Here is a 59,822-nt window from a genome sequence, read left to right on the forward strand (position 1 = left end):
TTAGCCAGAGCATATGCAGATGCACAGGCATTAATTCAGTAGTTTCAGAAGTGGATTTGTTTAGTGCAATGTCCTGCTTTGGCTCCAGCACAGCATCCTCTGACCAGGATTAACTTCCAGGGCATCTCAAAGCTGTGTGTCAAACAGTGGCACACTGGCACAAAAGAGCAAAAAGATATTTTCTCTTCCTCAAAAGATAAATTTTATATCAAAAGCTACTTTATATATGTGCACTTTAGACATAAAGATTATTAATAATAGCTGCAAGATCATTTCTGTCACTCAAGTTCCTCGTCACTGCTGGGAACACTTAAAAAGAGTACAAGGCACAAATTTATCTGTCACACTGCACAGATAAGTTGAAAAACCAGACCACTACTAAAGAACCTTTCGTTGGAAAATTCCCAGCCACAGCATGACTGTCCCAAGGATCCCCACTCTCCCCAAGTCCATCAAGACCTCTGTTCTCCCTGTGATGGGAGCCCTGACAGAGGCTTTTCTAGAGCAGCCTGTGTAAGGTTCTATCCCTCCCTGCCTCACCAGGCCATCACCCAGCCAGGTCACCAACTGGAAAACTGCATGGAAAACTTCATTCACACAAAATCATACTCCACTAGAACCTTCTTGGAAATGTATTTACAATTTGAGCTTCATCAGATAACTTCCCTGAAGTAGCATTCAAATCCTGCGTTTGTACTTCCCAGTCTTCCCTAAGTCTTTCCACAAATGGTGATATTTTCCGTGGTGTTAGAAAGGGGGAAAAATTCCCTGAAGGGCAGAGCCTGAACTGCGCTGCAGCTGCGTGGAGTGAGCCAGCGATCTTCAACATGCTGAACGTAGCCTATGCAGATTTTAAAGGGGTGTCAACCGAGGATCACTGCTGTAATTTCAGTGCTTTGTAAACATGGTACTGCTCTACATCACTGCAGCTTTTTACATCACTAAAGCTTCTTCCCATTCACTCTTCTCAGTTGCAGAGGCTCACAGAAAGGTGCAACTTCAAAATCCATTTATTTCTTTCCAACTTGCAATTTCTTTCGAGTAAGTTACTGTTCTCTCTATCTGTACTTGCAGGCAAGTATAACAACAACTATTATATTCAAAGTGTGCTTTTATCAAATAATCCAGGAAACAAGTTTATTAACCGCAAAGCACATCAGAGAAAGTTTAGAACACACAAAATTATCAAACTAAAGAACATATTTTATTTTTAATAAAATAGTGGAGCATGAAAAATAATTGTATATTACAAATATATACAGCACAAAACTGTGCACCCCCAGCACAGTAAAGAGCATCACTCTATACAAAGCTTCCCTTTGCAGAATCTAGTGCTTCTTGATCTATTCATAGTGAGAATTTGTTTAACAATAGAAAGAGTCAATAAGCCCTTTGGGTCTCTTTGAATTGATCCCCCCCTTTTTTTTTGCACAAATCAGTCCAAACGTGTATAACATTGGCTTGATTTCCATTAAAAAGCCACAAAATGTAACACTAAAGGGTTTCTGAGGACTAGACCTCTTAGTTCTTTTGTTAAGAGATTTCTTTTGTTGTCTTTATGTACAGCAAAATACTTGTTTCTCTTTTCATGTCATGGTAAGAAAAAAAAATGTATTGCACATTATTCTTATTCACAAAGTTTGTGTCTGGTGCAGGAAGTTTCTCTTTTGGTGAAAGAATATTGGTGAGCATTATAGATTGAGCCTATTTTTAGGCACTCCAAACCCAGTAGGCTCGGAGGAGTTGTAAAGGATTTTAACGTTAGCACGGAGGTTGCTTTCCCAGAGAGCATCCTTGCTCTGGACAGGCCTCCTCGGGACCTCAGTGTCCCTGGAGAGACAATGCTCACTCGGGCACTTTTAAAATCAAACCATTGCTCCATAAAACTTGACTATACCTTGTTACTCAGAAAGCTGAAGAAAATCCAGCCCAGCTACATGAAAAAGTTAAATAGGTGTTGGTCGTTGTGTTTGGTTTTGTTTTTACGTTGTTTTTCTTTTAATCTGAGGGATGGATGTAATCCTTAACTACGAATTAGTAACAGAAGAGACTGTTTTAATTCACAGTATTTCTTTCACTGAAAACCTTTCCATGAGTACGTTTACCTTCAGTTTTTCACCAGGTCCTGAATTCAGCATGATACATTTTTGTGCCTTGAGATATTAAACTGTTCTGACAAAAAAAGCACCATTCATTTTTAAATTTCTGACTGCTACTTGGACATTTGTAAGTCTGTAAGGTGAGATACAGTCTTTTCTAAAACCTGGTCACACACAGGTGGGCGGTTGTAATGTTGATTCATACTTTGCAAGGTGAGTTTTCTGTGGATGTTGAGGTTTTTTGTAGATTCCACTACTCGTAATAACACTTGCGGGTTTTCTCCTGCTTCTCTTCTTTAATCTCCGACTACAAACATTTTGCCAGGATTGAAGAGTCTTGGAAGTCCAGATCCACATGCCACTGGTAATGCCCACAACTAACAACATAAAAATCTTGACCATAAAAATTTCTACTGCTGGGATAGAGTTATTCATCATGCAGTCTAAGTTTTTAGTCTGATTGTTCATCTTGCATTTCTGTTGAGTTGCCACAATTTTCCAATAATCCATGTTCAGTCTCTCATAAAAATAGCAAGCTATCACACAAGTTGCAGGCACTGTATACAAGACTGAGAAGACACCAATCCTCACCATAAGTTTCTCCAACTTGTCGGTGTTTTCTCCACCTGTTTTCATCACCCTCCTGATATGAAAAAGGGCCACAAACCCCGAAAGAATAAAAGAAGTGCCAATGATTAGATAACAAGCCAAAGGAATGAGCACAAACCCCGTCAAGGCATTCACATCCATGCTGCCAACATAGCACAGCCCTGTCAGCTCGTCTCCAGCCACCCTTCTCATGACCAGGATCATGATGGTCTTCACGGCCGGGATGGCCCACGCTGCCAAGTGGAAGTAGCTGCTGTTGGCTTCGATTGCTTCGTGCCCCCACTTCTTCCCAGCCGCCAGAAACCACGTTAAAGTCAGGATCACCCACCACAAGGAACTCGCCATACCAAAGTAATACAGAACCAGGAACACAATGGTGCAGCCAGTGCTCTCCAGCCCCTCCTGGATGACATAGAGCTGGCCGCTGTCCCTGTCGCAGGCAATACTCTCAGCACCTGAGAAGAGGCGGATGATGTACCCCACTGAGTAGACGCAGTAGCACATCGAGAGGAAGATAATGGGCCTCTCGGGGTACTTGAAACGCTGAGGATCTATGAGAAAAGTGAGGACAGTGAAAGCACTGGAGAAGAAGCACAGAATGGACCAGATGGCAATCCAAATGACAGCGAACTGTTTGTCATCCCTGCTCCAGTAAACATCAACCCCTGGCGTGCAGAGCGGTGCGCAGGAAGCGCTCTTTTCCACATGGTGGAACTTGCCAGGATTTTCACAGGACGTTCTGCTGAGGCTGTCCTTGTGCTGCTGCAGATCGTGGCCACTGCTGGGCCGCTGGGGACGGAAAATGGGTGGCAGCATGCTGGAGCCCCTGGGTGGCTCATCCGATCCGTTGTTGGGGGCCTCCATGCACAGGTAATTGGGGTCGTTCTTGTTGGGCAGTTTGCTGCAGTCCAAGGAGTCTGGCCACTTAAAATTGAACTGCTCCATAATCGGGGAGCACTTCAGCCTCGCCTGCTCGCACATCACCCTGCAGGCTGGGATCGGGGTAGAAACCTGCTCCGTGCACATCGGGGCATAGAGGGAGCACAGGAAAAATTTCAGATGGCTGTGGCACCCGTACTCCACCAAGGGGGCAAACTCGTGCAGCTGAATGGCAGCTTCCCTTTGGTTTTCGTGCCCCATCAGGTTTGGCATCCTCGTCATGTTGTAGCCAATATCCTTGCACATGGGGATTTCGATGGGCTGGCACCTCCCGTCGCCGGGGCGGTCGATGTCCATGGAGCTGATGGCCGCGCAGCAGCCGCTGAGCCAGCAGAGCAGCAGCGCGGTGCGCCCGGCGCTCCCGGCCGCCGGCCCCATTGTGGCGGCTCGCGTGTGGCCGGAGCGCGGCCGCGGGCGGGGGCCGAGCGGGGCGGGGGCCGCGGGGCTCAGAGCAGCGGCCGGCCCGGCCCTGCCCGCGGCAGCATCGCCCCCGAGCGCGGCGGGGCCGCGGGGCCGGCGGAGCGGGGCAGCATCGCCCGGGCCGCGGCGGCCCCGCGGGGAGCGCCCGGGCGGCTGCGGGCGGAAGGGAAAGCGCCCCCGGCCCGCAGATGCGCCAAACTTACGGCGGGCAGCCCGGCAACTTTCTGCTCCCCGGGCTTCCACTTTTGCGATCCGTCTTCCCACCTCCCTCTCTCCTCCGCTGCTTCCTGCGCCCCGCTGCCGCTTCCCGGCCGCGCCGGCGGAGCGATGCCGGGAGGGCTCGGTCCGGGCAGAGCCGAGCGATCACCGCTTCCACTCGCACATGTCCCGGGCGGCTTTTGGTGCTGCGGGTGTCTCCGGGGATTGTCCTCTCCTCCAACGGGTCACAGCTCCGCACTTTCTTGCCGAGAGGTGGGGATTGGTTTATCCGAGTGCGGAATAAAGGAGGAGGAGGAGGAGGAGGAAATATCTAAGCCATTGAAGAGGGGGGCCTGAAAAATCCCCCCCCCCTCCTCGCCGCCCTCTGGTCTGGGTTTGCGATAGGTCGGCTCCGCCGCGCTTTGCCGAGCAGGGCTGGCGTGTGCGCGGTGTCTGTGCCGGCTCCGCTCCCCCCGCTCGCCACCGACTCCCGGGGCCGGAGCAGCTGGGGCTTCTGGGGGCGGCTGAATCCGAGGATGAAATAAAGTAAAAAAAAAAAAAAAAAAAAAAGCTAAACCCAAGAAGAAAAAAAAAAAAAACCTGTGGAGGATCCGCCTCGCATACGACATCCACTTTGCATGAGAAAGGTGAAGCTGACACGGTGATTTACTTTCCAATCACTCGGAACGCCTTGAAACCTCCTTAAGGACCCCTACAGGTTCTCCTTGATCGGCACAGATTAGAAAAAGCCCCATTTGTTTCTCTCTCCTTCTCTCTTTCCTTCCTTTCTCCTTTCCCTCCCGTTGCCCTCTCTTGAAAGTTTAACAAGATCTTTTCTGTAGAAGGCGTCAGCCTGCCCTCCCTCGCTCAGGTAGGAAGCCAGGGAGAGCGAAGGCTTCAGACTTCGTGTCTCCTAATAAGAGGGCTGAAGGTGGTGCCTCCTTGACTGCCTTTATTGGAGGGGGGGCAAAGCTTTAGCAGGGAGGATGTGGGGAGGAGGATGCATTTTATGGCGAGTGCTATAAACTCTTCGCTGCCAGGGTAATAAAATATGGTTGCTTTCAGCCTGGAGTCTGAGCTTTTTTCGAATGTCGTGCTTTGTCTCGAATTCCTAAATGAACAGGACAGGCAGGATTGCTGGTAAAGTACCTGATTATGGGTTTAATCACGGTATGGCATCACTCGAAAAGTAGCTTGCTTTTTTTCCCCCCCTTCCTTAAATAAGAAACGCTAAGAGGACTAGAGACATACCCTTGGGGAAGTTACTTCATCCACTAGAGAAAAGATACTTACAGATTTTTGGAGACGGCAATCGTTCTAAAGTGAGTCGTGTTTACTTTTCAAGTTAAGCTTTGAGATTTATTTTGCTTATTGGTCTCTCAGAGCTATAGAAGGAGGAAGTTAAATCCCCAGCCAAACTGCAGATCGCAGTTTTACAGACGGAGAAGGAGCACAGCGAGCAGAAGTCAAAGATTAGCTCTGCTCAGATCCCCTTTCCCCCGCCCCCCCACCCCCCCTTTGAGCTCAGTTTTAGAGAACATATTAATGAAGAAGGAAAATCTCTCTTTCATTTCATTCATGCTCACCCACACAAACCGGGCTCCTCTCCATTAGTGCCTGTTTCTTATCGAAAAGAACACGGATTCTCCTGGAAACTACCAAATCCCGCAGGGTCAGAGTTAATACCCCACCAGCTCTAGAAAGGAAACTGTTGGCTTCCTCAATTGTGATAAGGGTGAAATGGATCCAAGCAAGGACAACAAACCAGGGCTAATGTTTGTCTCTGAAAGCCCTGAAGATGTGGCCAGTTCTTGCCAAGGAGTAAAAGCCATCATAAAATCGTGGCTTGGAAAGCGTGGTCCTTTTTGTGGCTTTCCAGCGGATCGAGGAGATTATATTTATAAAGTACTGGTCCTAGGGACTGACCTTTCCTTGGACACTTTCAGATTCCTTAGGGAATGTTTCAAAAGCAGGCAGTGCTATGAGCAAAAAAAAAAGCTTTATTTATTTTAGTGTGTCTGTGTGTGTGTGAGAGAGAGAGAGTGTGCTGGGGCATTTCCATTCTTCATTAATCTAAGCCTGTTTTCTTAGTATTTGTATTCATCCTGATTCCTCTTCTAGAGAGCTCAGCTGGGGGTAGTAGGGAAGTGTGGGGAACGCTTTTTCAAGGGACAAGTAAATTCTACTTTAAAAAGTAGAATTTAAATAATAACAAAAAAGTAGAATTTAAATAATGCATAACAGGCACATATTCAATGTTTGTTTTATCCAACTTGATTGTTTGGGAGCTTGTTTTTCTTTCTTTTTTTCCCAACAAGTATTTTGTAAAGCATATTCTATCACCACTGACATTGAAGTAATCTAGAAAAAATACATGAAATAAAACATCTCCTGTAGCACTGATAGCAACCTTTTTCTCCTAAGAGGCAAAAAAGAAACACAAATGAAAGTGAGAAAAAAAAAAGGGGGGGAACCTCCAAGCCTTGTAGTTGTGTCTCTCTTAATTGATCTTTCATGTGCCAATTTAAATCAGCCTTGTTTTTCTTGCCATTCTTTTAGCCAGTGCATCCTGCTTTAGATCATTTATTTTACTTTCTATATTTTTAAAGAGCTATCTACGAGTATCATGCATTCAGTGAGCCTGAGTCAGTGAGAGGAACAAATAGAATGTTATTATAGAAAAATGAGAGTGCTGAGAAATCAGCAACTGGAAGATACCTCTGTAACTAATAAATGAAAAGAGCCTTTTGATGGCTTCAGCTGAAAAGATATTTTATTTTATTTTTTTCTCCTGTGTGTGGGATTTGAGATGTGTGATTCTATGGAGCAGCCAGGCACCCCTGCTGCTAGGCCCTGGCTAGGAGTTGGCCCCCCTCTGGCAAATGTTATGGAGAATTGGGAGGAATTTTATGGCTGTCTTTTCCCTCAGCTCTTTTTTCTTTTGTCTTCTTTGAAGAATGACTTTAGACATTTTATTTACATATTTAACCATGGATGAAAGAGGAAAAAGAAAGCACTTGGGCCGTTGTGGGAATAGTGATATGTTTAAATTAATGGAAATCTTATTAGGCTTCTAAAATTTTAAGCAAAAGATTTTTAATGAAACTTTATAATTAAACATGATTTCAAATAATGTGCCAACTCACAGGAAGGATGCATTTCTCCCTCTAGCTATCCACCTCCCCACCTCCCAAAAATGTGCGGAGGAATAATCTGTATCTTAAAGTCCAGCTCTTCTTCTGTCCCGTAAGGAAAAGATTTTAAAACTTGAATATTCAATAAGGCCTGAGATAATTCAAACCATAACTAAGTATTCTGTAGGTAAAGCAAACCATAAACAAGCCAGGAAAAAAGCCACCAGCAGCCCTCGTCGCTGCAATGGCAAAGTTTCATGCTGTATAATCTATTACAGTGGCAGTGTAATAAAACACTTTGATATGGCTGATGGGGAAAATCAAAGTTGCATCCATTCTATCCATGTTAGAGTCATTGGAAATTACAGTGCCAGGCAAGGCTTTCTGAAATGGGATTAAAGAAGACCCAAATAATCCATCTGAGAGAGAATGTTCTGACACTTCAGCAGTAAAGAGAAATGAAATGAGCAGCTCAGGGAGTTGAAGAGTTAATTGGTGCATTAAAGATTTTTAGTAAAATAGTCTAAATTACTTACGGGGAACAATGGTGTGTTAGACAGAATGAGAACTGATATTGACAATCCTGTATTTAAGAAGTCTGTAGCTATAACTGATTTTCAGGTTTAATATTTCTGCCACCCATTTATTACACAAAAAAGTAGAGATCAGTTTAATGTTAATCCCATTCAATAATCCTATTCTCATCTATATTTTTATGCATTCATTCAGACACTTTTTAACTCACACGTTTCATTCCAGTAACAAATTCTATTATATATTAAAAACATAGATATTAAAAAAACATGTTAGCCATACAGATAACAACTGCAAAAGAAAAGGATCATACACACAAAAAGAAAGCTGATAGCTATTCTAGCCATGTTTTATAAGCCTGTATATCTTACTGGATTTCCACTAGATATTAATAAAATTAAATGGCATGCAGAGAAATGTTTGTTTTCCAAACCAAATGGGTTTATTTTTTCCTAGCTACAGCATCTTTGTAGCAGTTTTCCTCCAAAATTTAAGTAAACATGTCTGCCTAATAGGACAGGCACACTGAGAAATATTCCCATGCAAGTGCGAATCTGCACAATGCACAAAAGTTTTAATTGCCTTAGAAAGCCACCACCACCAAGAGTTAAAAGAATTAAAAACAAAAACAAATCATAAATGGATGAGTGGGTCGTATAGTATTGCTCTAATACAATTTAGCTGGCTATTTTAAGGGCACTTCCCTTGAAATGTGGTTTGAAATATTACCAAAGGTTCGATGGGGTGCATTAGTGTGAATTGCAAATCAGAACATTTCTTTAATCCCCTTTTCATGGCCTGGCTTCGGATCAGTGGCATCTAAGGGACTCCCCACTGCTTCTGGCTCAGGAGGAACCATTCACTGGGGCAGCTTCCCTCCTCTATTCCCACAGTCCAGAAAACAACACCACAGACAGACACCCTCCAACTAAATTAGATTAAACTCCTTCTCTTCCACAGCACATTAGCCTTTTCACTGCCCAAGATTCATTATTCAGCTACTCCTAATTTAAAGATACAGTATTTTTCTGCTCTTAGGAACAAAAACAACAAACAAAACTAAAGCCAAAGCAGAAAAAATAAATCAGAAATAAACCTGATAATGCTAAAATTACATAAAGGTAGGAAAATATCCTTTTCACTTATACTCTAATATTATAGGAATATTATAATTTAAAGCACAGGTCAAAGCAGAAAGTTCTACAGACTCTAAAAACAAGAACAGGAAAAAAAGAAAATGCATACAGACTTTCTTTTCTTATAAACACCATTTGATAACCTTCATTCACCAGTCTTTTTGCATGCACTGTTTGCATATCTTGCAGCCAAATCTAGGCTTGTAAAGGCATAAACACAGTGAAAACTGCAGATGATAGCAAGGATTAATTAGTTCTCCTGTTGTCATTTCCACCCTTATTTCCATCCATAACTTCTCCACTCCTACTTTTCAAGGTAAAACCAATCCTTTAAACCCTCTGTCATTCGAGTCTGAGTCTGTACCTGCTCACAAATACAAATTCAAGCAGCCAACCATTGCCAGGAGCAGTCAGACCCCGAGCAAGCTCTCAGGGATCTCAGGGCTCTGGACTGCCTTTGCTGCCCTCACAGCAGCTCCCACTCCTGGGCACTATTGTATATAACCCATAATGCTTGTGTACCACCTGGAGGTGCAAAAGGAGGAAAGTAATTCTCTCTGACCATTAATGTTCTCTGATTTAGGAAAAAATTAACCGCTCAGCTGCAGGGGAATCTCTCCTCCTCCCAATTTCGAGTGCCCGGGTGGCCACGGAGGCCAAAGGCACCGTGGTTTGTACCAGCGCTGGTGGGGCAGCAGCACCAGGGCACCAGCCTGTCCCTCTGTACCACACCTCGAGCCCTGGGCTCAGTTTTGGGCTCCTCAGGACAGCAAAGACACTGAGGGGCTGCAGTCTGTCCAGAGAAGGGTCTGGAGCACAGAGCTGCTGAGGGGCTCCTGCTGCCTTTCATCAGCTGCTCAGCAGCACAACCTGGGGTGCTATAGGTGAGTCAGTTCTCTTCGCCCTTCCAAACCCATTCATTACTTTGCAAGTGTTCCTCTGGTCTTTGTCCCTGCAGAAGACTATTTATACTTTACAATGCCTCACTGCGTAGTGTTGTGTGTTTGCCCCATGTGAGAGGAAGAGAACAATTTTAGTTTTATCAGTAACTCTGAAGTGCCTTGCAGGGAAAGCTGACATGTGGTGATCCTGCATTAGTAAAATGTTAGAATCACAGAATCTAAACAGAATGTTTTAGCTTTAACAGATCGTTAAAGCTAAAATTCCAGACCTGTCTACCTGAACCCTCATGTCTTCTCACTCACTCTAACTTACACTGATACAAATTACTGAGGTCATTTTTATTTGCATGGATTAATAATAGTAGCAATTTTAACCTTTAACAATCCTTGACACAGTTCAGAACTGAACTAAAATTTAGCAGTTCAAAGATTCCCATGGGTACATGATATTCCCCATGGGATTATGTTGTTCCCCCAGTATTTACTATGATATATTGAGGAAGTACCAATCCCACCACAGTTTTATGTTCTACCCCTCTGCTAGAGTGCACTGGCAGAGACAGGATATCCTGCTGGATGGGCTTCTGGCCTGACCTGCTGATCCCTTTTACATTCTTAGGTAGCAGGAATGTATGATATGGGTTTAATCATTGCTGTAAGTTGTCCTTGGGCATTCTCCATCTGGCATTTGAATTTTAAGAGTGTGATGGCAATCACACGTTCTCTGAAGGAAGCACAAAAAGTGAGAAATTGAAATGCCGTTGTTTGCAATGCTATTTATTATTTCCAGATCACAAAAAGGAGACACTTTGTGTACATTGCATGAGAGAAGCACAGGAGAGACTGAGCCAGTAGTGAAGGCAGGCATGCCACATTTCACAAAATCACCACAGAGGTCACGTATAAAAGTTGATTCTATCCAAAAGTCACGGCTGGTGTGTTTCTAGTCCAGTCTTTCCCTCACCTGATGACACTAAAAACGAATTGTAGCTGGTGGCAGAACCTCTGATCTCTAATGTCAGGCTGCAGGACGAGAGAGACCTGCTCAGGCTGAGTTTGGGGCCAGAGTGCCTGTTGGCTATTTGAGCCCCACATTCACTCACAGCCTAAACCACAACCCATCCTAATGCCACTAAATCCAATCTCTTCTTTTATCCTCCTCATACAGAACATGACAAGCTGTACTTCCCATGCCAAAGCAGGAGTTTGATAGAAATGTTAAAGCATTTGACAGAGAATCCATCTGGCTCAAACCCACAGACTGCCAGTGTGGTACAGAGTAAGGCACAGAAAACTTTCCTGTACAGTGGAGTTACACCAGAATGAAATATGGGGAGGAAGTGTTACATTTAGATCACTCTTAGATGTTCACGGGTCTTTTTTCCTATTTAAATTATTATTATATGGAAGTGATTAAAACACAGTGGGAGGCAAGACCTGCTTAGTCTGAAATACTTACATCTGCATGGGATGCACAGACAACAGCATGGATAAAGTATAATGGAATATTACTGCTGGCAAATGTCTCTGTGTCCTCCAGCCCCTTGCCTAACTTTGTATTTTCCCTGTGCTTAAATGAAGAATATTCTTGATGGAAGCGAGCAGGAAGTGCTCAGACACAGCAGTGCTGGAATGCACCATTGCTCCACGAGAGAGTGATCAGAAAACTCAGACATTTGGGAGGACACTGCCAGACCTTTCTAGACTCACTGCAAGTTCAGTACATGTAATATTTGAGTTTGGTAATCTCCTGTTCAAGAGCACAGGAACAGTGTTACATGCTGCACACATTAGGCAACCATGTATACAGAATCAATTCAAAGCAGCTGTTGGAGACCAGAGATTTTAGGGGAGCTATAGGGTGAATTCCTCCATCTATACATCCTTTTTTTTTTTTTTGAAAGTGGGAATGCAAAGGAGGAGGGAATGAAAAATTGATACTGCTCTGTACTCCAGATGAAAGAACAAACATAATTTTATTTTCTTTAATGACTATACTGGATTCTGAAATTAAACGCAGCGGGTAAAAAGATCCTGTGCAGATTTCAAAAGAGATCATGTAGTCTGTCCATGTGCTAAGGCAGGCACATTTTTTAAGCCCTGCCATGTTCTGTAAAACTGAAAAAGGGTTATCCCTGTAAGCATTCTACTTTTCAAAGCCATCTCTCTCCCTCCACCTACCCCAAGTCAGTGGACATTCCAAATAAATGTCATCCTAACTTTGAATGTCATTTTGTGGTTCCTCCCTCTAACTTTAGAAGGAGAATTGCTGTATACCCTGCATTAAATATTATTAGATCTCAGCATACAGAAAGCACTCTCTTTTTTTTTTAATCTTCTCAGCAGAACCAGACAGAAAAAGAAGCCAAAAAACCAAACAAAAACCCCCAGCAATATAAATAACTGAATATAATCCCCAGTACAGATTTCGAACCAATTGAACTGAGAATAGCTAACCTTCGCTCTGAACTCACTCCAGCTGCAGGTTAATGCAGTTAATTGCAGAGCACCTGGTCTGAGCCTCAGGTATATGAATCATCCCCACAGCACACCTTTCAATCTTTTATTCTTATGTAATGGCCCGGGGCAGCTGACGGTGCCTGTTGCAGCTTTGTTCCTGGTGGGTGTGCCAATATGCTGTCAGAATTCCCTTGCTGGCTGCAAAGGGAAGGCTGTACTTTAAAGCCCCGCTGTGTACCTGCCGGGCTGTGGTTTGAGGAGGCTCCGGCCCTGCCCCCGGCCCTGCCCGGCTCCGCGGAGCCTCTGCGGGGCTGCGCCGGCTCCGCTCCCGCGGCTCCTGCGGGCTCCTGCAGCGGGCCAGGAGTCACCGAGCCACCACGCCAAGGCCCCTGGCACCCCCCGAGCACAAACCAGAGCACAGCAACAGGCTGGTGCTGCTCCTGGAGCCGCGGCATCCTGAGCGCCCTGGGTGCGATGCTCAGGGCAGTGCGTGTGTGCCGCCTGTGTGACACACGCGTGTGCTCCTGTCCGTGTGTGTGTCACACAGCACCCTCCCTGTGTCACACAGCACCTTCCATGTGTCACACAGCACCCTCCCTGTGTCACACAGCACCCTCCCTGTGTCACATAGCACCCTCCCTGTGTCACACAGCACCTTCCATGTGTCACACAGCACCCTGCCTGTGTCACACAGCACCCTCCATGTGTCACACAGCACCTTCCATGTGTCACACAGCACCCTCCCTGTGTCACACAGCACCCTCCCTGTGTCACACAGCACCCTGCCTGTGTCACATAGCACCTTCCATGTGTCACACAGCACCTTCCATGTGTCACACAGCACCCTCCCTGTGTCACATAGCACCCTCCCTGTGTCACACAGCACCTTCCATGTGTCACACAGCACCCTGCCCGTGGCACACAGCACTCCCTACACAGCCCTCCATGTGTCACACAGCACCCTCCATGTGTCACACAGCACCCTCCTGTGTCACACAGCACCCTTCCTGTGTCACACAGCACCCTCCCTGTGTCACACAGCACCCTGCCTGTGTCTGGCTATGCACACGCTGCAGCCCTTCAAACCCAATGCCAGTCCTCTCCAGTTCAACTCCTCCAGTGAACTGCTCTGCCTTTGTCTGTGGAAAGCCGGTTCTTGGAAGCAGATTTATTTATACATCAATAGCAAAAAGGCTAACTGAATTAACTGTTTACCTAAACACTCTAATGTAGATGCCTGTAACATATGTACAACCATGTGTGTTTTATAAATAAATACCTATGTGCACATGTGTCAGGCACCGAAATGCCTACAGGGGCTTTTGGTAAGGGTGAGCTACTTGTAGATACTTGAACTTCTTGCTAGTCTGGGATTGATTATGTCGTGCTTATTAAAGTGGTTTGCAGCTTTAAACTGGTAAATATAGTTTTTAAAGGGCAGGACAATGTTTTGAAAATAGTTGGTCACTACTTTGCACAGACATAACTCCGCAAGTGCAGTTTAATTTATCTTACCAAGTATTAACTGAACTACTTTTCTTTACACCGGTTCAATACAATTGTGTCAAGTGACATCCTTCAACTGCTGGTGATACATAGATAAGAACGGGAAACTAAGGGATATAAAGAAGGTTAGTGGGGAAAAGTTCTGAAGAGAAGGCAAATGAGCTGTATTGAACATGTACTTTATACACAGAATTAATGATGGTTTGTACAAAAATTGTACTGTAAGAAGGACAGTCTGGAAATGATAAAACTGCCCTCTTTGGCAATACTGATCCTTGTTTCTTTGATGTGTGTTAGCACAGAAGATTAGGTTACTCCTTAAATTATACACAAATAACAATCAGACATTGTCACAACAATCTCAATGTTGTCAACTTTTCCATTGTAACATTGCATTGGTTGGCAAACTACCCCCCAAATATCCAAGTACACACTCTGAATGATTATGATTTCAAGCTACTTATCTTCAGTCTGCCTGATAATCTTGCTTTTTGCCTCTTGCTTCATTAAGTGTTCCCATATATAATGAGAATGTTATGAGTGTAAAATACTAAATTTCTGATTTCATAGCATTTGATGTTTTCTTTGTCCAAGCATAATAAAGGAGCAGACCCAAGGGAAGTGTGGACCAAGCACTGCAAGCTCCACGAGCAGGAGCCTTCTGAGGTACCAGGATGCCTTTCAGACAAAAAAGGCCAAATCTGCTGCCATGCAAGTCAGCATCAGAACTCCCACTGACTTACACGGAGTCAGCACTTTGTAGCTGGAGAGGTCATGTTCAAATGCAGCTTTGGAGCCTACAGTGACACCACAGCTCAAGGGTGAGTGACAGATCCCAAAAAGCAGGGCATGCAGCTACCCTTCCAGGGCACAGAACTCATCTGTTCTCTTAGACAGGAACAAGAATCTCTGTCTTGTCTTGATAACCATCTATCCTTGCTTGGCTCAGGATAGATGGTTATCTTCTGATAACCTGTAGGAAAAGTGGTGTCTTTATCTTAATCTATGGATAAGGTTTAAGGAATCTAAATAGTTTCCATAGTTACCATCAGTCACGTATCTGATCAATATTTAGATCAATATCTGAGGTCATTATGGTGTATCTTCCTCCTGTGTAATCAGCATTGGTTCGTTCAGCTGGGTGGGATAGCTCATCCTCTGACACAGATGTGCATCCATCCTGGTGTGACAGGAGAACCCAAGTCATGCAATCTATTATCTAAAATTGTCTGCTGGGGTTCAGGCATAACTCATCTACTGCAAATTCACACCATCTCTCTGTAAGGGCCTGAACGAGGCCTGGGCATCCCATAAGCTTTTAAAGTAATGCCAAAGTGATGCACAGTGGAGAATCACACCATAGGAAAGAGGGTCCGTCTTCTATTCTGCCTCTGAAACAGAATACATTAAAAAGCAGTCATTCAAAGCCCATGACATAAGTGGGAAGCTGCTCCAGAAATCCTAATTTTGTTCAGTTACGTACACTAGAGTTTGCTTTTAATGTTTTCACTGTCCTTGGCTTTGGGTTTATTAAAAATTCAACTTGAAATTCAATTAGATGATAGTTTATATTCTTGGAGTAAATACAGTTTTAGCATCAGATTCATTACTTACTTTCAATTTTACTTTGCCATGTCAAACCAGTGAAATAATATAGTTACCATCATCTCCATTCCTGCTTGCCCCAGGTGCTCCTGCTCAATCTTTCTTTTAGTTCTAGAACCAGTGTTTATAAAACGCTCTGTCAAAGGTAAAGCAGATTTCACTCTTATGATGAATGCTTGCTGACATAGGTCATAACTTTACAGCATTCATTCCAAACAAAAGCCTGCTATTATGTAGTGGGGGTTACCTGTAACAGGGGAAAGGAAAGAGGAGTACTTGCTCTTGTTCCTATAGTTCAGCTTGATTTTATTACCATTATATTACAGTGTTTGGGTTGTTTGGGGTTTTTTAAAGAGGGAAAGAAAAAAAGCGTGAACTTAATTTTGTTTAGTTTCTAATCTCTTGCCAAATGAGTTAGCTGGAAGCATTTTATACCAACAAAATATGGTCTAAGCTGTAAGAGTTCTGACTCATCTGCTGCTGTCCAGTCTCCCTCGAGAAACAGTTTACTGTTGCCAGGGAAATTTTGGCCCAGGGAGTATCTGTTAATCTGCCTTGTTAGTGGAGATACTTTGAGCCTGGGACCTCCCTGCCATCTGAAATGGTAGCACAGGAGAAATCCGAGTTTATGGTGAGTCAGGTAATCAATCAAAGCAAACAACAGGGCCCTACAGACAGGATTTAATAAGAAGAATGAATGGAGCCAGCTAAGCCCCCAGGGACAGATGAGCCTACTTCTCATTTTCTGTTTATTAAAACCATTCATATCAATTTGTCATGTGGAAGCATTTAGTTCATTCAAGCACAAGCGTAATTTAAAAGTCTTATTAATAATACTTTAAATGCAGACTGTCAGATTCCTTCCACACAGGTGATAAGGGAACCAGAGGGGCAGCTTAAGATGCCAGTACAAGATGTACTAAACAATTGCTCAAACTTACTTTTTCTGTAAATTATCTGAAGCCAGTGTAGTTGCAGAAAGCATGAATTTAGGAAAGCACTCCAAAGGCCAGATATGAACTTCTCTGAAGTGGCTGGGTTTTTCATCAGCTTTCTGAGACTCTGGATGAGTGCACTTGCTGTATTTTGCAGACTCACTGCAGGTCTCCTTACCCACGGAGCTGCAAGGAGCCAAAGCATCGACCTGCTTCACCAGGCAGGGCCCAGTCAGACCTTTGGCAGCTGTGGGCATTGCTCTCAGGAGAATGCTCTTTTTGAGACATTTAACAAGGAAATTTATAAAAAAACAAAAAGTAAATTGCTGGGGAACTAGCCCTGTCAGGCTGTTTTTCTGCATCTCTCCTTGTGCAAATGTTATATTTTTAAGAAATTTGACTCAGTGTTCTACCTGTCTCTGCAGTGAATTATGCCTCTGGGCTTTATCCAAAGCCTGCTGAAATGATGGTCTCTTCATTTCCTTGACTGCCTACAGTTCAGAGCCTATAAATGTCCATTTCAGAGGGTGACAAATGTCTATTTGTGAACTCTGGGAGTGCAATTGCCAAAGAGCAAGTTGAGATGCAAAAGAGAAGTTTTCCTGGTGTGGCCTTGGCTTTGCCTTACCCTCTCCCATTCATCACCAGTAATCCAGACACTTAGCCCTGGCATAACATCCATCTTCACATATGTAATTAGTATCACACCTACAGGCTCTGTTTCTCTTAAATAATCCTTTGATGAATGCTAGAGATATTAAACATGTTATTAGAAGGAGCTGGTGCTTAGAAGAAGGAAAAAATGCTGTGCTTCCTGACTGCATTATTCTTTTGAATTATTGCATGGTAGAAAAAGAAAACAAAACCTTTTGTCTCTTCCAAAAGCATATACAAAATGCTGCCACAGATTGGGTCAAACTGTTTCAGGTTCCAGTAGTTACTAAGAATCTAAGGCAGAGAGGAAAGGCAACCTCAAACTCTCAAAATATTCAATAAACCCGTGGTCCAGGACTATGTGTGACAGCCTATAAACCTCAAGGCTGGGAATTGAAACAACCTCTTGGTATGAATGGCCAGACCAGACCTCCCTCCTTAAACTAAGCAACTACAGTACCTGGTAAAGTTTTATAGCCCTAACAAGGTCTTTAACAAATTAAAGCCACTGGAACTGGGACTTTGTTCTTTCTTTTCAAGCTCCCCACCTTTCCAATCCTACCCAGAAATGCCACTGCCCAACGGATGGTTTTAATTCAGGTCCCAGAATGGCACAAAGCTTAGTATTCACACAATAAACCTTTCAAAGAAGAATTTGGGTTTACTGGAGCTGTTTAATTGTTGTAGAAGCTCTGCTGTAAGAAATAAAGACTTCTGTCATTTTCGTATCTTTGTTATAATTGACTAAATCTATTAGAATATATTCATAGCTGAGGGAAGACTGGGATCCTTGTGACTGCACTTATATTTGCATTATTTATGTAGCAACAAGAACTAGATAAGGCAGAGAAATAAGATCCTTGATCATCATCTCCTTTGATCATCCCCCTTCCCCCACTGCATGCACAGAGCATACCATGGAGGTATTCTGGTTCAGAACTGGAGTTCCACAGAGCACTTCCAGGAACACCACCCCAAAATGCTACGTCTGAGCCTTTACTGTGGGATGATTTCGTTGGCTGTGGCAATACCAGTGCCAGGTATCAGCCAGTGGGCTGCTGAGCACACACACGGGCAGTGTGAACCATCCTGGGCCGCCTTCCTGCACAGGGAAGGGGCACTCAGCACACACCACAAGCAGCAGAGGAACACAAATGATCAATCCAAGGTCAGTCTAAGCTGCTCAGGCAGAAAAGCTGTGGACCTGCCTCAGTTCAGTTTACCCTCACAGACACAGCAGCTCTCAGCACAGAGTCCAGCTTCTATCTGCTCTTGCTCTCCCAGCGAGGCAGAGATTCCTGGGCAGTACTTCCCACAGTGCTGTGAATGTTCACTCATTTTCTCTCTTTCTTTCCTCTAAGAACTTTCTGTTTTCTGTGGACTTTCATTGTTTAAATTCCCAGCCAAAGAGAGATGCCTTCCCAGAACACCAGCAACGATCCAAGGAAGCCCCTTTGCATACAACTGTAGGAAACACACAGCAAGGATTCTGCTTCACTCTCAGCTTCAGTTTCAGCTGAAAATCGCATTTCCTAAATTGTTTCCCCAGTCTGTTCAGGAAAGCTCTTGGGTTTAGTATGAAGCTACCAGAAAGTAGAAAATTGGTACCAAGACTTTGCATACTTAAAGGAAAGGGAAAGCACATGCCATAATTGGATGTAAACCATGGCAGTGAGCAGAAAGAAAATGCTGGGAAAATCCCTTCCCATTACATGTATGGGGATTTGGGTTTAGTTCTAGATAGTTTTTTGAAGTCATTGTCAGGTTTGGCATGTGCCTTCCTATTGCTTGCACAGGAGCCTAAGAATCAAACAGAAATTCTGAGGATGTTGTGCTTGGAATCAGCCCCCGTTTGTTAGGGAGCTTTCATGGTCCAGGTGTAAAATCTCCAATAAACATTAGACATAGCTCAAACAGACAAAACCACCCCTGCTCTGACAAGCTGTGAACCACGAGGCCACAAAGTACAAAGAAGCAGCTTCTGACATCGAGACACATGGTACTCTTAACTGACACCCATAAAACTGAAATTAGTCAAAACACATTCTTCACCAAGGCTTGGAGCTTGGAGCATTTACTGCACACTGAATAAAAATCCCCACAAAAGAGAAAGCTTCAGTTGATGAGACTAAACTTAGAAATTATATTCCTGAAATACCCTCACTGCAGGTTTAAATTTTATTTAATGCACTTTGAAGGCTCTTCACTGACTTCAGTATTTATAGTCTAAAGGGTAAACAATCTTTTACCCTCCCCAAAAAAACCACAGAAAATAACAGTATTCAGGACAAAGAGAAAAAAAGGGAAGTTTTTAGGGTTGCTGCCCATTAAAGGTGCAGGACTGACAAACACAGGTACTAGGATATGTAGTGAAAGCTGACCATGGGCCACTTCCACTTAGCTGAACATTTCCTCACAATGACAGGGGAAAGACACTCTCCAGTGATGAGCTGTTTCCACATTTTGCATAACACATCCCAACCATAAATGGCATTTTGCTATGAGATGATAAATCTCCTATGTAAAGTCTTTTATACACTAAAGCTGTTTTCCTAGTGTGTTAAGTTTTGCATTTCATGACTTGTAAATTTAGGAGACTGTCTTTTCTGAGAGAAATTAATACAAACATTATGGGATCTTTTACCTCTGTTGTTTCTAACTCCTTCTACACAAAACCTGGGGTTTTTTTTGATGGCTGTATTAGTGAAGGAACGTGTCTGCCAAGCCAGATGTTTGTATTTCCACTGAAACTTGTGTTAGGATGCTGGGAGAGCGCACAGAAAAGTGCATAGAAAAGTGCTAGAAAATCAAAGCTTAAAAAAGCGAAAAATCAGTGGAGACTTGAAACCAACACTGCCATAGAGTGCAGAGGGGTTCAGTAATTAACTCCTCCTCACTACCCCATGGCCTCTTCTAAAATCCACCTCCACTGCCTGTCCTGGGCTTTGGATCAGGCTGTCAACAGAGAATGCTCAAAGGAAATGCATCTCTGTGGCTTAGAAGTCTTCATAGCACTGTGGTGGATAATAGAATATATTCTGCTGTTTTTGTAGTTAATAACTGCCCTAATCAGTGTCTCCTCTGCAAGTCTGAAGTTCTGTTTCTGTGCTGGGAGTCTCTAACCTCTGAGATGGAGCTGACAGCTGCACACAGCAGACTGCACTGTGGCAATGTGCACACTGCTACAGTCAAGCTCTAATAACAAGCAGTTGATGCAAGACAGTTCCTGATTACAGAATTTAAGAACTGAGTCTGGTGGTTTCTAAACACAGCTTATTAATGTCTATAAGAGATCTATTTGTTCTCCTTCCCCCCAGTTTCCAAGCTCTGACACAGAAGTGCCCTGCAGCACTGTGACTTGATGACTCTTACTGCTAGAAATTTCAGTAGGAGAACCAGATTTGGATAAAATTCTCTTTCTGTCTGTGTAACAATGTCAACACAGTTAAGATTTTAGAAGCCATTAACCGTGTCTCCAGATCCAAGAATTGAATTCATCCTATCTTTAACATCTGTACTTCTTTGTCATAAGGTACAGATAGACTCTTGTAAAATAATTTTGTACGGGTACTTGTGCTTGGTTATTTTCAGATCTGTAAGGCTGTGATTGTACAGAAAAATCCCCATTAATAGCTGTTCCTGTATCAGGGAATACCTGTTGATAGTCAAGCCTCAGCCACAGAGCAGAAAAGTCACATCAGCCCGGCTATATCTTCCTCCCTGGAATAACCTCAGGGCTGAACTGGAGGGACAGGCATGGGCTGTGAAGTCAGAATTATCCAAAGTCAGCAGGACAGAGGTTTGGGCTTGATCCTCGTGGGTGAGCTGCAAGGTGCAAGGTGTGCTCACCTTGCACTGAGCATGTGGTGGTGGAAACCCCATATCTGATGTTCAAAGAGAACTGCTGCTGCTCAGACCCTCCTGTTCCCACCCTGCCACCTCTCAGCTGAACTCCACTCTTGTGGCAGCAGCATAAGGTTTTACAACACTTAGAAAACAGTATTCATTTTCTAAGAAGCACCCCTGATAGCAAATGTGGTCAGGTAGAAGCCGGAGGGGTGAACAGTGTGCCAGTAAAAGTTTGTTTTCTTCTGCCAAGGAAACTGCTGTTTCGAAGGCAGATTCAATGAAAGGCAGAGGATGTTACCTTGAGGAGCCACTTTGTTTACATTTCAAAGGCCTAGTGCTCTTGTTAGACTGATCCTGTTTCATGCAGCTCGTTAATGAAAAGCATTTGTTTGGTATTATACCTCAACAGCAAATTAGATTCTCCCAAGACAGTTTGACTATGTGAGAAAGCTTTTGTGACTGCCCAGATTTCTGCAGTGTCATTAAGATAACAACCCTCACATCTGCACTTTCAAATGCTCTTCCCAAGGAAAACATAAAAAATATTCAGATCTATTACAAACTTACAGGATTTATCACCCCAGCTTGATTTAGATGATTTATTTTCCCTCTAAATTCCTGAACTCAACTTGAAATAAATTACAGTACTGAACATTTTGGTAGTTCTTCTTACCCACTGCCTTTAAGCAATGTTTCTTTCAGACACTGACAGTGTCTGATTCTGGCCAACAGCAGCAGCAGCTTTTTCAGAGGGTTTTAGAAGGGTTCTCACTACACCAAGAAATGAAATCGATGGACAAGTGACAAGGAAAATGACTGTAATCATGGCACATATTTCCTGTCTCTTGCTTCTCTTGTATGATCATGAAAAAAAAGGCACTCTCTGCCTCTACTGGACATTTCCACTACTGATGGCTACAAAGTAAACTGAAAGTCTACCTGTAAGTTACATTCAAAGAATTTTTGTGATAAGATCCTCAGAAAGCCACAGGAACCCCGCTTATTTAGAGAAGCAAACTCTCCTGTAATGTCAAATACCTATAGAAGTGTTATATAGATCTATATAAAAGCTAGTGAGGAAGCATTTTAGTGCCCATCACTTTGATGTCTAGAAAATAACTGTAATTTATTTGTTGAGAGATCTATACAGTCAGTACTGTTCTGGAGTATATACTGATCAAAAATCCCTCCATCTAAATGCTCACTAAAATCTAAAAGCCAGGCTATCATTTTTTTATTCCTGGTATGCTGCTGCAGCCTAGTTTGGAGTGCTTCCTGAGTGAAACACGGCAGGTTCATCCCAATACACCAAATCTATTCAGAAGAAAACACTACAAGCAAGATTTATTTATATTCACCTCTCTTTGGTATTGTTTGTTGCACCCAGAAACTGAGCCCGTGTGGGTCAGTTGCTAGCTCTACACTCAGTGGCTGGGCTTGCTGAACGAGGTACTTTTGGCTGTGCCAAACAAAGCTGGAAACGCTGTATCCTCAACCAGAAGAGCTTGAATGACAAGTGACTCATATTAGGAATTCCTTGTGTTCAATCAGCTCCCCTTGATGTGAGATAAAGAGACTTGATGAAAACAGACAGAACCCAGTTTCAGTCTCCTCTTGGGAGGAGTGAAGACCTTTTTTACATAGGGACAAATTCATTCCTGGCATAAGGCTTTTTACTCGAGCGGAATTATAGCAAGGATGAAAACAGGTCATCTTGTTTTGTAGTACATGCTTCACATCAGTGATGAAATAAACTGGGTCTCAAAGGAGAGGTGATAAAAAGTCAGCCCTTGTGCTTTTTTGTGATTTCTTTTAAACTATAAAACCTCCTAATGCTTAGTTTTTAAAATATATTAGTTTGATTTATCATTGACTTACACAACACTGTGCAATGACAACTAAAAGCTTTTCATGGAAAATAAAACACTTTCTGAAATCATCCAGACCCAGCAAAGCATATGTATCATAGCTCCCACAAAGAAACCCGGAATCACCTGTTTTAAGCAGCCAACTGGAAGGAGAAAAAAGACCAAAACAGCAAAACCCAGCAAAGGCTTCTAATCATTCTTTGTATCTCCCTTTTTGTATGCTTGATTTGAGATGCTTTAATGAATCCTCATTCTCAAACAAGTGCTGGGTACCTGCTCACTGGGAATTAGGCACATCACAGCAGTCACCCAAAGGCATTTAGGGGAATATTCAAGAACCTCAAGCATAGCTGAATATTTATTTTATGATTCTATCCTGGTCTGAACAGTAGTTTTTGTAACCTGAATATCTCTTTTGTACTACTCTGAATATATTTATAGTACTCCATAGTAATGGTTGCAAATGTTGCAGTCACACTCTCATGCAGAGTCAGCTGCATTGCTTTGATCATCCCATTATTTGGGTTATTTTACGACAGTTTTAAATGGCTGAGAACTGCACAGAGATGACTCAATTGTACCATTAGCCATGAACAGCAAGTCCATGTTAACAAGCTGTAACTACCCCTGAACAATGTAAACAGGAAGCCTGGTGCTGGAAATTCATTTTGATGATTTCCACTCTTCTTGCAGGTCACAAAGAGAGTCACAAATTAAAAACTGTCTTCACAAAGTGCCAGCTAGGAGTTTAACTGTTGCTGGACCTAAAGAATAGACGTTTTCAGCCATTCTGAAAGATATTTTATGTTACTATTCACAACTATGTGAAAAGTGTCCCAGCATTTTAATTTCGTTATTGCATAAAAAGCTCCTGGTGATATGTCTGACATAATGCACAAAAATGAATAAATATTAAGAAAACGCTTCAGAATCTTTAGTACTTTCTTGAATGTGGTTATAAGCATAAAAACCCTGGTTCTCTATCTCCATGAGTTCAGAGGGAAGTGACTGTGTGACTGAAATGCTGCCAGGAGATCCCTCTCCACTACCGAGTTTATTCAGCAGAATAAGTGTGTGGCCTAAACTCTTCTGTAATAAGGATATTCTGGAAAAAATCTAAATCTCAAATTGTGGCTATATACGCAGCATTGTAAAATGCTATGTGTTTGAAAGGTTTGGGTGTTTGGTTAGTTTGGTTTTGGGTTTTTTTTTGTTGTTTCTTTTGTTGCTGTTCCGACTGATCCCAAAAATCTTCCCAATAAGCTCCTGGGAAAAAACTATTTAATGTAATCTTCTGAAACTCCCATGACATCATCTAAGACCAAGCATTTCTACTTGGTTAAGAAATATTTGAAAGCCACAGCAGAAGGGTACAAATGTAAAGCTGCAGGTCCCACCCAGTGCATTTTGCGGCACAGGGAAGGGAACAAGGACTCCAGTCACACTGGTGACAGCAAGGAGGATGTCACTGCAGAATTAATTACAAGGAAAAATGAATGACCTTATAGTTCAAGAATTCCTAGAAAATACATTCCTTTCAATACTCTGCCAAAAGAGTGCATTTAATTGCTCCGAAGTTGATTTTCAAACACTTATGAACATTACTGGTTTAGGACACCTTCGCTGATTTCTGTGTTTCGTGCCATTTCCAGACTCGGTGCGTCAGGAGACAGCAGCCCAGAGGGGAGCGAGTCAGGGTCAGCACCGGGCCAGCAGCAGAGGGGCTCCGAGCAGGTCCTGGCTCTCGGCAGCTTTTCCGCACGGGCACGGGAAGGTTCCTGTCCGGCAGGGCTCGGGCCGTGCTGTGGTGCCAGAGCCCCGCCAGCCCTGCCCTTCTCCGAGCCCTTCCCTGACCCCTCTGCTCCGGTGCCTGCGGACCCCGCTCTCCCCCAGATCTGCCCCATTCCACCCGCGGAACCCTTTCCTCAACCTGCTCCCTCCTGAACTCATCCTCGGGGATCACCGGCACCCCACAGCTCCCCCAGCCCCTCCTGAGCTCCCCCAGCCCCTCCTGAGGTTCCCCAGCCCCTCCTGAGGTTCCCCAGCCTCCTGTCCGCAGCCCTCTGTTCTCTCTGTCCCTGCAGGAATGGCATTGATTTGGCTGGGAAGCCTCGGCTTGCTGGGTACATTTAGATCCACGCCCAGAGACTGAGTCTGGGGGTTCTGCCATCACGGGAGCCTTCCATGTCATGGGCTTGGTATGCCTGCTGACTTACCTGACTGTGGGTGGGGGCTTAGGGACCTAAAGCAACATAAGAAAACCAATTTTCTACTCTACGTCCCAGCCAGTTTGATATAACCTGTAGTGCAGAACAAATTGTGTCAATAATTATACTGGATCTTACGTAAAAGCAACCTCTATATAAACAAGAGAACCAATCAAATGAAAACACAGTAATCTGAACAAATGTTTTCAGTACTGGAAAGTGTAAGGTGAGCAAATTGCTGCCCTAAGGACAAGGTGAAAATCCCTAGCCCCCCTTTCCAAAGCAAACAAATAGTAGTGAAACGTAATTTGACGCTCGTTTCCACCAAGGGAAAACATTTTGTCAGCCACCGTTTTTGGGTTTTTTTTTTTGAGGTTGCCTTAACGTCGTTTCCTTGCAATCTGATCCTCGCAGGAGCTCCCCAGTGGGGATCAGCGCCTGTTGCCGGGAATGAGTGCTGCCTGCTGAGGGAGCGCAAACGTCCTCAAAGGGCTCGGTAAATCCCGAGCTGGAGGTGCTGGACCCGTGCTACATGCGGATCTAATGTGCCATTCTCAAAGGCACCAGCTCCAGATCCAGCAAGATGTTCAGTCTCTAGAACCCTGTGGAAGCTGCAGGTTTCCAGTGAGTGAAGATGTTTCTCCCCAGGTAACTCATATTTTACAGCAGCAGAAATTGAGGACTTTTAAAAAAGCTGGATGCAGTTGATGTCTTGAAACTAACATATACATCAATAATACAAGTAGAAACACAATCCAGAAGATTTAAAATGTAGTACTTTGTTCCATCCAGGTTAACAGCTGAGACAGACTGTAAATTTGTGTGTTGAGGACTGACTCTGGTATGGATTTATTAAGTGGGCTTAAAAACACAGCAAAGCACCACCAAAGCTTGTACCAAAGCTGTAGTTGGAATTTTTTTTGCTTTGATGAAGAAACTATTTCACTTTGATTTTAGAGTTTCTTTATAGCTTTTGAGTGGCAGGCAGCCCTTTACATTATTAATAAATGTTTTGAATTTCAAGTCTTTAAACTAAGAAGTTTTTTGGGGGAGGAGCTTTGAAAAACTAAGAAATAAAGGAACTCATCATAACACTTATAAGATAAAGCTGCTTCTTTCACACTGAACTTTGGTTTAATGTGTCAGAGTCATGATTTTAATCACAAATTCTATCTAATGTTGAAATGAATGCCAAGGATGATGGCTAGAGGAGCTCTGTCTTTATAAATCTCCCATCAAATAAAATGGGAAGGTGAAAGTCACAAGAGTGTACCAGGAGGGATCACTTTATCACCTCAGAACAAAATTCAGGCCTATAGAGAGGCCAACCCCAGACACAGCTTGTGCCTTGAGCAGTGGAGAGGAGGAACCTGGTCCAGTCTCCAGCACCAGTGGAAAATCTCTTCTGGAAGTGCACAGAAGCAAATCAGTGTCCGAGGGTGTGAGATGCTGCCTCTGGCCCTAGGGAATTCCTTCAGGTCTGCTGCTATTTTCTTTTACTGATCTGAATTCCTTTACTCATTAAATAGACAGGCTCAGTGCAGTGAAGAGTTTTCTTTTCCCCAGAGGTCAGAAAGCAGCAAAAGGGCTGCTTGTGCTCCAAGCCCTGAACACACCCAGACCCCAGGCAGCTGTGGTGGTCCAGAACCGAGGCCCAGCCGGCCCAGTGGCCCATTCATGTGAAATCCTCTCTCCAGGCACAGGAACAGCACGCACAGGTATAAAGGACATCCCACTGTTGATGAAGCCACACAGTTACAGTAGAACTGTCTTCAGGAGAGTAGGAAAGCTGGGAATGTTTGCTGGCTAATGACCAGCTGGGGCATGCAGAAAGGAGCCACAGGAGGCACTCTATGAAACGAGAGAACGTGGGGAGAAAATGAAAGCTGGAGGGGAGAAGTGGAGTTTGGGAAAAGTTAAGCAAAAGGCTCAAGGGCCAAGTGAGTTTTTCTAATGGCTCTGTGCAGGTGAAAGGTGGAATGACTGAAGGTGACCTCAGAGCAGCCCCCACTCTTTCTTCCATACCTTGGCTGCTGCCATCTAACACCTACAGGGAAGCAAAAATAAAGGCAGGGGATGAGCCCACTTCTGTCTCGAGGAGGGCGAGGGTGTGAGGCCCTTCCTTACTGAGTGGTGGTTTCTCTCCTGCAGCTGCTAAAAGATGGGGCTGACAACTGCTACTGCTGCTGCAGAGATTGCTCCTGGTGACTCTCCTCCCCAAACATTATCAACTCCTCTATATCCACCTACCTCAGCAGCTTCTTTGGTTGCAGCAAAAGCAATGGAAAGGAGGGAACAAATGGTGCTTGAGCATCTGGTGTCCTCTCGCCCAAGGGAGACAATCTGTCACCTGCCACTTTGTGTTCTGAGTCTGCCTAAAGCACCCTCTGCACCCAGACACGGATTCATTCGAACGTCATACTTGATACTGGCATGGTGTCTGGAGGGTCAGGAGGAGAGGTTTCCAATAACTGTGTGACAGAAAACACAGAGGTTATGTCACCTGTCAAAGCAGCAGTGGACTTCGGAAGAGGACCCGTATTTCCCACGTGCTCCGGTCTCACAGTAAAGGGAGGCATCACCCCTGCTCATCTCTGCTCTGGGATCATACACATGAACCCACCAGCGAAGAGCATTTTCAGTTTTCAGAGATTTGTGCTCGAAAAACACCTGCCAGCTGTCATTCCCATTTATGGGTTCACTGGGAAACCTCTTAGAGATGTGCAGCAAAGTTTGTAAGTCGTTTGCATGGCAGCACAAGTGTGAGCAGCAACCAAATGTCACAGCCCTCTGCAAAGCCCTTCGCAACGACTGTCAGTAAAAGTCAAGTTCCTTGATTCCACTCAAGCAACACATGGCAGGAACACCATTCCTGTGAGAAGCAGGGCTGGCGTTTGATGTGCAGGGAGTTCACATTGTGGTAACATAAAATCTTAACGTATGGTAATAAATATCCTGGAAAGAATTTAATAATATGTTTTGTTTCATCATAAATTGGCAGGAACCAGTGAATTAAACAGCCCTTTCTAGCTCTTTTCACATGATAACTCTCTTTATAATTGCAGAGTATTTCACCTTTCACAACATAAGGGTTTTGTAAAGTACATTTTAACTTAAAAGAGCTTCAGTGTTTATGCAGGGTTTATACAGATTGATCTGCAGTAATCTATCTAGAGTTCTTTGCCTTGATGAGAGATATTTGAAGTGGTCCTTACTGTATTCTGAAGCTTCACCCATTGCATAAAGAGCTACTTCTGAAAAAGCCCATGATGTACTGGGTAAAACATCAAGAGCAATTAGATTTAGTGAAATTATTCAGAAGAGGGCCAAGATCAAATAAACATTGCTTTTCCACAGCAGAGGGGAACACTCTCTTACTTTTTTGCCTAACAACAAGGTACTGACAGCGGTGTTTCAAGCAGGATGGGGCCAGCCTTTGATCTCTGCAGGGGGCTCGTGTTAACCACAACTGCGAGCTGTCTGAAAGCCCACAGGTCAAGCAGGTATTTTTAGTTCTATTTTCAAGACGTAGAAACATACTTTCTCTCATTTCAACAGCAGGACTATTCATTTTGGGGTGGGGAGGGAGGGGGAACTGCAGACAGATATATTGTTGAGATAAATCAAAGTAAAGGAGACATTCAATATTTATCCATTAAGAAAATACAGAATACTTCCTGTGTGACAGAATCCCTCCTACCTATTTCAATGGCTATATCCCTCATAAAAGTTAACAGGTAAGAATTAAGGAACAACATTCCACAGCAACAGCCCTAAACACTGCAATAACACTTTAAATTGCAGTATTTTGGATGATTGCTGCAGATAATTTCAGTGGTCATTGAAAGAAATGAAACAGAATAATTCAAAATTTATAATACTGCCAGGGTCAGAACAAGCTATTGTTTAATCCAACATGTAAAGATAAAATAAAAACAGGAAGGAGACACATTATTTCTTGTCATTTACTGTCGGTAAGTACAATTTGAGTTTATCAAGGCAGCCTTAATGATCAAGCAAGAATGAATCCCACTGCCCTAAGCAGTGATCAGCAGCTCCTGATTTCCCAATTTCATAGCCAAGACAGACCCCACACATAGATTAGGAAAACACATCTGTCACTTGAGTACATCACTGGGATGCAGCAGAGAGAGCAGCAGATTTTGAACTTCCCGTGCGGTCAGGTTAAAGGGAACAAGCTCGAAGGAAAGGCACAGGAAAAAGAGGAGAGTGCCAGAGCAGAAGGGAGGCCGTGGGAGGTGTCCGAGGCTCAGGCGACAAAAGAGGGAAGGAGCAGAGTCTGGCTGAGGAAGGCACAGCCACACAGACGCTGCCCGGCAGACACTGCCCTGCCAGGACAGCAGCAGCCTTCCAGGACCTTCCCAGCTCCCTGCAGCACGGGCTGCACTGTGCCCTCATCTTCCCTCCGTGCCTTTACCCCGGGGACACAGAGCACTGGGAGACAGGGGCTCCACCTGCTTCCTCCTTTGCTGCCTCGCAAAGGTCTGGGTTAAAGGATTCTGGTGAAAGCTGCACTGGAAATAGCCTGCGTGTGGTTATGCCCCCGAGCCTGCAAAACTTGCACACATGAGATTCCCACCGACTTGGATGGGAATTTTGTGCATAATCATTTCAGTGTCTGACCACAAAAACCATAATTGGAATTAAAACATCAACTGAATTGTTAAAAATCCAGAACCTTGGCACCAAGATAATATGGTTTAACTTCAGACTGAGTACATGACATTTACATCTATATACTATTGTATGTGATCCTGGGCATTTCAGTAGATTTTCATTTACTTCACAGAAAGAATAAATTAAGAGCTGCCCTAAATGATGTAGTAAGGATATTACAAACACATACCTTAAATCAAAGCAAATTGTCCCCCCAACACCCACTCACCCATGAAAATGATTTTTAGAAGTACAGTGCAAACCACAACTTTTTCCTTGTATTTATTATAAAAGCTTTCTTTCCCTTAATATTTGATCTATCTATAAAAGGCAAAAATGTTTTGTTAGTAAAGCTCAACCTTTGGCAGCCAGCAAAGTGACTAAATTTCCTACAAATAATTTCAGTTACTCTTTTGTTTACCAATGTGCTTGTTTCCCATAATCCCCCTGGGAGGAGATAATGTCCCTGTGCAGATGTTCAATGTTCTAATTGGGCAGCATTCAGCAGAAATGTCATCAGTGACACAACACTTTAACAATAAAAGAAAATGAAACAGACATCACAGGGGACTCCCATTTCAAAGCAAACCTTTAAGAATCTGAACAGGAAGCATATTTTCCATATTACAAGTTCTCATTTAAATTACAAAAGTACATTGACATTTATTTCCTTAACAGATGAGTTTATCACCAGTTTAGCAATGAGTATCAATGGCAACTGAAATTACAGTTCCTTTCATACTGAGCTTCTTTTGATAAGTCCTTTCCTTTACTTACATACGGATTTCTTTTATTCTGAATGTAACATCCAACGTTCTGCATAAATATAAATTTTCATTTTATTAAAAAGGGATGCTGCCAAAACACTTTTTTTTTTTTGCAGGACAGCAAGAACAAACCATTTGAGGTTGGCCTTGTGCCAAGTGCCCCTTTCCAGTCAGTCCAGGCTGAGTGCCTGCTCTCATGGCCTAAGAGAGTGAAGGGAAAGGGCAGAAGTGGCTGCACAGTTCCCATGTTTGCTGTTGGCTACAGAAGCTGAGGTGACAGCGTGACAAGTCCCAGGGCTGCCCCCCAGACTCAGGGAACCTGTGCTGAAATGTCTTTCTGTGCTGGAATGGCTCTGTTCCCATGCAGCAGGACATAGAGGTAACAACAGTTGTTTCTTTCTGACTACTGTGAGACCACCCACCCAGAAAACTCAGGCTCCCCAGGGATGTCTCCTCTGAATCATCTCACTAACAACCAGCCCTATGGAGACCTAATGTGCTGGAAAAGCTGGGAAAAGCAATCCCACAAACTAATACTGGGGAAAAAGGTCTAGAGATATGTCAAAAATGTTACGAATCTGGATTTTGTTCTCAGATACACACTGGGTGACTCTTACTACATTTCTTCAGGTAAGAATTCAGAGAAATTCAGAAACTGAGCAAAATTCAGCTATATCCCATCAGCTTCATCCAGAAGACCAGTGAAACTGGCTTTTCTACATTCTCTCCCAGGATTTATAGAGTGGTGATTCCTGCCCAACTCACTAACACGTTACCAGAAGTGTGTTTAGGTAGGTACCACGGGCAGTCTGCAGGGAAGCTCTGGGGCACACACTGCAGCTGAGGATACTCCCACCATGCACAGCAGGATCCTGGGCCATTGGAGACTGACAGGATGCACTGATTAACTCAATATTGATAAAGAAATACCCAGTTTTTGCCAGATGCCAAGCAAACCGAATGTATAGCAAACAATGTCTGCTGTGTCACCTCTTATCCCCATGTACACAGGGCACAATTTCAGAGCCCCAGCAGCAGGTTCAGAAAGATGAGCCTCAGTTAAACTTGCCTCAGCTGGAGAAGGTTTTGCATTTGGCTGCAGAACAAACAAACAAATCTAGTTCAGTGCACAAAATAAAACTTTGAAGTAACTTCCTTACGCAGTCTGAGGTACAATGTGCTAAAGGCTCAAATGAAGAATTGCAGGAGTCCATACCTGAGGGGGAAAGGAGGGAGTATAAATTGGAGCAAGGAATTCACACAGTACATTTTCCTTCAAAGCATCATGTACATTTGCAAGCCTTGCAGCTGTAATTTGCATTTTTGTCATAAACATTTTGGTAACACAGTGGAAAAACACCAGTATCCAGAGTGCATCCCAGCTGCCAGGGTTTGCTGCACCAACTGTGTCTGTCACAGGGACAGAGCCTGTTACCCTCCACAAAGCCTCCAGCAGGCAAGGAGGGGTTTGTGGAATACTCTTCACTAACTCAATGCACCCCACAGTTACCACCACTCAGTGGTGCTTTCAGCTGCTGTAACAATGTTCTCCAGAATCAGAAGAATTTCCTTAGAATTTCTCTAAGTTTCCCTGGCCCTATCTATGCTTTGCCCTTCTTAGAAGTGGACAACCAAGCAAATGCTAATAAAAATTACAAATTTATCAGATGAACAGCATACACAGGAGGATCTCTCCATCTCCAGAACTTCAGCCACCAAACTAACACCCTTTATGCTGCTGCACTCCTCCAGAGTAACAACAGCACAATAAAACAACCCTAAAGCAAACTCCTATCCTGTCTTTTCCCAGCAGTTTCGACCCTTCCAAAGGAGACATTCCTGAGATTTTATGAAGTCCAGCAGGAACTTGGCTTTGTTATTGATCTTATGTGGAAGTGGCACAAATGCTACCAGCCAAGGATGATGGTTTGAAAAAGCTGCAAGAGAAATGCCATTACACGCACACACACGACCTCTAATGACAGGGAAGGAATAAATACAGTGCTGCAGCCACCTCCTCTGCCCTCCTCAACTCAAACCACCGGCAGACTTTGTTGCTTTCTTAAGCTCCTGCTGTTCTCACTGTGTCTTTTCCCACCTTCCCCAATCCTTTCATTCAATTGCATTTTCCTCTGCACTAAAATCAAATACTTCTTCAAGGCTCTGGGTAGGTGAGGGCACAATTCCATCTCTTACTTCATTTTTCCTTTGCTTCTCCAGCCTCTCTCCTGAAGGCGCCCTTAACTCAGTCTCCATGCCCTCTCTCCTGCCAAGTTCTTACGCTGACAGGAAGGTCAGAGTTTTGTCACCCCTGTTCCTCTTTCCTGTAAAAAAACAATCTGCAGGCTCTGCAGTGATCTCCATATGCTGTGCCCGTATTTTCCCTTCCTTCTAACCACTGGCATAATAGTCATAACTGTGTCTTTAGTGCCACGAGCCTGTTTGAGCACCAGCTGCACGGTTCTGGTCACCCCTGTTAGGACTAAAAGCCACTAATTGGGTCACATTGGTGTGTGACATTTGTGTGACAGTGGGGAAGAGCTGGTGGCTGAGGAGGGAGGAAGTTATCCCATGTGGAACCAAAATAAATCATACTAATCCAGAATGCTGAGAGGAAAGGAAAAGGGAAAAAAGGAAAATGGCAGTGGGAAAAGGTGAGAAATAGTAAATAGGAGAAATTTTGTATGGAGATTCTGATCATGAGCAGATCCTACACTCATTACCTACTCCTGAAAGAGCTGACCCTGACGCTGAAAATCTTTAAATTTCGAAATATAAAGTGACGGGAAGAGGAAAACAGGATAACACTTTCAGGAAAGCAGTTATAAACCAGTGTTCTTCCCTGGATAACAGTATGAAATCCTGAGCTATTGCTCTGAATTTAACAGTGGAATTTCCATAATCAATGAACACTTTTTAGAAGTTACATTGCAGTACCTATTTTATAATGAATCAGATCTCAGTTTGCTCATATACTTCAGTATCTCAACAGGAACACAGCAGCTGGAAATAAGGAATTCAATAGCCTAACTGATTCTTCTGTCACAATCCACAAACTAAGATTTGGCATTTAGAACCTTTAAAATAAAATATCAAGGGCAATGAAAGGTGTTGAAAACAGCTTCAGAAATTTGCCTTAAATCCTCTACCATACTAGTGTATGTACATCGGTGCCAGCTTCAGCAGATGCTGGAAAGTTTGATTTTTATTTTTTTTCAACTGAAAAAGAGACAACCAGGCCTCTAACAGACCCTCTTTGATCTCACCTGGAAGGAAAGTTCTGATCTGGCCCTGAGAATCTCCGCAGTTCAGGCTTAAAAGACAAAAGAGAGGAGAATGTGAAAAGAACAGGAAGCAGCACATAAAGTAAAGCAAATGGGCTTAGAAACGCAGCCTGGTTCCCGGCAATGGCACTGTGGAGTTATGTCCTTGGAAGGTTGCTTTTTTAAAAAAAAAGCTGTCTCAGAGATGTGCCAAACCACTTGCTTTTGATTTGGGTGGCAGCAAATGGGACACGACAAGTAGAGCAGAGCAGAGCTGTTGCACTGCCCACAGCGAAGGAAGTCCCACTTAGAGGAGAGCAGGAAAAGGGAAGGTGATAACCCCCGAAACTGCCCACCCACAACAGAGGGCTACAGAAAACAATGCCTGGGAAGCTGCATTTTAGAACACTTTAAGAACATTTATTGGCACACACACACACAATATGAAAAATTGGTGTCTCTCTGACTCTGTATTTTGTTTTTCTGCACACACAACAGGATTTTTTACATATTTATGGTAGTTAGTAGTCCTTAAATTACGTAAAAGGAAAATGTAAGAAGTTAAAAGGCACTGAAAATCTGTAATAGAAAATTCACAGTAGCTGCCCTACATTGCAATCTGTCCATTAATTAGGTTGCTCTGTACAGAATGTTACCAACAGAACTTGTATTTGATGAGTGAAATACGGAGTGACAGGGACTGTTTTTAGGGTCTATTCACCCATAGCAATAGATCCATTCACTTACCAGAAGTTTCTGTATTTACTTTTCACTTTTCCTAAGTTCCTCTTAGCTTACCCTTTTCCCCAGCAGACTGACACACAATTTTGCACTTAGCCAGTTGTTTATGTGTATCCACCCATGGGTGAAATACTCACATTTCTGTTCATTCCACTCCTCTATAAGAAAAGATTGCCTGCTGTCAATATTGAATACTACTCGATCATTTTCCACTCTTTGCATATAAAATGAAATTCTTTCCTCTCTGACTTGTACCATAAACCAGACCCCTCAGGTATGTCAGCATCAGCTACATACCAGCAGCAGCTGCTTCTGTGCCAAACCCTCGCCTGGTGCCACCTCTCCCAGCTCCACTGCCTTCCACTCTGCAGCAACCTGCTCTCACTGCAGGTCCAGCTCAGGAGCTGGAAATACCTGCACCCGACCCACAGAGGCCTCTGCTGAACAGAATGCCCGTGCTGCCCAAGGCAAGGGTAGCTCCTCACAAGGAACCTCTCCTGTTGTGCTTTGGAGCAGCTCGGTGTCAGGAGAGGACGGTGGCATTTACACGAGGCTCTGCTCTGTGCACGGGCACAGCAATAACAAACATGGTGTGCACGGTCCAAAGCAAACACTGCCAGCCCTGGCGTTCCCAGCAGCCTTCCCTGAGGACGTGGTGCTGATGGATCTCATCTACTGCTCCAGCACAGGACTCATGAGGCTGCACACTCAGTCTTTCTGCACTGTAAAGCATTGTTCCTCCTCAGTTCGTGTATCAGGGGAGGAACTCCACCAAGTTATCTTTTTTGAAGCTTTTTAGTTCTTTCTAGTTTTATTAACGAGCTGATGGCCACGGTACAGCAGTAAATCACTCCACCTTTCACAAACAGCCTAGCAGCCTGAATAAGAGTGATTCCACTCCAGCAATCCTACCTCCTCCCCCCACCACACACCCTTTTTAATTGCACATTTTCTAAAATAGCCTGAGATCAAGATCAGCAAATGGTCTTTTTGGTGCCAGCACAGAAACAGGAATATGTCAAAACGCCCTGCACAAACGTGCATATCTCTGTGTATCACAGACGGGATGTTTATGTGCCTGGTTTCAAACAAACGTGTTTCCAAGCACTTTTTCACAGCAGAATAAGCTGCTGAAGCTTTTACCACACAATACTTTTTTCTTTCTTTACCTTATTTTGGGTGGGGTTTTTTGGGGTTTCTTTTTTTGTATGTGTGCTTTTGTTTTTGGATTGAATTTGCTTGGGCTTTTTTTCACTCCTTATTAACAAAGCAAATCCCGTTTTACTTGTTTACCCCCGGGGAATTCTGCTATTACATTGATTTTTATAATTTTAATTGTAGTGCAAATGTATGAAAAACGTCTTTCTGAAATAAGAGCTGTCTTACAATAGCACAGTGGTCCATGTTTGGGACCTGTTGTATTACTACTTGTAGAGTACTTGTAGTACTCCATGTAGAGTACTTGGATTACTCCATGCATAATAAGCACTGCCAGAACATACAGTCAGTTTCACTTCAGAGGAGTCTGCCAGCTAAGTTAAATATTAAAAAATTAGTATTAAAAATAAATTAAAAACATTTTCTCAGTGTTATGAGTGGTTCTGATACTCCAGGCACTGGGAATATCACCCCAGCAGCTCGGTACCTGTGATTCCACCCTGCTGGACAATCGGGCTGCACATGGAGAGCTGAAGGCAGAGAATATGGATGAATGGCATGTGACGATACAGAGAAAAGGTTCAACAGTTTGTCAGGCTTTCCACAGCTTGCTTGTGGAAATCTTTGACACTTTTTCAGATCACAATCTAGATACTTCAGCTTATTAAAAAAAATTAAATATGTGTGTAACGTATCAGTCTTAAATTTTTGCTTCTGGCTACACTGAAAATTTAAGTTATGGAGTCATTAACTAAAGAAAGGCATATCGGTTACATCAACATACATTGTATTTTTCTCACTAGAGGGAAAGGCTTTGTCATAAAAATATAAATCTTGCAGTTTCACATGTGAAACAGAAGGCAAATTAAACTAATAATGCATAGAAGATTTGCTATATATATGAATTGAGAGGCATTAAATAAACAGTCTCTTTTTAGCCAAAGTATTGTTCCAGTTAGTAGGATGTCAACACAAACCTTTGTAATACCTGTAAACTGACCCCCTGTAGACAGGAAGAGAAATCTAATTTGCATCAGGATAGTAAACATTAAACTAATCTTGATTTCCAGAGATCAAATTTATATTTTTATTTTGATTTACTGGATATCAAGTGTCAATGTAAAGTGAATGTCAAAGAACATTAGCTTTCAAACTCCAGAAAAGATGAAGAAAGCCCCTAGAGCAGTGAGCAAAACAGATCATGTGTCCTGTTCCAAGAGATTCTCATTATAGAACTTTGATGGTAAAATAAAACTCTTTAATCTGGGGCATAATCCTGAAGATAGCATGCTAAAACTTGAAGGACACCAGCATGCAGATGTTCTGATGTTTTTAACCCTGGGCTACCTTGCTTGCCAAGAAAATTTAATCTCCTGACATGTACCTTCACGAACAGTCTGCTGCTAATGGTGTCTGGGGGACAGCAAGGCTTCCTGCTGGCAGGAGTCTGATCCTGGAGCTGCTGCAGCTGCTGCTCAGAGATGGTGGAGAATAGAGCATTGTGAATTTAACAGGAGCTGGGCAAGGATTGGAACCTGCTTTGTGGAAGTTTTCTTAAAAACCTTTATTGAAAAACCTCCAAAGTCTCACATAGGGAATAAACAAGTTAAGGAAACGTCTTGGATTTGTGCACCTGAAACGCATTGAGCTGCACTGATGGGGGTAATCACCTGGAAACCAAGAGATGACACTTGCAGTCAAATGAAGCACACGTAGAAGGCTTTACAGAGCTGAAGCCTATTAATAAAAAACTCACTTTTACAAAAACCTCATGGGCTGTACACAATCCTTCTTATGCCTTCTCTTTAAAACCAGTAAAAAATGTGAAAATTGGCTCTTAAGCAAAAAGCAAGTTATCATTTAATTGAGCAAACATGCTTTTTAGAGTGATCATAACAAACATTTTTGTATGTAGCCTCATAAAATACAATGGCAGTGCAGAGTGAAGCACACCTGAAAACCCCACATGAGGTGTGAGCTGGGAAGGATTTGTGCTGGCCACTGTGCTGAAGTTAGAAAAAAACTGTGGTTCAAATTGGTTAAGAACAACTGAGCCCTGCTTTTGGTAAGGTTTACTGAATCTCACCCCTGTGGGAAGGATGGGCAGTCAGAGGGAACCCAGCTCCACGTCTGGAGATGCTGTGCAGGGCTGAGTTCTGTGCGTGTGAGATCTGAAGGAATTCCCCATGCAGCTCATTCCACAGAGAAGATGGAGAACCCAAGAAAAGTGAAGGCAGCAATCCTATAAACTGCACTTGTAAGCAGCTCGTTTGATTAAGATCTCAGTTAAGCAAATGTAGTTTCCAGCATAATCCATAAATCCATCCACAGAGCTTTGAAAAACCCAAGCTGTGTGAGAGAATGGAAACAAAGCTAATAAAAGACTCTTATTCCATTCTAAAACTCTGGAAGGCGGCCATGGGACTCGGTTTTGATCTCACCCATTAGAATCTGTACAACATTTCAGACTTACCAAGGTATTTAATGTAAAAGCCCAACGTTCAGGATTTCACCATTTCTGGTGGCGAGGTTCCCACTGTCCATTGGTAATTCCTTTTAAAAGGCTGTATTTCAGGTTATTCCATCTAGCATACAGACTGAGAAAGAGATGGACTTTCTACGGATTTTGGGAGGTAAATCTTACAATGATTACAGACAGCTGCAACAATGAAATCGGTCAGAAAGCCGACTGCTGGAGATCCTCAAATTCCTCTGTAATTAGCACATCGGTAACATCCAAATGCCAAACCCTAGCAACCTCGAGGAGCGTGCAAAGAAGCTGAGGGACACAGCAAAGATGTGACATCTACATGACCCTGGCTTTTTACACAATATCAGGCAGCTGGAAGACTGTTGCTCCTGGAGGAGGAGGAATGGGGGAAGGGGAGAAAGAATAGCTCAAGTTATTGCTTTGAAAATTTAGTACTTTAATAACTGGGACTTTAGCCTTGAGTAATTTTCCAGGAAAATTTAGTAGGAGGTAAAATAGGAAGCATTTTCCTCTTATCTTGTTTTGATTAGTCGTTATGAAAATATCAATACAAGCCCAGGACTGTACTGAAACTGAAGATCTATCATGACCTGAAGTTGCCTGGAATTTGAGTTTTATCTCTGTGTTTTTAAGAGATGCTCTTCTGAAAACGGGCAAGTTTGCAATGATCTCTGTAAATGCCTCTTGGTATAGAACCATGTCAAGTAAAAAATAAAAAGAATAAGCATAGTAAGTGTAAACACCCCTACTGCTGATCCAAGTTTAGGTTTCACAAATGTGTATGTGACAACAGATCTGCACCTATTAAATCTCACAGATGCACAAATTCCCATTAGTTTGATAGGCAGCAAAATATCACTCAATGTATCCCTCTGTTCTTCAAACTGCTGCACATCAGTGGGAGTCGTCCAAGGGATATTAATTGCAGTGAGAGATTCGTGTGTGGCCTGATAGCAGAACCAGCTACAAGATTTGGGCATCACTTTCACCTCTGGTTTTCCTTATTTATGCTTGAAGATTGATAGTAATTAAAGAAGAAATCCTGTATTTCACCACAAAATGACAGTAGTATCAGCTTCCCATACCAGTCCATAAATACCCTTTCTCTCTGACAAAGCAGTGACATTCTCTTTCTCAGGGTATTCTCACTTTTCATTTATTCCACACTTGAACAGAAAGCTTAAAATGCAGCCCATCAAGCAATGTTACTCTCTGAGCCGACTTTCTGCCTCTGTGTTGTTGTTCTAGGAAATTTAGAAGCAAGGACTACGTACACTGCATAAATCCTTGTGGAATGCCATATTGGAGAGGATAAGGAATACAAGAAGGATGATGTTCTTAAAGAAAAGTGAAAAATCAAGAGAGCAGTAAAGTTGGGGTCAGGAATTCAGTTGTCCTGATTCTCTTCACAGGTATTTTTGTGTGTGTGTGTCTCTTGCCCTTCCACAATGGAGCTGCAATAGTTTAGCCCTTTATTTGGCTCTGCAGAGCACTGAGGAATGCTCAGTAAATCAAACAGGTGTGAAGTGGGTGCAATAAGCCTAACCCGAGCTTTCCACATACAGAGGTTTTGTACAAAGAAACTGTGTCTGAAAAGAAATGTAGGTGTTTAAAATTAGATTTATTTTAGATCCTGAAGGTAAAAAACCCTCAAAGGATGTGAAGTGTTTTTTACCAAGTCTAGATGTCACCGTAAGATTTCTCTGAATTAGAGGATTTCTTGAGGAATGTAGATCTTGCTGTAAGAGTGAAGAAAAGCCAAACATGTATCTGCACTATTCACAAGGCAGCTTCTGATTCCAATCAAAGCAAGCCAGGACTAACATAAATGGATGATATATAACAAACGGAGAAATCAAAAGGTGGCAAAGCTTCTTGCTCCTTTCCCTGGCTCTCTGCAGCTTGCCACAGGCATTGTGACACGTTAATGCCATTCAGCAGCTAGAGGTAAGTGATCTTCCTTTCCTGCAGGCTTGCTGTGCACTGTAGTTCTGTAGTTTCTTCTCCATCTTTCACATATTATTGCAGTGTGGGGTTATTTTTCAAAAAAAGGATTTGATTTCTCTTTTGGTTGATCTTGTCTTAAATTAGATTCTGAAACTGTACTTTAGAAAACCATCTATTCCAAGGTGTCTAATCAGCACTGTCTCCTGATCCCAGCTGAGGAGCTGCTAATATTAATATCAACACTGAACATTGGCAGTAATCATTGAGCCATGGAGGCTGCATTTAATCCATGACCATTTTTGAACCACAGTCTTATCAGCGCTAACTAGATACAGCTCAATGACTTCAATTCAGCTTTGCAAATCAGAACCATAATGCAGCTTCTGATTCATTGTGCTACGAACTCCGGAATGATTTCCTGTTCTCAATTGTTCCTAGGTTTCTAAAAGATTTATACTTTAAATGGAAAATTTTCTTACTGCAGATAAGCAGGGTGATTGCTCCCTGTTCAATATAATAGGATACAATTCCTAAATACAGGGAAGATGTAGCTTGTGTTTTGTGAGGAGAGAACACTTGTTTGCGCTCGGCTGAAACTGTTATTACACATCATTAGGACTTAGTGAGGCACAGATGCTGAATGGATGTGGGAGGATATTGTTATTAAGAACGGTTTCACTTGCCCCAACCACAATAGCTGCAGCTCTCCTCGTGTGCTGGCCCTTCTTTCTGCAATAACACCAACGCAGTACCATTTCCCTGGATTCCCTGCCTGCCCTCTCCCTGCAGGGCTGGCAGCAGCATGACTCTGGTTGCTGCCAAACTGTGGGTCAGCCTGCACTGGAAGGTTTTCTGCTTGAAGGCAGGTCAGACCAGTGAGCTGGTGAGGTTGTATATAACATTAACGTGTAAACAAACATTAAAATACAAACTACTAAAAAGAGGTAACAGAAATGGATACTTCTAAACCGGCAGTGGTGCATCCCTGCTTCCTCACAGGTGAGTTCTTGTTGACTTGTTCCCAACTCTGCCCAAGCTGTAATCCCCACAAGCCAGCACTGAACACAGGCTTTGCAGGGAGCAGTATCTGGGATTGGATCTGCTGACTGGAAAATACGTACCATGGTCCTTTCATCAGTTCTGACAACAAAGCTGCTAAAACAGGTTTAACCTAATTATGAAAATCAACCAGACAACTTAAAAGAAAAAAAGTAAGTCAGTGTGGAACAGAGAAAATGCCAGCAAAGAAAGAGGTGAAAGTTCCTGAAAGAAACTTTAAAAAATCTGTCTAAAAAAGTCAAACCATACCAAGTTTCTGGGCTCTTAGGGATGCCTGCCAACATCTCCTCTAATTAGTTAATTTTGCCATACCACATCTTCATTAAAGAATAAAAAAACAACTTCAACTAAAAGTCACCAACAAACCTCTCTCTTCTATTTGTCTCTCTGCCTTTGTCTTTAGACTCATTGATAAGTGAAGCTGAACAAAAATAAAGTGCTATGATTTGTAGGACCCCCTGTTCCCATTGCTTTGCAGCTACTTTTATGATGGAACCAACAAAAAAATATTCCCCTACTCTTCTTTCCTTTCAACAAGGCCAATGGAGAATAACCTTTGATCTGAAATAATCATCACTGGAGGAACATTTGGCATACAGTCTGTATGGCAACAGAACAAGCTCCATCAAAGGACAGCAGGAAAAGGAACGTGGGATAAGGCCAGGGAGCATCATTATAAATACAATGACATTAAACTCCACAGTTCGGGGCAGAGGGGGTGACAGAGCCATGAGAGAACCATCTGAACGTGATAAGAACTTACCTTCTTAAAAGGATCATACTATTAGTTTCTAAAAAGGTGAGAAGGGCTCCTAATCTGTGAACTAGCCTATCAACACAAAATATGGATTATGGGCAGGTTTGGCTGGATTATTAAATATCTAATTGACATCAACTTTATCTGAAATCGTGTCCCTGACACTCCACAGGAGAGAAGAGTATTTGCAAATTCGCTGGTAGGAGATGGAGCTTTCACTTTTTAATTTATGCTGTACATTTTTGCTTCCTGAAGTCAGCTTGGCATTTATATCCCTAAGTGCAATGGCTTTGGAGTGCTCGAGTGCTCTTGGATGGAATTCTCCAAGGTATGCTTAGCTCCTATAGATAATAAAAAATTTAAGGAAGGAAAAATATCATACACAGTTTTTTACACTTGTTTTTAAATTAACCTTGGAAAAAGCATCCGTGTGCCAGGATCCACCATGGGAGAAATGCTTCAGCGTTAGGGAATGTCGGGATGCTCACACTGCCCCTCTGAGGCCACGTTACAGCGTGATAAAGAGAAGATGTTTTTAGCAGCCCCAGCTTTCTTCATTCAGTGCAAGGTAACAGCGAGTGAAAACTCATCTCAGGCGCTCACTGGAAGCTGAAAGTAGTGTAAAGACGTCTTACATACATTCCTGTGTCTTTTCAAAAACATCTCAGGCCTTTTTAAAAATCCTACTTCTCTGTTGAAAGACTGAATAGACCAGGGAAATACAGTCTCCATACAAACTTCTGAAAGTATATTCTTAATTTTGTAGCTTTCATATGTACAGACAGTTGGAAGACTGGGAATATAGAGAAAATAAAGGCAAAATTCCTGGGTGCAAAGATAAAGAATGTTCAGGTACCTGGGCTCACACACATCAATCCCATCACTTTTGCAGATAAACTGCAAGTTTGCTGATAATTCAGTATTTTTACTGGCAATGTATAAGATTGTCAAACATCTCAAATTCACAAATGGAACGAGCAGAGAAGTATCTAGATGCTGCAGGATTGCACTGCCAATGTGTAGCAAGTTGGGTAATTTCAGGAATGTTTCAAGACGTGAAAAGAATGTGCACTTTTCTGCTACAAGAATCCAAAGGGGGTTTTGGAAGTACAAAGCTTTGAATGTGTAACCCCTTCTCAGCTGACTGTACAATTTGAGGGGTGATTTTATTTACTCACATTTCCCCAGTCGTTTTGAGGATTAATGTTTTTTAGAGAAAGATAGCCACTAGCAGATAGAAGGCTTTATCCTTCCATAGAGTTTAGTGAGTTGGGCATTTAACTTGTCTCAAAATTGACCCTTCTTAGCTGTAACTTCAAAAAAATCTTAATCTGTAGAAAAGGAATAATGGAACTGTTCGACTTGAAAGAGACACTGGGAAGATCTCTCCTCTGGGGACATGCTCATGCTGCCTGACAAGACCAAAAATGAACAGACCAAAGGAGTGGAAATCCCATGTGCTTGTGACATCCCTGACACAAGCCAGGGAAGGAGCACATTTCCCATGACACAGCTTGGCTGTGTTTATTAGGACAGGACAAAGCAAGGTGTGGACACAACCTGTACTGGAACTGTGATCTCAGCCACAGTGTAGGGGAGGTCAAAGGCTCCCACTCACGGCCCAGGCTGTGCTCCTAGGGGGAAAATATCCCCTTTGCACAGTAATGACCATGAGAGTCCCTGAACCTGCAGTCACCAAATGCCCACTGCACTGAGGGGACGAAGCAGCAGAGAAACGGGGTAAACTAACACAGGTATCCAAACTCCATCAAACAAATTAACGGCACAACAGGCTTCATGTGTCACAGCTGATTTACATTTCAATATCCCACAGATATCCCCTCTGCTGATTGTGCCCAAAGGATATGCTTTCAACTTAGTTACCATCTCCTCTATTCTGTTACAGACTCAATTCATATTGGTTTTTATATCTGCAGCCTTATATGTAACTTTCAGAATCAGGGAGGATTACCACACTGCCAGGGGGTGCTTAGCTGAAATGGAGCATGTGGCTATTAATATAATTATGAATCTGTTGCTTTAGGCTACATTGGATTGCCCTTGGGGTTCTGATTCTTAAGAAGAAAGGATTGAACTACAGTCACCCTCCTTTGGTGCAAAAGATTTGGAATAAATAATCACTTTTTACTTTTTTTTTTTTTAATTATTATTTACATGCTTCATTGAGGTAACCTCCAACATAGCAAAAATTTAAGCAGTGTCCTGACTCATCATATTATCTGTGGCATATTTAGCTTTAAGCATTTGGGTTTTTTGCCTTCTGTTGTTAAAAAAAGTTCATAATATCTTTCCAGGGCTTTGCACTTTTAATTCATCGTAATAAAATTCATATTTAGCTTTAGAACTGCCTGCTTTTCTTCAGTTCAGTGTCTGGATGCATTAGTGCCCTTCTGTTCACTGTAACAGCAAAGGTGAGTTACTTTCTTGAAATAACATATTTCAAACTATTGTATCTTGGGTAAGAATAAACTGAAAAGCATTGGTCTGCAGACAGGAGCTAAATTAACATTTTATAAGCTGGGTAACTTGAATTGCTGAGAGCCAATTACATCAAGCATGGTTGAAGTCAAAGCTTCAACTTCTCTCTCCAACAGACTGACTAGCTTGAATTTAAAGCATCAGATAAACGGGGCTGGAAATTTGCATGTGTGAATAAGAGCTGAATTAGAAACAAATCTGAAGGGTTCCAATGTACTGAAGGTAAGTCCCAGATTTTCACCTGACACCTCCATCAAGCCGGGGAACAGGACACAGAGTAACAAAATTATGTCAGGGGTCTGGAAAGTGTCAAAGGGTTTTTAAGGCGAATGGAAAGGGGGTATTTGGAGGGATAGATTTACATAGAATTACAGAACTGGGTTTTCTAACTTTTGTCTCTACTGACAATCCTCCTTTCTCTTCTCAGTAAAATGAGAATAAAGGAATTTTCAGGGGAAGGGGGAGAACTGAGATTGCTTAGTACTTCAAGTCCCACAGCATGAACAAACAAACCCTCCTTTACAAGTGAGAGAGAAGGTGGAATGAAAAGATAGATTTACTGGAATAAGAGAGTGTAAGCAGATACTGAAGTTCTGGAGTGGCTTTGATTTACAAGGAATTAAAAAGACACAAAAAGAAGACGCTGTGCAGCCATTTTTTATTTAAGACTTCACGTTGGGATGATTACTCGTTATCTTTCCTCAGACAAGAATAGCAACCTAAGGTGACTGAGCTTAACTGAGAGCCAGGAAGGGAAGGTGAGTGATGGTGGTGGAGTACATAGTCACCTGAAAATGAACTGTCAGCAGATCCAGCTGACAAGAGAGAGATTAAAATCAAGCCTTATCTCGTACGGAGCCCTGTCCTCAGGGAACTGTGCTCCGTATGTGGGGTTGGTCTTGTTTTACAGTTTGGCAGCGCTCAGCACGGACTGAAACAACCGTGATATTATATAAACAACCCATTGAGCTCCCACTGGGCTGAACATCCCGAGCAATAATACCCACTGAAAACACAGAAGTCATCAGCTAATTGCAAACTGCAGCCCTGCGTGTCTGAGCAGGCCCTGGGGAGTGCTAATATGAATCTGCAAGTACAGGTAATGATTTTACACACAATGTGCTGTCTCCTAAGGCAAGCAGTGCACTGTGCAGGTACCAGTTTGCAAACTGAGAATCCAGGCACTGCTACTCATAAACATCTCAGGTGTAACTCCATTGTAGAGACCTGTAGTGCACCTTAAGTAGTTTACAGCATACCTTGCACAATATTTCACAAAGATCACTCACGTTTCTAGAGTCTCCTTCAAACTGCCATAGCCTGAGCTCCTTGCCCCACATACAGCAGATTTTCAAAGAAATGTTGATTCACACCCACGATTTCCCCTCCCTCTCCCTCCCGAAACCAGAGGCACATTTTCCCTGTAAGCGACACTTTCTCATAAGATTTTATTTTGATATGTCTTTTTGTCCTGCAATGTTTCACCACCCAGCAGCACTCTGCTCATCTGCAATTCAATGGCAGAATTCACCAGAGGTACAGGTTTAAATAGCACATCTTGGGATGGGAACAATGAGGGGGGGTGGGAATGGCTCTACAATAAATAAATAAATAAGTGAAGTCCTATCACACACTTTAAGCCAAATGCCTGCTGGGACTTAGGTTCAAAAGCACATTTGGAAACTGATCCCTTGAGAAGATATGTTTGTTACGGTGTTTGGCCTCAGGATTTAAAAGGATTTGCTTTCAAGCTGTTACTTTACTGCAACTATGTGACCGGAGGCCTCAGGTGTGAAAGTCTTTTGATAAAAGGGACCCGTGTGTGCCAGATAGAGCGAGTGAAAAGCATTAACACTCACGGGAGCGGGAAGGGGGAAGCGGGGGAAGGATGCGGACAGAGTCCATCAAGTTTAAGGGAAGCAAATGCTTGGAATGCAAGAGGGATGAGAAACCACAAAAGCCCTTGAACTTCTCGCTTTGCATACGAAAGTGATTACAGGAACAAACTGTCAGGGAACTGAGCACCGAAGTTGCAAGGAAGGGTCATTTCCAGTTAATCAGGTGAAGCCCATCTGGAACCTGAGCACAGGACCCTCCATAAAAGGTTGTGGCTGGAAGGAACCCCAGGGGTCATGCAGGCCCTTCGCTGCAGTGCAGGATAGCTCTGCTTAGGTCACCCCGGACTGACAAGGGTTTATCTACCTGCACTTAAAGACCTTCAGCAGGGGAGACACTGCAGTTTCACCGCAGGAAGTGTGTTCCACTGCTTATTCTATTTCCATCAGAAAGTGTTTCTTAATGTCTGGCTTGGATGCTTCGTGCTGCAACCCACGCCTGTTGCTACTCATCCTGTCTGTAGGGGATAAAAAGAAGAGCCTAATCCCTTTCTCTTGGCCAATCTTTTATGTGTTTGACGATCTTTTGGAGTCTGAGCTATGTCAGTCTCATCACACTGCTCTGATTCCACGAGCAAAACTGCATCTGCTCTCTTATCAGAGAATCTCTGCAGCATTTGCATTTTAGAAGTCAGGTGCACCATTTTTTCCCTAACCTCAAGATAATACTACATTGTTTCCTCCACCACTCCCATATAACAGAGAAACCTTTCTTGCATCCCAAAACCTGCTCTGAGAAAAACGGCAGTAAGCACAGAAATATGCAAAATCTACACTTCCCCGCAATTTGCTTGGCAGTGGAATTGAGCACTGTTTATTCGGTGCATTTTCAGTGCTCTGAAATGGCTACAGCTGCCAGACTTGTGGGCTGCACTTACAGTCTGCCAGGCACTGGACACATTGATGGCGATTCAGTATCAAAAGGTTATGCTGGATAGTATTTTAAATATATTTATTGGTTTGTTTCCACTAGAAAATCCTGAAGAACGTCCAAAACTAGAACTAGGCACATGAACAAAAAATGACAGTTCCTGTTACACATAAATTTGACCTAATCTGGAGTAAGTACATGCAGTCCTAGAACAGAACTCTTGTTAACCTCCATTTCTCTACCAAAACAGCAAAAAGCAATAGCACTACAACATCTGAACTACTTCACGTCATTCCGCCACACGTTTTTGGTCAGGACCCATGCCATCAATTCCAGAGTAACAAAGAACTCTCAGTTATCACGGCTGCACTCATCACGCTGCGGGCGCAGCCACAAAGGAGCTACAGGGGCAGGGCTCCGGGACAGAGCGGCTCTTTGCCTGCTGCGGGCCGCGGCTCCGGGACAGAGCGGCTCTTTGCGTCCTGCGGGCCGCGGCTCCGGGGCAGAGCGGCTCTTTGCGTCCTGCGGGCCGCGGCTCCGGGACAGAGCGGCTCTTTGCCTGCTGCGGGCCGCGGCTCCGGGACAGAGCGGCTCTTTGCGTCCTGCGGGCCGCGGCTCCGGGACAGAGCGGCTCTTTGCGTCCTGCGGGCCGCGGCTCCGGGACAGAGCGGCTCTTTGCCTGCTGCGGGCCGCGGCTCCGGGACAGAGCGGCTCTTTGCCTGCTGCGGGCCGCGGCTCCGGGACAGAGCGGCGCCGGAAGCGCTGCGCGCGGAGCCGGGGTCCCGCCGGAACCGCTGAGCGCGGAACCGGAACCGCTGCGCGGAGCCGCCGCTCCCGCCGGAACCGCTGCGTGTGGCGCCGGGCTCCCGCCGGAAGCGCTGTGTGCAGCGCCGCCCCGTGGGCGCGCCCCGCTCCGCCGCCGCCGGGCCCGGTTTGATCGCGGCCCGGTGCGATCACGGCCCGGTTTGATCATGACCTGCAGTGATCTCGGCCCGGTTTGATCGCGGCCCGGTTTGATCGCGGCCCGCAGAGCTGTGCTGGGTTCCCGGCGGCTCCACAAACGCGGGCCGGCTCTCCAGCCCTTATCTCGCCGGCTCTCCAGCCCTCTTCTCGCCGCCTCATCCCACTGCCACAAGCTGCAGGTGCTGGAAGGGCTGGCACAGAAGCGTTCCCGTGTTTTACAGCTGCTGCGAAAGGCTCATCTCACGCACGCTGGCTGTAAACGGTGCAGAGGGTTTGGTAAACCCAGCCTTTATCTCACAGGTGCAAACTTCTTACGCACGGTGTTGTTTTCCACGCTGAAGAAAATACTTTGAAATAGGCGGGGTAGCATTCAGCCAACCACTCTGGGAGGTGTAGGGTCAAGCACCCAATGATGTCATTTCTCTATTGCAAACCAAGTTATGCAAACGAGGTGGTAATTAATTAAATAATGCCATTTATCCTGGACTTGAGTTCCGTGTCGTTCTTTGCGCCGTCCCTGCGGACAGCAGCGACAAAAGCCCAGCTTTCCATTTCAGCATCGAGTTGCTCCGTTTGTGACAGGGACAGGAGCACAGGGTGTAGTTACAGGCATGATCTCGCTGCTCAGAAACTGTTGCTCTTTGCTGGATTCCCATTAGGCTCTCAGGCGATTTACTGGTCTCTGGGTATGAACTGTGCTGAACTTCATCGAGAAAAAAAAGTATTAGAAATACGGAATAGGAACCTTCTTTTCAGTTAGAGAGGAAGATCTCGCATCTCATCAGGTCTGGATCTGACTGTAACTGTGTAAAGCAGCTGCAGATCCTACTTGTTAGACAATTTAAACTCAGTATTAGAGGAGAACTGAAACAGTATTGAGCAACAGAGAAGATAGAGCTCATTTAAAAAACTTTCATGTACGCTGAAAATCCTGAACCACAAATTTTTCAGACCATCCTATTCCAACAATACAATGTCACAGAGTATTTTGGAATTTCCAGACCTAGATTATTCACTACAACCAGTTTCAAATAAAAACGCAGTTCAGTTGCAGCTGGGATCCAAGTTGGAAAAACTGAAGTGATGCATGTAATCATACCACCAGAAATCATGACTCATTTTGCTTGAACACAACACAGCAAATACTGCTAAAAGCTGGCAAACACGGGGCTGCTGTAAGATCATGTGTCCCTGCTCTGGAACAGGGCATGGCAGAGCAGATTAAGTTCTTTAAACATCCAGGGATACAGGTGGCTGACATCCCTTCTGGTAGAGCAGCAACAGATCTAAAATCCTGGCAAAATTATATGATGAAAACAGAGGTAGAGGTGAGGTGCCTGATTTTGGCACCTTTTGAGCCTAAAACATTGCAGTATTTAATATTGAGAAAAGCAAGTAATTTTTTTTTCAGTTTTAGGTAGGTGAGATCCTGCACACAACAGCATTAAATGCCAAAGGGGGCATCTTGGCATTCTCTGTATTTCTTTTTTCCATTGATCTCTTTCCAAAGAAGGAAATTAAACAGACATAATGCAAGTGATAGAATGCAGATGAAGAAAATGGTTAATCATGTCAGACACAGTTTTGAAATCAGCAGCCCATGCATGCCAGGAAACATGGATTTATGTGGCATTTCAAATGCAACACAATCTTTTATATTCCTCCATATTGGGGCACTTTTAGATTTTTATTCATTAGATGGAACTGCAAAGTCAATCTCTAAAATGTGATTCAAATCAAATCAGCTCACTAAAAGCAACAAAATGGGCAAAGATAGTTGTGGTATTTAGTTAAGGATGCTACAACATAGAAAACAAAAAATATTATTCCCTTAACCCTAAAGAATGATTTATTAGGTCACACCAAAGGTGCAGTAGCTCTGTCTGGTCACAGCCCCAGCAAGGCATGAGGACAAGGCAAAGGGACGGTGATGCTCCTCAGTCATCACCAGCTGCTGAAAATTTCTAATTCAGGACCTTTCAAACCTGTAAACGTGCTTCAGTCGAACAGTTCCTGACAGTTGTTTCCTGCATGATTTTGGCCAGTCACTTTTTGAGTATTAGCACTATTGGCAGGCAAAATACCAAACTCATGTATTGCCAGAATCGCTTTTGGAAGGACAATGGACATTCTCAACATCCTTCTCTGGATTTCAAGTTTTTGCCTCGGCATCTTGAAACACAATGATCCAACAGTTGGCCAGGGCTGAAAGCTTTTAATGTTGTCTCTGTAGCACCATTCTGATTCTTCATAAAACAATTTAACGGCCATCTAAAGGCTTTTCTGCTGCATTCAGTTTAGGTAGACACCCCATTAATGCGCCGCACTGACACGAAGGTGAACGCATTTTCTTTTGCAGAGTGTTTGGACCGCACGCCGTTAAGTTACAAGGAGAAACACGAGAATTATTGCACATCCGGGCGCTACAAAGCCACTGTAAGTACGGCACGGAGACTGAAGGAAGCCGCGCTTTTAAAAGCGAGGCGGATTCCGCAGCTGCCGCGCTGGAACCGCGGCTCTCCCCGGCCAGCGCTGCGGTAGGAGGGTGCAGGTGCCCAGTGCCGGTAGATGTCAGCAGCCGCCTCTCCCAGCGCTCCCGTCCCCTCTCCCGGCTCTTCAATCCCTCACCGGGACAGGGTGAGGATGCCACGCGCAAACACTTTGGCTTTGCCCCCGTCCTGCTATCTCCACATCACCCTGATCTGATTAGTTATCAATTTTGTTACGCGTGTGTGGGGACCAGTTCTGCTCAGCTCAAGCGTTTTTGGGACAGGGAGGTTAAACAGCTGCATTCTCACGAGGTCACAGGGCTGAGTTTAGGCAATGCTCTCTCCTGGTGCTGAAACCTTGGGCACTGTCCTGTCACATCATTGCCTTCCTGCGAATGCCAGCGTGAGAAATCTCATTTTATATCTTGACTCATAACTGCGCTTCATTTTTCATGAGAAAAATTCTGTAAGATTCAAGTCCCCTTGCTTCATCAAAGAAGAGGGAAACAAATTGACAAACTGAATTAGATGTGTGGTTTACATATTGTCACTATTCAGGTATCTCTGGCAGTGGCCTGTGATCAAATTTCAGAGGGAATATATGGAACAGACACCTTTGTGGGATCTCTTCTCCAGCCTCCAAATTAATCTTGTGTTGTTTAAAGGATGAATGTGACATCTCTGGATATTCTTCTTACCCACAGAGATACCCAATTCCTCTAGGTCTTTCCTTGCTACATTTCTTAAAACGGAGGCAGGATCCCTCTCCTCCTTTTGGCTCATTGGTGGACATCTGGGATTGTGTACAACGCAGGATTGGTCTCAGATTCATTCAACAATATTTGATGTGATCCCACACTAACAAGGCTGTGGGAGCATTTGCCACTTTTTTAGGAGCAAAACTGTGTTCTTCCCCAAAGTCAGATGGGAGTCCTCCAACCTCGAATTGCTTTCCCTAGGCAGCTGGTCAGGCCCCAAGACTTATGGCAGCTTCAGGCTTCTGTGGCAGAGAGACACACTCAGCTGAGCTAATGCCAAAGGATAAATTGTCTCTGCAATTTGCATGAAAAGTACTCCAACCAGATATATCCTTTCCTGTTATGTTGTTTTATGTGGTATTTCAGAAATCATATTCATAGATCCATGAATTCAGTTGCTTTAATTCTCTGAATTTTACACTGAGGCTGAGCCCAACATAAAATAGATTGGTAGACTGAGGCAAAACAAGTTCCTGTATTCTACAAGCTATGAACATTATATCACATCACTTCTACGTCAAAGGGCTGATTAATGATCCTGGCATTTCTGAACTTAGCAATTCTTCCTTGTTCAGATATGAGGCATTGCAGAAGCTGTGACAAGTGTCCAAAGTTCTGTCCATTTAATCTCATTAAATTATGGCCCATTCATTTATCTTTCAGCTGTGTTATTTAAGAAAGGTTGCATTTTCAGGCAGGAACCTGAGCAATGACATCTTGGTGGGCTGGTGGGTATATCTGAGTTATGGAGCATTTTCTCCCGAAATGAATGCAAGATAATCTTGCAGAAGGTACCATCCCTTTTCTTGGTGGCCACAACTCTGCCAGTGTTGATTCTCATTGTCCCCAAGGCCACAAAAGGGGCCTGGGAGGAACTGCAGGCCTTGTTTACACGGGATTCCCTTTTCCCATCCTGTTCTCCATGACCAGAGCATAGTTGCAGCTCAACCAGAGGTGCTCCTGGATTACACAGGCCACCGGCACTGCACATAAAGTTTTTGAATTTGGGCCATCTGCCATGTCCCATTAACTTCCACAAAGCCTAACTCCACTAGGAGGCTTTGAAAACCCAAATCCTAACACATGTTTCTTCCTGACCTCTTTTGATGTTTTTTTCTCCTGCCATGAGCTGTGAGTTCAGAACCACAGCCAGAACAATCATAGTTAAAATGGCTGCAGTACTTCCTTGAAAATGTAACAAAAAAGGGGTAAATACAGAAATTTCATGTGGCTAGTTTGAGTACAGTAAGAACCTTCTGTAAGGTTCTGTGGGGTTCCAATCTTTTCATTCTTCTTTGGCATGTCCAATTTAGAGAAACCATCACTCTTCCTCTTCTCATTAAATATGCTCAGAACACTTTGTATAAAATAAATAAAAATACTGACTAGTTTGAAAAATGTGTATTTTTGATAGGAGGAGGTTTAAAGCCAAGGCACTAATTAGCCAGCACAGATGCAGGAAGTTAGATTTTGATGATGTGATCAGATGCAAAAGAAGATAATACACAGTCAAAAAGGGGAAAATGATGCATTATACCCTCAAGAAAAGGATTTGATTTGTTTGGCTTTTAAAGTCAAGTGCTGAAGCCGAATGAGCTGAAATCCAATTTTAATGCACGGAGAGAAACATCTGTGATGGGGATGGTCCAGAATAAGCAACACATGGAATGATCAGACAAAACCCCATTTCACCTTCAGAGGGGAAAATGCAACCCTCCCCTGCAAGTGGGGATCGCACAGAGCATCGCATGCACAGGGAGGGTCAGCAGCAGGCAGCACACAGCCAGGTTTCAGATGTGAGGAATACACCTGTGCAACAGCTGCCACCTTGGCCCTGCGCTGAAGCTGCTCTTTCCTCTCTCAACAGCAAAAGCAGCCTCATTTCCTCTGTGGAGCAGGGCAGGAGAAAGCCACAACTCACCCAGAGCAGAGCTGTAAAGTGGCTGCTAACATCTGCAATTCAGCCATTTGGTGCCCAAGATCTTTTTGCTGAGAGTGCTTTGTCCGCCGGTCTACAAAGCTCTTTTAAGACCCTCTAGTGGCATGAGCATCAGCACTCAGAGTGGATTGGAACTGTGCTGTTACCAGTCTGCAGGCTCACCAGAGAGCAGCGCTCTCAGTCTTCTCACTCGCCCTTTTTACCTTTATTCCAGGAATTTATGTACTGAACACTACTCAAAGCCCTTCCATAATAACTTTATTTTTGGCAAATATTCACCATAATAGTTCTATTCTTCTAGATTCTGTTAGGACTGAGAGACAGGCAAAGAGCCTGCAGAGACAGGCAAAAAGCAAATATCTACTTCAGAGTCTTTTTTTCCTTTGCTTCCAGTGCTGATGGACTTTGACATTGTGAATTTCAGTGACAGCAGAAGTTTGCCAGAATGCATCTCTATATAAACCGATAAAGTGCAAGGCAACTTCATTTTTAGCAATGATTTAGGGTGCTGCCAAAGCTTTGTGCTTCCCAACAAAATGAGTGACAAAAGTTGCATGCATAGTTGTTTCCTAATAATGCAGTGTTCAAGCTTTTATCATGAATAGAAATCAGATATTAATTAGAAATCTAGAAGACTTTAAAGAGAATTAAATTTGTTTGCTCAACCACCCAGCTGGTTTGGTGGAAAAAGTAAATATTTCTTGGAATTTCCAAAATATTGTTTACCACTAAGAAGTTATTTCTGAAAACACCATTAAGAGTATTTTTACAAGGAGAAGAAGTGATATGCAATGTGATAGAGCCCAGATTTTTTCTCTCTCTCCCAAAAGCCTCTTCCAAAGGCCGAAGGTCAGAAATGTCAGATGTTCTGCATTGGTTTTAGGCAAAGAGTTGGCAATCCAAATTCTGGTTTCTTGTACATGGTCTTCAAGCATGTGTAAAACGTAAGACCATCCCCCAAAACTGTTAAATAAATATGTAAAGAGCCTTTTGGTAAAATCCACTCTTACCTTTTCACAGAAGTTTGAAAACATTTTTACTTCACTTCTCTTGTACTTCTAAAAGTGGTTCTACAAGAGAAAGAAGTTAAATATTAATATCTTCTTATGTTTCTAAGGTGATATTCAAGCAAATTTAGTTGTCAGATCAGAGAACATAAATCTCCCATCATTCTTTTTTCTCCATGATTTTTGAGGGAGAGCTCCTTGGTTTCAGAAGAAAAGCCAGGGAGCTATCCCACTGCATATGTAGGTGATATAAAAGAATCTTTCAAAGCCTTGAACAAAACCCTTGCATGGCAGGCAGGTACCGTTACACCAATGTTCCAGGTGCGGATGGACAAAACTCAAACTCCTGCTGTTTTTAAAGAAGTGTATGTGTATATTCAGAATTTTTAAACATTGGCCCTTATGTGGGCAGCTCAAGGCTGCCCAGTGGATCAGTGTCAGACACAAGCTGAACCTGGTTATTCAGATTTCCCAGTTTGTGATTAGGATTTTTCCCTTGGCAATAACACATTAATATTGCTATTTACTCCGTTAGCTTTTTGGATACCAAAATGACAAATATTTCATTTAGTAGATAGCTGCAATCTGTTAATATTCCTTGTAAAGCAGTGCAAAACACTTGGAATTAGATGTCAGAGGCATCCTAAACCAGGGCTAGAGGACTGCCAGGAGCAGAGGGGAGGCTCACAGTCAGCAGTATTTACAGTTGCCATTTCCCACCACTAAGTGTGGAATGTGCGTGCGGAGCTCCCCTGCATTCCTGCTTTCCTCAGCCTCCTTTTAATGCCGTGCTGGTTCATGAATATACAACTGTGGCTAGAGCACAGTAAATCTGTGTGAATCACACGGGGCTGTTGGAGGCACCAGCTCTAATGCGTGCAGGACTCCTCCCGTTCAAATGACAAAGCAGCACTCAAGGCAGCTCTCACACGAAATATCTTTTTTAAGCTCTGAACACAGAACTGGGCAACACTGTATTGGCTGGAATGGAAAATCAGATCCCTGCGTGTCAAAAACCAGAGTAATTGCATCAGGAATAGGGGCAGACTCAGAAGGGCTATTAAGGAAAACAGAAAAGAAGCTTTCTTTTAATTACTGAAGTGAGATATCCAAATTAATACAAGACTACATCTGTATAATTGAAAACTCTACCACATATAATGTGTGCTAAAATAAAAGGCAATAAAGCATTAAAGTTCATGTGACATTTTAATCAGAAAGCCAAATAAATGCTTTAGAAAACAGAATTGACTTAGGCAATTATTTTAGGTTTTAAAAATTAATTTGTTTACCATTACTTCATACTTGAACTTGTGCCATTAATCTCAAATACTGGTTTCCAGTATGTCCATGAGAATATTCTGAGGGTATTTGAAAGCAGCTAAGAGGTAAGTGCTTATGAGAGATATGCTTATGAGAAATAAATTGCAGCATTGCAATTTATTTAAATTTGCACACCACAGTGAAGAGGAGGAGGGTGTAACAGCAGATTTTATAGATCTGTGTAGCACACCAAGGTCTATACCCACGCTGTTCCTCTGACTTCCATCTGCTGGAACCCCCAAAGAGCCATCCCAGCCCTCCCCTCGAGGACAGGGGGAGGTTCCAGCTCCTGCTCTTTGCACAGCTGATGTTTGCCGTGGGAAGCAGGAGGGGCAGAGAGCAGCAAGGTTTCGCTGACCCCCTTCGCTGAACTGTCATCCGCTGGTCACAGGTGTTTTACCCCCACAGACCCTCATTTTTGGGTGACCCTCAGACATTACTTTAGAAGAACAGGTGGTATTTGGCTCTGACATCGTGAACATTGGATCTTTGCAGAAATTTGACAGGTTCCCCAAAGGGAAATCAAAGAGTAACTTTCTCTAGGTCCACTAAGTCCTCAGCTTTACATACTAAGGAAATAAAGTTAAGCTTTCGATTTACCAGAGCTTTGCACTTGTGTGTAACTACTTACACCCACATAAATCCAATATAATGGGATCATTTGCCCCCAAATTGTACAGTTCTGATTTCTACAAAGCCTTTAGTGCTACTGTGAGAAGACTTGGGTTTTTACTTGAGTGCAGTTTATTAAAAATGAAAACATGCACGTACACAAAAAGCAGAATGATGGATCACAAGTTTTATAGATCCTGCTCTGCAGGATACAGTCAATAGTGAAAAATTTCATTATTTCCTGATAATGAAAAGTTGCATGTGGCCATTTATCATTAATATGCCAACTATTTGTTTTCATCTGGAACTGCCAATTTGCAAGTTGGGACATACAAAAAACTGGTTCGTGACAACTGAGACATAAATTTCTTGAAAAAGGTAGCTTCACTTTTACTAAATATAAAAAATTATGATCCATCTTGCGTGTTATGCAGGAGGCTATCACTGCTCACGTTTTGCAGCTCAGCTGATAACCTCGTATCTGTTGCAGCTTCCTTCTGTGCCTTGAGCTGGTCAGTTATCACAGGGCAGCCCCAGCACTGCTCCCATTTATGGCCAAACAAAGCACACTAAGATTGTATTTATTACTTTCAGTGTTCCTCTTCCACTGGTCACACTAATATTAGCTACTCGAGCCAGTGTGCACCAGTTTGCTTACTGAAAAAACCTGCTGGAAACATCCCATTCCCACACCAAATCCATGCACTGCTCATATCCTGATTAATTATTTATTCATTTTGTAAAACACTGTTACGATAGTCAAGGCTTACTAACTTGTAGCAAGTATCTAAAAGAAAGTGCAAAGCTATTTTAGGACACGAAGAACAAAACATTTACTGTATTTTTTTCCCCTGAGTCCCTTGTACGTCAAGAAAATATTTCTTCAGACAAAGGAAAGGATTATTCTTAGAAGACATCCTTAGGAAAAGAACAACTCGTGTTCTCAGACATGGAGCTAAACTCCAAAAAGCCAGAATAAGCTTAAAATATCTGGTTTCATTATTTATTTAGTGGAAATTAGATCTCTAAATTCACCTACAGCCTCTTACCACTGTCTTAGAGGTGCAGAGAAGGCAAGATAAGAATAGTTCATTTTCCTTTTAAAGATAATGTTAATCCTACTGTATGCACATCTAACAGGACTAAGCATAGGGGAAGAACAAGAGGAGATAAATGCTTCAATTGTCCTACCCTAAACCAGCAAAATACTTCAGAACAAAGAGGTCAGTTAAGGAACAGATCTATTCTTTCTCTAAACAACTTTAAACCCAAGATTTACCATGACAATCAGCTTTCAAAACTTCATTGACAAAAAATGAAGTCTCAGAAGCCAGGCCTGTTTCTTAAAACCTTTGGTCAATAAGAAAAAAATCACCTTTTGCTCTGATCCAACACAACCTGCTCTACAGCTGTTGTTTATCAGCTCAAGCACACTTTTATGAACCGAAATGCAATATCAAAGTGTTTGATGTGTTTTAGAGAACGAGGCATTATTGACATTTCCATATATTAGAAGCTGAGGGAAAATTGCATATTGATGATAGCAGAGTTGTTCCAGAAAAGAAGGAATAAGAAACCATTTAAGATTTTATTAGATATGTTCTGGATGTTGGATTACCCAACTTTAGCACTCACATAAGGAAAGTATTTCCTAGCTTTGGTATTTTCTACCTTCCATTTACTGCAGATGCACATTTTACCAGACAAGATGGTTTGGCTGCTTTTACAGATGGTCAACCACTTCTAAAAACTCTCCTGATGAAATCTTAAGCCCAAACAGATGAACAGCAAGTCTTATCTCAATTTCAATACAGATAGATTTAATTTTTGTTAACATACTAGTCCTTTAACTACTACCAAGCAGAGATATAAAAATTCATAAAGTAAACAAATCATCATAGAATTATAGGATGGTTTGCGTTGGAAGGGTTAAAGCCCATCCAGTCCCACCCCTGCCATGGGCAGGGACACCTTCCACTGTCCCAGGCTGCTCCAAGCCCCATCCAGCCTGGCCTTGGGCACTGCCAGGGATCCAGGGGCAGCCACAGCTTCTCTGTGCCAGGGCCTCACCATCCTCACAGTAAAAAATTTCTTTATAATATCTAATCTAAACCTACTCTCTTTCATGTTCTGTGTGATTTATTTCCCCAAAAGATAACTTTGCATTAACAAAATTAAAGCTGCTTTCCAATCACTACTGCTTCTTTTAAAATCAGGATTAAACGGCAATTACTTAGGAAGAAGCACTGTGCCTAATTTGCTCATTTGCAGTGCTGCCAAGCAGCACACTAACTAGATACTTATCAGCTGTAAAAACCTTATTGAGCAGAAATAGGAATTAATTAAGGTTGCAACTCTAGAATCAGAGGGTCAGCATCCTAAGGCTGCATGAGGACTTTTGTTTGACCTAGAGGTGATTGTGCTCAGGATGCTCTCAGGAAGTTCACTCAGTGGGGAAAGTTTTATTTGCCACCTACTGACACTATATGACTAAATAGCGTGATTGCAAATCAGGTTAAAATTGCTTATTTATTAGAAGGCCTTAAGATTTGAGTCCAGACTTTACTGTTGCATAATACATAAAAACTGTCTGTGATGCCAGCAGTCTAAAAACAAACACTAGGGCTGCTGGAGCTTTTTATTTCTATTGTACTTGCACATGTAGTAGCAAGCCATATCTGTAAGTGTTTTCTGTTAAGAGATCTCACAGAGTGGTAGTTCTACACTTGAAGAAAAGAGAACAGCTTCGAAGTTTCACTCCATGTTGACATCATCCACTCTAGTACAGCCTTCTCTTCTGGGACGCTTACGTTGTATCTTATTAAAAATATATCTCAGAACTTGCTAACTGCCCATGTACTCAGGAAGAAAGCCCCAGCATACCAGTAAGAAAACCTCTCGCAATGCCAAAGTAGAAGGAAACCCACAGAAATTATAATTCAATTCCCATTTTAACTGAAATCTACTTTGGCAAAGAAGAAATAGAACCAGTGCCATAAAATGTGACTCTACCAAGAGGCCAAGATGCTGCTTTAAGGGCCAGTGAAGCCCACGCACGACAGGACCAGGAGCGGATTGCAACGTTTGCCCCTGCGGGCTCACACCGTCACAGGCCAACGGGAGCCATCTCGGCCTCGCCCGACTGGCCTCCCACATGTGGGGCACCAAGTCAGCCCCCGTCACTCCTGCTCACCTTACAGGTAGAAACAGGAAAAAGAATTCCTTCCTCTGCCCACCCAGCACAGGCAGAGTCGCCGTTACCTGGTGGGGACAAACCGGAGGGGCCACTGCGCTCTCTGGGGGATCCCTCACGGCCCTCAGGCCCTGTCTGGGTGTGGCCGCTGCCCCTGCCCCTCACGGGCCCCTCAGCCCGACGGGTTCTGGGCACCCATGGGCAGCACTGAGGGGCTCGGGAGTGGAGATGAAGGAGACAATGGCAGGGGTGTGAGATGAGTTCCTCTGGTGCAGGGTCTGCTCACCAGGAGCACCTGGATGGAGCCGTGGATCCATGAGGGGAGGCAGAAACACGGCGGGCTGGCCGAGGACTTGGG

The 59,822-nt window shown here is 43.3% G+C and overlaps 1 protein-coding gene and 1 long non-coding RNA gene across 2 annotated transcripts; one reads left to right on the plus strand and one right to left on the minus strand.

The window, feature by feature from the left end:
* Window positions 1-1,107: 1,107 nt before the first annotated feature.
* FZD10 (frizzled class receptor 10) lies at window positions 1,108-4,059 on the minus strand. The gene has a single exon (XM_010398419.3). The coding sequence runs from the start codon at window positions 4,023-4,025 to the stop codon at window positions 2,268-2,270; it is 1,758 nt and encodes a 585-aa protein (XP_010396721.2). The 5' UTR covers window positions 4,026-4,059; the 3' UTR covers window positions 1,108-2,267.
* A 21,355-nt stretch (window positions 4,060-25,414) lies between these two features.
* On the plus strand, window positions 25,415-28,025 carry LOC109144424. Its single transcript, XR_002273380.2, has 2 exons — window positions 25,415-25,703; window positions 27,207-28,025. It is a non-coding gene; the product is annotated as an uncharacterized LOC109144424 (long non-coding RNA).
* The last annotated feature ends 31,797 nt before the right edge of the window (window positions 28,026-59,822 follow it).

This window comes from Corvus cornix, chromosome 15 (genome assembly GCF_000738735.6).
Source record: "Corvus cornix cornix isolate S_Up_H32 chromosome 15, ASM73873v5, whole genome shotgun sequence".
NCBI classification, from domain to species: Eukaryota; Metazoa; Chordata; class Aves; order Passeriformes; family Corvidae; genus Corvus; species Corvus cornix.

What these genes read in the sequence shown, in the direction of transcription:
- FZD10 (XM_010398419.3), bottom strand. Translation starts at nt 4,025, where the DNA reads ATGGGGCCGGCGGCCGGGAGCGCCGGGCGCACCGCGCTGCTGCTCTGC.